The sequence below is a fragment of the Leptidea sinapis genome, chromosome 10, assembly GCF_905404315.1.
Source record: "Leptidea sinapis chromosome 10, ilLepSina1.1, whole genome shotgun sequence".
Classification (NCBI taxonomy): domain Eukaryota; kingdom Metazoa; phylum Arthropoda; class Insecta; order Lepidoptera; family Pieridae; genus Leptidea; species Leptidea sinapis.
Window position 1 is genome coordinate 6813230 of NC_066274.1, and position 72089 is coordinate 6885318.

A 72089-nucleotide genomic window follows, 5' to 3' on the forward strand; every position below is an offset into this window, starting at 1 on the left:
TCATTAACCCTCATTATCCCCCACCGCATTACAGAGCCGCTGTTATCTTCGCGATGTTTATAACTTTTCCTTTTAATCTTATGTCTGGAATAATAAGTATTTTGGACGAGAATTTGTAGTTTTTCATTACATAATATTGACCAACTTTTGATGTTTTTCTGCTTTGTAGGGTACAAAGCAGAAAAACATTGTTTCCATTGTAGGACGTTATATTTTGCGACCAGTTTCATAAGTTATGGTATTTTATCTGCCAGTCATTAATAGACAAGAATAGGGTTCACTTGATAGTAATTGACTATCCGTGCCTATAATATTTTCCGATACACCCGTGCTCGACATATGGGCCCCACTTCGGGATATTCAATACGTAAATGTATTTTCCTCCTCTCGAAAAAAAAAATCTACATGGCCAACAGCGCCAAAATGACGAATCTCAAACAGGCACAAAAGCACTTTTACAGCCGCCAGTCCAGTGGTATATAAAAGAGGTCAGTAGTACATTGTTATAAGTAACAACACGTCAGTTAATAAACAGAGCAAACTCCGCGCCTAGGATAGACGAGGAGCTGTCTCCTCGCTATGATTGCTAATAGGCTGTGTCAACACAATGTTCAACTGTGACCATGTCGTATCTGCTGATGTGCATACATCGAATCCGACCAATCGAACACAATTGTACAACTTATATCGATTAACGGTCGTATTCAATAACCTATCTATCCTCAGTTTTAGTTACTAGAGGTAGACAAATTTATCCTTTTACGCTTACTTACTTTTCAATAACCTATTGACATAAAGAATTGGACTATAACTATATTAGACATAACTAAGGATAGATAAGATCTTGTCATTAAACGGTGACAGCAATGTATTCGTAACTAGAGATACGTTATTGAAAACGGCCGTAAATAGTCCGGTATTTAATGTTTGTTATTTTTAAGTGATCTGTTCATAATCCCAGAGGGATTTTTAGGGTATAAAGAAATTTTATCTGTACCGAAACTTATCCTGCATCATCCATTAATTGTAATTTGTACAAATCAAATTTGTAAAATTTAATGAATGATGATTAAATTTAAAACTTGGTTTGGTTGTTAGTAACTTTAAGATATATAATTTACATATTCATTCATGTACCTACCGAGTATTCTTTTCTTGCGTCTTCGCAATGAAGAAAGACAATACAGGTATAACTTAAATGTTTAAAATATATTGCATTTAACAATTCATCAATAGTTTTTGTACAAATATACTGGCCTTCAAAAGTAAGTATCACACTTTTAAAATTGGGATAACGTTTTAAGTACACAAGATATAAAAGGCTCCAAAGAGAATTTAATTTTGTTCATAAAAACTTTATAGTCGGTAACCTTCTTTTAAGAATTGGCTGAAAAAAAACTTCAAAAACAAAACCATTCCTTATACAAAGTGAACGTTTCCGAATTACAATTTTACCATTCACATTTTTCTTTCTGTTTTAAATTTTTTTCAAGATCGATGGGTCTTGTTTTAAAAATTTATGCTAAAAAGCAAATAACATTTATTTATCATGCCTCTTTCAGTTGAAGAATTTGCTAGGATCATGGCTTTTCTGGAACTAGGCATCAGTATGCGTCGCACTGCAAGAATGGTGGGTGTGACGGTACCAACGGTCCAGAAGGTAAAGCGAAGGTACGAAGAGACTGGACACCATCTGAGGAGACCTTGTAATGGCAGACCCAGGTGTACCAGTGCCCGAGTAGATCGTTATATTATTTCCACTGTGTTAAGAAATCGCCACCAAAATGCAGTTGAAGTCCAGCAACAGCTACTTCAGACCCGGAGGGCTACATTAGTGACAGTACAGTGAGAAGAAGACTTGCTGAAGCAAATTTGAAACCCTGAAGACCAGCGAGTGGCCCAAAACTCGAGACACAGCATCGAGTAGCGAGACTGCGATACGCCCGTGAACACATGCAGTGGGATAGAAGATGGTCAAGAATTTCGTTTGCAGATGAGTCTCGATTCTCAGTTTACACTTCTGATGGAAGGCGAAGTGTTTACAGGCGACCTGGTGAGCGATACCTACAAGCCTGCATCTCAGAAAGAGTTCAATACGGTGGAGGCAGTGTACATGTATGGGCTGGCATATCTTCAGAAGGTCGCACAGAGCTAGTAGCCATAGAAAATGGCACCCTCACTGGGCGAAGATATGCTCAAGAGATTCTCAATGAGTATGCAGGGCCGTATTTAGCAAATATGGGTGATGGATTGATGCTGATGCATGATAATGCCCGGCCACACACGGCTCATATCGTACAAGAGTATATTCAGGAGGTCGGTGTCAGCGTGATGGCTTGGCCATCAAGAAGTCTTGATCTTAACCCGATTGAACACGCCTGGGATGAGCTTGGGAGGCTAGTCAGAAATCGCAGACCATCACCTACTACCCTCAGGGCACTAAAGCAGGCCCTGGTAGAAGAATGGGAGAATATTCCCCAACATCGGCTCCGAAACCTAGTGTTCAGTATGCCAAACCGGCTCGAAGCTGTAATCAGAGCTCGAGGAGGCAATACCAGTTATTAAAAATTAAATAACATGTAAAGAATTTTTAGTTGAATTTTTTTACACTAAACTAAAAATGTCTATTTTAATTGTTTTATCTTTTTTAAGTTAAATATGTTACAAATGTATAATTATAGTTTCTAAGAATTAAAGCCTATAAAATTTGCAACAAAATGTTTTTAATCTTAAATCTCTACCTTCTATAGTTAAGAAAAAAATTTAATTTGAAAAGTGTGATACTTACTTTTGCAGGCCAGTGTAGATTAGCTTACCGAAAAGTTTTAAAAAGTTTATTTATTTCACACACATATAGCAACTATCATTACAGGTATTACCTAATGCGACAGTTACAAACAAACAAGAATAACAAACACAGCAAACAACAATCAAATCAAACTAAAACTAATCATACAATCAAACTACATTACATTACAAATAATATATCACACCAGAAATAGAAAAACTTAAACATACTACTATTTACCATAACATACTACATATAACAATAACCTTGTGAGTTCACTCCACGTACACTCAAAAATGTCCACTTTGTTGTGGAGTTCATTTATATGGCGAAGGGCTCTTGTTAAAGGAGACTTTGCCAACACATTTGTTCTCGCCATCGGAATGGATAGTAGTGGCGGATGGAGGCGCCTCCACACGTACCGGTCCGGCACACGAAGACTCAAGCAGCACAGAACTCCCGGGTTGTGCTCCTTCCCGCGCAACAACTTCACCACATACGCTGCTAGAAAAAAATCCCTACGGACGCTCAACTCAGTATACCCAACCATACCCAGCACAAACAGTGTCGGATACATAAGTGGGTAAAATGGGTATACTCCATATAACTTGAAGTATAGGTGCCTAACGAATTTGTTTTGGACACGCTCTAACATCAACCTGTACTTGTCCTCATAAGGGCCCCATATCGCCGAGTTGTACTCCAGACGACTCCTTACCAGTGCATTATAAAGTACCTTGACGGTTGTGATATTAGTGAACTCTTTAGAGTGTCTCAAAACAAACCCTAAATTTCTATAGGCCTTTTTGCAGGTTTTAATTATATGCTCTCTAAACATCAAGTCCGATGTAAACAAGACACCCAGATCCTGTATCTGCTTCACGCGCTGCACTGTATCCGTGCCTATCTTGTAGTTGTACAATATAGGTTTACTGGCTCGGGTAAAACTTAAGACACAACACTTAGCAGGATTGAAGTTCAATTTATTCTCCCTGCTCCAGTCTATCAATTTTAAGATGTCGTCTTGTAGGTGGTCGCAATCCGATTTTTCTCTTATTTGGAGCATTAACTTTACGTCATCTGCAAAAAGGAGACATTTGCTGTGCCTTAGGACCTCCGGCAGATCGTTTATCGTTATGATAAATTCAAGAGGTCCAAGGTTACTGCCTTGACTTACTCCAGATCTCGTAAAGTATGGCTCCGATTCGTATCCATTAAAGTCTACATACTGCTTTCTATCTCTCATGTAAGAAGCCCAGAACTGTAATGTTTTTGGCGAGCAACCTACATCCGCTAATTTCCTCAGCAATACGTCATTGTCAACAGTGTCAAATGCTTTTCGGAAATCTAGGTAAACCACATCTACCTGTATTCCAGAGTCCATTGCTGGGACCAAATATGTCATCAGATTTAGAAGATTAGTGGCAGTGCTTCGGGCTGGACGAAATCCGTGTTGGGAGTCGCAAAATTGCGCTGACACTTGGGCGTACATTGCGATGTATAGCTGACTCGAACACTTTTGCCGGCGTTGATAGGACTGCCACCGGTCTATACCCACTGACATCTGGTCCCGCTTTACCCTTCGGGACTGGAATAACTCTCGTGGTTTTCCATAACTCAGGGAATGTACTATATTTCACGCATGTGTTAAAAATGTATTGAAGAGGCTCAGCTAGTACCCTACTACAATCCTTAAACAAGAATGCTGGTATGCCATCCGGGCCTGCGGAACGCTTTGGTTTGAGGCGCACCAAAGCTTCACTCACTTCCGCCACAGTAAGCTCTTCTAAGTGGACGCGCGCGCTGCTAGCCCCGTAGCATGCCGCCGATCCTGCGTTCAAAAGTGGCTTTTCGCAACTGTAAACACTTTCGAAGAACTGAGCAAATTGCAAAGCACTTTCTTCATTCGTGAGAAGTTTGCCATCTTTCAAAATTAATTGCTTACTCGATGACCCCCTTCTTGCTTTTATAAATCCCCAAAAGGATTTTGGATCAGCAGAAAACTGACACTGAATTTTTTCCTTGTGTTGTTCATATGCCACTTCAACTTCTTGTTTTACGGACTTTCTGTATAAAGAGAATTTATTGTAATCACTGAGTAATTTCGTCTTCTTATACCGCTTGTGTAGCATCGCCTTAGTTTTAATATTTTTTATTAAGTCACTCGTGTACCATTCCGGATATCGATAATTTTCACTACTTTTCCTTTTTTTATTTCTTTTAGGTACACATTCATCAAAAATATTATTTATTATATTATAGAAATAATTTAGCATTTCATCTAAATTACTAATTTTATATAATTTAGACCAATCAAACATAGTTAATTTGGAATACAGCAATTGATAATCGGCCTTATAAAAGTTCCATTTGCATCGCAAATCGCGTGTACCTGAGTGTAAATGTTGAGCACTGGGGCGCGGGGCGGCGGTCGTGATGGCGGCAGGGTCAAGCGGCGCGCGAGCCGCAGTGCGCCAGCACACCTCGAGCGGCGGGTGATGCTCATCGACCGGTACCAGCGCTTCGTCCGCCGCGGACACTAACACCTCGCCTCCCGCACCCGAATCGAACCCCTAACTCAATACCAGATCCAATCGACGACCTAAGCTATTAGGAACATAATTACATTGAGTGAACTCACAATAGGCTATCAAATATTCATAGTAATTACTGACACTAATAGGGCAAGAATACATATTGAAATCTCCTATTACAATTATTTTTTTAAACTTAATACATAAATCTTCTAGTATTTTAAATAAAATTAAATAATCATTTTCCGAGCTATTCGGTGGAATAAAATTTGTTATTTAAAAAGACGGTGGCACAAATAATTTCAAATGCACAATTGTCAATAGGTACGGAGGTTATGCATACCCGACGCAACTCAAACCTCTGTGTGGCCACTAGAAGCGCGCCGCCCTGCTTACGACCGTCCGTTCTGTCGCAGCGTAATATTTGATACCCCACTGGGACAAGTTCAGCATCTTGAATGGATTCATTGCCACCCGATTCAGTGATAGCGTATAAATCATAGTCCATAAGATGTAAACCATTCCGGAATTCTGTTAATTTTGTTCGAAGGCCTCTTACATTCTGGTAGAAAATTTGTATTTTTCTAGTTACCAGCATTTTTTTTGGTTGTGCTTCGAAACCAGATCCATTCGCTAAATTCTATATTGATTGGCCAAACGTCAGGGTTATTTAATTTATTAAAATTTTCTTCTGAGACACCTATATAAAATGATGCATAATCTCGCTTAGATTTGGGTTTGATTTTTTAAACCTTCCATTCGTCGACCAAATTTGGGACGTTTTGAGAAAGGGAAAGTTCCATTGCACCTGCTCGCCGGAACATGTATGAAAAGAGTAATGAATGTAGAGGAAGCGCGTGAGGTTTGTAAGGATAGAAGCACGTGGCATTCTGGTGTCTCTGCCTACCCCGACGGGAACAAGGCGTGAGTATATGAATGAATGGAGTGACAATAACAGAACTTAATGCAACAGCACTTGGTAAACGTCATGAAGCTACATCAGCTGCAGACAGCTCACACACACACACATCTAGCCGAAAGAGGATCAGATTTAATGGACCGGAACCATTGCTACACATACCTCAAGCCCATTTCAAAAAGCGGCTACGTAAAAAAAACATCTAACAGAATGGAGAACAGTGAAGAATGCAGGCAAATAAAGTATTCAGTTCCGGCGTTAAGTGGTTTTCCCGCAACCTGATCAGATGTCACAGGGGCACAGGTCCACTGTCTCTTAAACAAGCATCTATTTTTTATTGATGTGATGTATATGCCCTTTTGTAGTGGATGCATTGAGGTAGAAGAGACGCCAGAACACGTGCTTTTATCGCTTCGCTGATACCTGTAGCAATATGAAAAGGCTGCTAGAATTCTGGTCTTATTTTCAATGTATGAACAAAAACAATATGAAAATACCCCTCGAATAACTTTACTCTCAATAAAATATCACAGAAATACAAGCTAGGTAATAGCAGTATCAAAGTAGTGCGGTATTATGTTATAAGTTTACACAATATCTCAGTGTTTCGCAACACAACAGACAGACAGAAGCGCCGCGGGCGAGAACATTGTTATCTTACAATGCGGTACAAAGGCAACTCCGCAGCCTCTCATTTGTTATGTAGATATATTAACTATAGAGCTTCTTTATTGATAACTTTTATCTCTTTATATCCAATATCGTATAAAATGTATTTTTGTTATGTTATGTTGATTTAGTTATCCAAAAAAATGTGAGTTTATGAAAGTGAAGTTTAGTGAATCTTTTTATTTACAAAATAACATATTAATATCATATTTGACCATGTTTTCTTAAGAGTAATTCTTCGAGGAAAACAAGAGCTTTTATAAAATGTCTGTCATTAATAGGTTACGTTATATTGTTTCGTGTATGATTATTCTTTTTTTATGCAACTTTCGTATCTGGTACTATGTAAGTCACGTGGTACGTAAGATGGTGTTTCCACCTCACGTGACTTATCTGTTATTGTTCCGTCACTTGTTTTCTTAGTTTCTGAACATTTCTTCTAATCTATCTTGTGTATTAACTTGTACTTGTTGCCGTCTTTACCTGAAACTGTAATAGCTCAGTTTTTTCTATAATATAAAATAGGTATGTAATCGCAATTTTAGATCAATATTCTATGACGACCCCTATAGCCCAGGTTAGTGACCCTGCCGGGGTCCCGGGCTCGAATCCCGGTAGGTGCAATCATTATTATAGATGTTTGTTACCGAGTCATGGATGTTTATATTATGTATTTATTTATGTTTAAGTAAGTATATTATATTAAATATATCGTTGTCTTGTATCCATAGTGCAGGCTGTGCCTAGCTTGGGACAAGATAATTTGTGTAAAAGTGTGTCAATATTATTATTATTCTTAAGTTTTGAAACCTACATTAATTGCTACAGTAATGTATGCTTTGGAAGATCACGACATAGTCAAACCTAATGAGTATATAGGAAAAAAATTGGTAGCTATCATGAATAGTAATTTCATTATAATAATAATCACTTTAAACTAGATTCTTTCAGCGTCTTTAGGAGGCTTAAAAAAATTAAATTTCGATTGTAATGACCTTTAATATGCATTGCTTTATTGATGTTCCTCCATTATTAAAATATCGGTCGGATCTGTGAAGTAGGTGACAACAAAGCTCACGCGTGCATCACTGCTCGCTAATGAATCCCTACTGGCTGGCCTACTGTGTACAGACTAGAGAGAGATACCTACACGGGGAGTGAGACAGACCTGCGGTAATCGATTTTCATTGATAAATTGTAGTCAGCGACGCTTGATATTAACTCCTTAGGTTTTTGAACAATAATCCACTAGCTAACGCACACATTGATAAATCAAAATTATCGAACTCTATAAGCTAGTATATTCTATGTGTATAACTGTTTTTATGAACTTTTTTTTTATGGAATATGAGGACAAACTAGCGTACGGGTCACCTGTTATTAAGTGATCACTGCCGCCCACAATCTCTTGCAACACCAGAGGAACCACAGGAGCGTTGCCGGCCTTTAAGGAAGGTGTACGCGCTTTTTTGAAGGTACCCATGTCGTATCGTCCCGGAAACACCGCACAAGGAAGTTCATTCCACAGCTTTGTAGAACGTGGAAGAAAGCTCCTTGAAAACCGCACTGTGGAAGACCGCCATACATCCAGATGGTGGGGATGATATCCTAACTTGTGGCGTGTCGTACGAAGGTGGAATTTGGCGGCAGGAATCAGGTTAAACAGCTCTTCGGAACACTCCCCGTGATAAATGCGGTAGAAGACACACAATGAAGCGACGTCTCTACGCAACGCCAAGTGATCTAGCCGTTCACAGAGCACTGGGTCCCCGACAATTCGAGCTGAACTACAATAAATATATTTTATTATCATACTAAATCATGTAAATACTTGCTGATCGCTAGGCATATAGTGTGTGAGGCTTGTTTGCTTTATTAAATCCATTATCATGTTTAAATTTATATTATGAAATATTATCAAAGCTATATCTGACCACCATTAGACTACCGATTAATTCAGTCACAGTTGACATCGGGTGTTTGACATTTGATGAATTGTAACCTTATTATAACTATATTGCAAACACGCTGGCTTGTTAATAAAGAAAATTTAATAATAATACTCAATCATGACAGCATTATAAATAATTAAGCTACGAAAATATAGTTGAGTTAAATGGTAATCAAACAAAACGTTAAATAATTGAGAATGCGATCAAATAAATTGGATTTACGTGAGAGTTTAATTAATTTTACAACACGATACATCAGCAACACACCACTTTATCAGTCTACGTTTACCATTTAAATATATAATGCTTGTAGACCACTGAATAATTGGCCAGAATATAAATTATTAACTCAAAAACCGTTTAATCAAATTCTTTATCTACACCCATGTTTTAAATCCTCTATTAAAGATTCTAAAACAGTTAGCTTATTGCAAACATTAAAACACCCAATGTCCTAATAAACATTACATCATCCAAACGAGTGTTGTAGTGAAATTCAGTACAACATTATATCATCCGTTTTCACAATAACACTCGTTTGGATGTTATTATGGTTACTAGGACTGGCTTTTTTAATGTTAGCAGTAAGCTAACTGTTTCAGAATCTTTTATAGAGGATTCATATTAAGGGTGTAGATAAAAACTTGATTCAACTGTTGATATTTTTTTTTATTTATCATATTACATATACCGATATAAAACTAGGTCAACGTAGCATCTAAAAAAACCACAAAGGTTAACGATTAGGTATACTCATGTGATACTATAACCATAAATAAACCAACATTCGTGTTTTAATACTCCTTATTACACAACAGTTGCAAAAATAACTAATTCTAAACCAGGAGTGACCCACTATGTACATATAATATAGTTATGATGGATCGTGGTCAGGAATCATACAGCATCTGAAGTTCATAGAGGCTTTAGGAGTAAATCACTTCCGAATAAATTTAAAATTCTATTAAGTAAACTACTGCTTATAGTCCCGCAGTTAGTACTCGCAGTAAAGTATTATGTCGTCCCTATCTCTCACAAAGATGACATACTCGTACTCTTGTATTCATACAAGTGTGCAGCGAATTTTACATTGCATACTTACATGAATTTTATTAAATTTATATTGCTGCCTTTAGTGAAGTTCACCCGAGCACGTATGAGAAATGTGAATACTAGTTTCTAGATGTGGCAAATATTGTTTTATATTTCCATTATTATACTGGGAAGGAGGACTGCGGTTTGTATTCTGTTCTATCTTACGATTCATGCAAATGAAAATAAACATCGTACTTAAAAATATTTTATCTTAATAAATAGGACCGAAAGTATTATTCTTTTTAAATAATAGTTTTTTTTTTCACGATTAAAGTCAAGATTTAATGTATGGAAAACCAAACATAATTTTGAATTTTTATCTCTTTGTATCTCGTAGCGCGATGTAGCTTATATCTCAGAGCGTAGTATGAACTGAGATCTTTGCTACGTTAGACGTAGTAAGGAGCGCTTAATATTGTAGTGAACTACCAAGTGCAGAGGGTTCTCTCAATTATTAATATCACAAAAGAAAATATAAATGTGAAATTAAAATTTTGTACACTTTTGAAATATAAGCATTAAATAATGTGACAAAAAATTTACTTTTATATAAAAATTAAAATATATAAAACATGCTAATCCAAAGATTACAAAACAACGTTTTCGCGGAAATTCTCGTATTAATTTAGCATATTCTATTCTCAACTTTATTCTTTAAACAATACAGTGTATTATTGATGATCGTTAGTTCGGGTCCAATTTTTGGCGTATGTTGAATTAATTATGAATGTTCGTTCAAACATTACGATTCCATTCCCTTCCCTTACATGCTCACTCCTATTAATAGCTTCGACGTCAATGAAGGTACGTAAAAGTATAAAATATTAGCAGACTTTAGTTATAAATGATAAACCTTTTATTAAAGTATCATCTACCTTTTATAGTGTTAATATTTGTATAGTAACATATCAATAAATAATATTATGATGTGAAAGGTTTCAATTATGTCATTTTACTTTTCTATTGTCAACATTATCCATTTGTAATGTTAACGTCAATTAATTTTGAACGGAAACGTCATGACTGTCACCCCTGAAAAATAAATGGAGAGGAAAAAAGCCCCCCACTGGTGAGACCCATTCTAAAAAAATCTGGATAACAGATCAGATAATGGAATCTGTGAGTATTTGAGGGAAACCCTCAAAATGTTTTTGGTCTTCACAGCAATTAAATTTATTTTAATAAATGAATTCTATTTTTAAATGAAATACAATTTTTTGCATAATTTTGGAGTTGGTACGTGGTGGTAATTACTAATAACCTCAGCCCAAGCCTCTATTTGGTATTCATTAAATCAGATATGTATATATCATAATTTTCATATTTAACTAAGCACCAACTCAAATTCTTGTAAAGAAAATTTACGTTTTACATTTAGTTACCAACTACCTACGAACCAATAATATAAGAATTGAACTAACACTTTAAGACTTTGTTGCGATTTCAGTTGAAACAAATATTGTATAGGGAAATGGAGGAATATTGTAATAAAGACTTCTCTTTTACGGAATTCCGTTTCGCTGCGAACCATTTGAGCATTTTCAATTGAATAACCTCAAAGTAACATATACAATAATGGTTAACTGAGCATTTACTTTACGGATTTCGCTATTAAACTTCAATGTAAAGCAAATAATTAAAAGCAATTGTAATATTTACTGAACTGAGAGCCGACAATACGATCTCATTAATACTTCGGAGAATACGCGCGATGTTGGAATAACAACTCGATATGTACGTAATATATTTCTGTTTCACTATTCACGTTCAATAAAAATGTTATTTTATCGAGATATTTTCATAAACGTAGAAAATGTTGATTGATTTAATAAAAATAATAATTCCTTTATTAAAGGCAATAAGGCCCATAAAATAAATACTTTATAGTCTGACATACATATGATATTATATAACTTAAATCTACGTCACATTTTCGCGGCGATGTGAGGCGAGTGTTCGGTAGCTTCCGGCGGTCGGCGACGTCCGCGATACTTGCGGAACACGACCCCCTTTGGCCACAGCTGCACATCCAGGAAGGTCGATATATGTTCTGTCGGGACGCGAACAAAAAAAGAGTTGAAGTCTACTGCGTGACGCGTCTCCAAATTTTCGAACCCCAATCGGAACCTTGTCTAACCTCTTGATTTGTGTGCTTCTTCCTCTCTAGAGCTTGGGGTGTCTTATGAAGTGTCACGTGAATATTTACTGCTAATATATTAAGTGTATAAGACACGTGTATTGAAATAGCAATTAACGATCTGTTTTCTGTACTTTATCTTTATCTATCTTATGTTGTCATCAATGATTTCTTTTTATGGAAAAGAAGGACAAACGAGAGTACGGGTCACCTATAAGTGTTAAGTGACCACTCCCGCCCACATTCTCTTGCAATACCATCACAGGAATCACAGGAGCGTTGCCAGCTTGTAAGGAAGGTGTACGCGCTATTTTGAAGGTACCCATGTCATATTGTCCCGCAAACACCGCACAACGAAGCTCATTCCACAGCTTTATAGTACGTGGAATTAAGGTCCTTGAAAACCGATCTGTGGAGGACCGTTACACATTCAGATGGTGTGGATGATATCATAATTTTTGGCGTGTCGTGTGATGGTGGAATTCAGTGGCAGGAATCAGGTAAAACAGTTCTCCGGAACACTCTCCGTGATGAATGAGTTAGAAGACACATAATGAAGTGATGTATCTACGCAACGCCAAGGGATCCAGCCGTTGACAGAGTGCGATTAGATATATATTTTTTTAAATCATAGGATAATCATAGGTACTTTTAATTCTACCTTAGTAAAGACATATTCATCGAAAACTTTATATTGTTGTTATTCGAAACGTTTTACGTATTACTAAGCGCCATTTTTATTTTTTTGTGATTTCTTTTAGCTGTAGATGGGTCAGTATTTTGCGATGGAGCTTTACTCGTACCGTGTTTCCTTTGCTTTTTAGCTGTCTTATGTATAATAAATCACCACACCTCACATATTTTGAGGTTTTACATAAAATGATCAAAATGGTGTCAAATATAATCCCGTATCACTTAACTAGAAGCACATAATATTAGAACTTTCACATGAAAGGAAAAGTAAATTCATTCGATTAAATATTCGGTAATTGTTTTCTAACAAATTAGAACTACCAAAGTAACAAGTTTTAGAACCCATTTCAAAGTAAGTTTGAGAGGGATTTAATTTAAATTCGATTATGGTTAGGATCAGTTGCAACAGAAAATTATTTTTAACCTATGATCGATTTGTTCTGTAACTTGTGTATGTTGTATCTATTCTTACACACTTACGGGCGTCGTGTTTCATTTTTTTTTTTTCAATACCGAACAATAATAAATACAAGACAATCTTTCTTCAATTTAATTCAATAAGTTGAACAAAATGGTATTTTACTTAATAACGTAAGCATAACCAAAAGATAAACATAATAAGGAACACTTGATATCATCATTACTTCAACTAGTTTGAACCAATAATCAGCTTTTGTTCCGGATCTTCAAGTTTTTTGACTTTTTGAATTTTTTATGGATCATATCTACAAATAGTCTAAGATGTTGTTGTTTTTTTTTTTTTTGAGAGGAGGAAATACTGTTACGTATTTACGCCCCGGAACGGGGCGTAATATGTCGAACTCGACTGTCCGCGTAAGCGGACGCCCCATACCGACTAAAACCTCCTCTGTGCTGTTAGCAGCCCTGGCTTTCACAGCGAAGTAGGACGTCGGCCGTGGAGGCCGCAAAGACTACGCAACAACAGTAACTTTTACGCAAAAATCTAATGTAAAAACAGTTACAATTACACGCGTTTGAATACTTTTAAAGTGTTTTATTTTAACATTTTGTTTCTTGTAAATAAATATATATTTTTCTTTTTCTTTCATTAAATATTTTGTTGTCTCAACTTGGAACATGGCTCCACCAGGGTCATCTATGATTGAGGCGTAAGTTTGTATCGAACCACGATTACTTAGAAACATTACTGATTGAATAATATCTACTGACCAAGCAGGTATCATAAAATATTGAAACAATTGCAGAATCGATATACATGTGTGTAACCTACAGTGATGAAATATTAAACAATCGGATGCGAGCAAAGCAAATAACAACTTGTAGATTCAGCTGTGTTATAATTTTTTATAGATCACGTTGTAATGCATTACAAATTTTGCTCACAGTGCTGACACTCACATGTGTTAACAGTTCGAGTCTCCTTAGGAGACTAAGGAGACTCGAACCTCAGACCGGCTGTGTGCTTGTGGGAAGGAGAGAGAATGAAAATGAAAATGAAGATGAGAAGAACACACTCGCCGGCGAGTGTGCTGATGTTTAGTGTAATGTATGTAAGTGTGTATGTATGTGTTTATGATTGTATGTATGTATGTTTGTATGTGTGTAAGTAGTGTAAATGTTAGTGTGCATGTATGTTTGTGTTTGTGTCTGTTTGTGAAGTGTGTTTGTGGTTGTGTAAGTGGTGTATGTCAGTCCGTCAGTCAGTCCGTGTGTTTGTGAGTGTAGTGAAACGATTACAGGACGAGGACTAACGTCTCGTCGGGTATCAAAACAATGTGTGGTGTATCTAGGGTGCGGGCCGCTGGCCATCGTCAGAGTGACGAGTGCCAGTGGTTTGCGGTGGTTGACCGCGCCTACGCCTGCGAAGGCGGTGTGTGCGTGTCTGTGTCGGTGTTTGTGTGGGTGTCGCGTTCGCGATGGTGATGTCGTCATCCGGGTCTACCGTTACGTGTCTGGAACGTCTTATTGGGTTGAGACTATGGTGAAGGGGGGTGTACCCGCATGCCTTCCTAACCAAGATGGTTAGGCGCCTTGTCAAAGAAGCGTCGCGAGATCTCTTTAAAGTGTTGAGCTATCGTCGGAAGCTCTAGGTCGCGGTGAAGGTCAACGATTCGGATGAACCACGGGGCTCCGGTTGCCATGCGCGTGAATTTATTTTGAACTACTTGCAAACGACGTAAGTAGCTCGGTCGGGTGTGCGCGAAAACGACGCTTGCGTATGACAGTATGGGCCGTACGATGGTTTTGTACAGCGTCACTTTGTGTTTGAGCGGAAGTTTGCTTCGCCCACACACAAGTGGATAAAGGCGACTGAGGACAAATCGGGCTCTATTGCATACCGTATCAATATGTTCCTTGAAGTTCATATTGCTGTTGAACGTGACTCCTAAGTATTTGTAATCCTTCACCCACGGTATGGGTGTTTCATACAATTTAATGACGTCGGTCGGTCGTTTTTTAGCGCGGATGCTATTCGCGTTACCGAAGAGTACCGCTGCACTCTTGGTGGGGTTCACTTCAATCCGCCATTTTCTGAACCAGTTGCCTAGTTCATTGACGGCGGCTTGAAGCACTTTAATGTTCCTGATCAAGGTTGAGCGGTTCAATAGAGCGGAGCCAAAGTAGAGTGCTGTATTGTCAGCGTACTGAGCGAGCTGGACATTCGGAAACTTGGGAATGTCGCTCGTGAAGAGCGAGAAAAGAGTGGGAGAGAGGACTGAACCCTGTGGCACGTCAGACCTGATGGGTCTGGGTGAGGATAGGGTGCCCTCTACTCGATATCGGAAGGAGCGATCAGTAAGGTAGGCTTGTATGATGCGCACGAGCCTGTCTGGCACTCCCAGTTGATACAGCTTGAATACTAAGCCGTTGTGCCATACCTTGTCGAATGCCTTCGCGACATCGAAAAACACGGCTGCCGTGGTAGCGTGAAGTTGACACCGTACGAGAATGTACTCGGTGAGTCGGTGAGCCTGCTGGGGACACGAGTGAGCGGTTCTGAATCCGAACTGTATGTCGGGTATCAGGTTGAGCTCCGCGATGTAATGATTAAGACGCGCGAGAATTAATCTTTCGTAAAGTTTCCCGATCGAGTTAATTAAGCTAATAGGCCTATAGCTACTCGGATTAGCTTTAGGTTTATTGGGTTTTGGGATACCGATAACAATGGAATCTTTCCATTGTTCGGGGAACGCGCTATTAGACAATAGAATATTAAAAATGGTAACCAATTAAGTAATAAGAGTCGAGGGTAGGATTTTAGGAACCCTATTGTTTATAGTGTCGGGCCCGGGGATCTTCTTGGAGTGAAGCTCCTTAATGATTAGCTTCACCTCTTCGTAAGAGGTGGGTTTTATTACATCGCCTGAAGGGCTCAGAGCGGAGCGACGTTCGACTTCACGATCAACTTCGTCAACTTGTGTCGGGTTGGCTACTGCATTTGGAGAGCACTGACTCTCGAGACTATCGGCGATGCATTCAGCCTTCTTATCGTCATCGAGCGCCGGCTGCAGTCCCGGTCTGTCCAAAGGAGGCATGACAGTGGGCGGCTCCTGTTTGAACGCGCGAGGCAGCTTCCAGAAAACCACATGTGATGGCTTAAGGTTGCCGAGCAAGCGGTCCCAACGTTCGCCGCGGAGTTCCGCGATACGTTCCCGTACCACCCGCTGTAGGTAGCGGAGGTGGCGCCTATTCTCGACCGACGGATACCTGTCGTAAGGTCTAGTGGCTCTGTGCTTCTGTGTGAGTAAGTTCCTGACCTCTGGAGGCAGGTTTAGGCGATGCGGTTGCATCGTCGGAACCTGCCTGCAGCAGGCCTTGATCCTATTCTGTATATGTGACGTCACATGAGAGATAGCACTGTGAGCCGTGTCGACCGAGTCGATGACGTCCGGTATAAGGTCAAGGTCGTCGGACTTGATAGACTCGAGATCCTTTTCCAGCCGTTGCCAGTCGATCACTGTTTTCGTCGGTGGTTGAAAGTTAACCGGTGGGCCTAGATTTAGGTAGACGGGCCGGTGGTCTGACTCTAATTCGTGAAAAACCTCGATTGAATTTACATTGAGCGTTACGTTCTTAAGTAACGCAACGTCTAGAATGTCGGGTCGGTGCGCGACGTTATCCGGATAATGTGTTGGTTCGTCGGGTGCTATTACTGAAAAGTTCAGCGTGTCTGTCAGCGAATCTAATAAGATTCCGTTTCTATTTGTGGCTCTACTTTTCCAGCTGGAGTGTTTGGCGTTAAGATCGCCACCCACTATGACTGCAGCCCCGTGGCCGAGTAATGCTTCTATATCTGTGTATAATACTTGTTTGTTGGGCGGAAGATAAGCTGAAATAACAGTGATCGGCTGGTGATTCGCCATACTGACCCGGATGGCAGAGGCCTCGATGTTAGTGAGGACCGGAGGATCTATAGGTATACAGTGTAGAGACCTTTTTAAATAAATGAGGGTGCCGCCCATACGGGTGGTGCGATCATTCCTGACTAAGTTATAATAAGCGATACGCGGATCGCGTATACGTGGTTTAAGAAATGTCTCTTGCACTAAGAATAGTTCTAATTGATGTTCGTGAGCGAACTCCTTCACCAAGTCTAGTTGAGGCTTAAGGCCTTGGGCGTTAAAATACGCTATACGGAGCGTATGTGGTTTAACCCGTCCGCTTACGTAATTAGACATCGCGAATGTTATTTTTATACTTTAGCCCTATATCGGTGAGGGCACGGAATATTTTGCCGTTGTCTGCCATTTCTTGCAGGAGCGACGGCGGGTCTTCCCGGACAGCATCAAGCCTGCTGGCCAGGGCTATGATTTCATCAATGTCGAACATCTCTGACAGTTCGAACATGAAGGCAAAGGTGCTGCCGCCTTTGTTACCTGTTGCCGCGGACGCGGGCGCCGGTGGCCTCGGTCGCGGGACCGACGCCGCCGGGCGGGACGCTAGCGGAGGCCGGAGGGGCGCGGGGGCCGCGAGAGTGGCCTCTGTGGCAGCGTTGGTAGCCGGAGGAGACCTCGCCCAGGCGTTTACCTTCGGAGGCGGCGCAGGTTTGAAGGTTGGAGTGAACTCCACCTTCTCTGCTCTGCCTTGCGGCTGGCGGCGCCCTGGGTGACGCTTGTGTTTGGGTGCCTTGGGACACCCGCGATAGCTCGCGGGGTGCCCCTTCTCCCCGCACAAGACGCAGGCCGGGGGCTCCGCGCATTGCGCTGGTCGAGGGCACTCTGGCGTGCCGTGTTTCCCGAGGTACTTCACACACCTCGGGGTGTGTTCGCAATTGCGTGCCGAGTGCCCGTATAATTGGCATCTGTGACACTGACCGGGCCCCCCGCGGTTGCGAGGAGCTTCGGTATGGATGCCCTGAAGGGAACAAACCGATTTAATATTGAAAATTTCCTTTCCCTCTTGCGTGAGGTCGAGGACTACGAGAACCATGTTAAATGGTTGTTTGTTGGTGGTTCCGCGCATACGGTGCACCTCGTGTGCAGGGTAACCCTGCTCTTTGAGGTCCGACAGAATGTCGGCCTCGTCTAACTCTTTGGGGACGTTCCTAATAACGACCCTCAGACGCTTCTCCTCAGGCAGGGCGTACGTGTGGAAACCCACACTCAGCTCTCTAAGAAGAGATGTCAGGGCGCGGTGGTCCGCTACCTCTCTGGTCTCTAATTTGATGAGAGATTGGTACGCCCTCGTCTGGAAGGAGAGCGTCTTCGGGATCCTATTTTTGATGACTAACCATCGGCCTCGGTCCCCTATAAAAATAGGAGGCGGGCGCTTGGTCGGAGGCGGTACGCGGGCTTTAGCGGGCGCGGGTTTCTTCGCGGGTGTGCCATCAAGAGAAGGCGATTCACGACCGCGCTTCTTCTTGCGACTGACGGTGATGAAGCCGTCAGCATCCGACGCGACACTCTCCGCTCTCGACGGTAAAGCGGTTTCCGGCTGGGCCGGTGAAGCACTGGAAGCCTGAGGGGCTTCCGTGCGGTCAGGACTGACCGCTCGGACCTTAGGGGTCGCCTGCGCGTCAAAGTACGCCTGAAGGACAGGCGGACGGGCTGATCGGGTGATCACTTTTCTCGGTTTGACCGAGGCCACGGAACTTGCGTCGGACGCATTACCTATCTCCATTTCGGATTCCCCGTCGGAACTCGAAACGTCAGATGACGATTTATATTTTTTGGATTTCGCTTTAATAGCGGCATCCACTGTCTCATCTTTAGATTCCTTAATTAGCGGAGCGATCTTCTCCGTAAATAACTCATCTAGCAGGGCGCGTAGAATGCCCTTGTCGGCAACAATTGGTGAAGCCATGGTTGTTATTAATTAGGTTAAGCGGGTGGCAACCCCCGCTGCCCGAGTCAGGCAGAGGGGGAATGTAATAATAAAGTGGACAACTATAGTTTAGTTGTACACTTGCACATTAATAAAATACTATTAATAATAATAAAGTAGGCAAAATTAAAAGAAATTAATAATAATAATAATTAAGGCTAAGACTTAGCTTTGCTGGATGTAGACTGGCTGGGCCGGAACCCCGATGCACGCTGTGCAGGCCCCCACGGAGAAGACACACACGGCACGTTCTGCAACACTCACAACATGTGTGTTGTGTGTGATTAGCGTGTAGAATCGCGAAACACAGCACAGGTGCTAACTAACACGATCGTAAAACCGGGTAATTAACACAGATAATAACTAAGCTACGTTCCGCGAAGGAACGTAACAGGTGCGAGACTCAAAGAGTCCCGAACAATAGCGCGCGATAACAATAGCTAGCCCAGGTGGCCTGAGCAGATAGTGCGATAACGCAGGTAATAAAAATATTCGAAGGAGGACAGATAACGCGGCACGTGTGCTCGCGTTGCCTGCCTGAATCGAACTGATGTTGTTGTTGTTTATATGTCTCCCACTACCACAACTTGCTCGACATTTTATGCCTGATGATCATGGGTGGAAATAAAAATTATGTCAAAAAAGTCATATGATACAATACAAGTAATCTGCTATTTTAACTCCTATTGTTTCGTTGTACAAAATATTTTTACGTCTCTGAAGTTTTCCAGTACTTGTTAAGTGGTTGCTTTCGATAAGCAATCCATTGTTAGCTGCTCTCTGCAGATATCTGGACAAACTTTGTACAAAATATGTAGGGTTGCCAATCTGATGTGTTTTAATTATAACTAAAGAAAAATCCCAAATTATTAATTATTTGATAAATACATAACGTTATTCCAATTCAAGATCTAATATTGACCAGCAAACTAATAATAATATATAAAATGTAAAACTATTAGATCATTAAATGTATCATTATCTAGTAAATATACAAATAACACATAAGGCTCATATTTTGAGGGATCATGTCTAACGTGACCATTAATCTTTTTTGCGAGTGCGAGACATCTGCGGAATTAAATAAAAAAAGATTTTAGTGTTTGAATTTTTTTATTATATAAGATAGAATAATAATCAAGCACTATACACAAAATAATTAAATATGCACGGCTTACTAAGAAGTTACGGCTTACTTAGAAGTCACGCCACTTGTTTCAAAATATCGGGTCTTCTTCCCGTTCGAATCTGGCTTCATGTGCGGGATGCCTTCCGAGCGGGAAAAGTACATTTTAAAATTTCGTTTGGCCTGTTTACAAAAGCGGGACCTAAGCGGGACTGTTCCGCCCGGATGTAAGGTCACATTAAGTATAACTAAATTAAATTTATGAAGCTGTTTGATAAAACAACAATATTGTCTGACACTGTTTATGAGAGCGGCGTGATATGGATAACTTAACGCGCTAATTAGAAATTTACACCAATTATTTGCTCTAAAAACGGTAAATCTGGTGGCTCAATCACATTTCTTTATTTCACAGTTCAATATTGTACTGTGCCATGTCATGTATGTACTAGTAAGACAACTAAGATACATTTTTCTAATGTGAGTATAGTAAATTGTGTGAAAAGTGACAGCCCTACCAGTAGCATGGTTCAGTTGCATGTGTGTGAAATAGTGTGCGTATGAGTAGGGTTGGCTCTGTTCCAGTGTCTCGAATGACAACGAGAAGTGTAGTTTAACGACAGGCAAAATTAAATATACACAAAATATAAGAACTTTGTAATTTATAGAGATTTTTATTGCGTATGTACTTGTGCTGTTATTTTGATTAGGCAGCAGGGACGGCTGGTCACCAGCAACAAGTAGTGATTAAGTATCTAAATGGCGGACGTAAACATGGTGTTATACAATATATCTAACCTACAACAACCTGCAATTGTACCAATCAATATATAACTTTACATCGTTAAGCTTTTGAGCTAAACTGCTGGTACTGAGTACGTCTCTCGTGTTATTTCTTATTATTATCTCAAAACGTAGCGAATCTCGCTCTGACACCTGCGTCTGTCTATCACTGTGCGATATATGTGTTACGGATATCGAGCAATTTATACAAAAAAAAAATGGTTTAGCGTGTCGGGAAGGATTGAATAAGTTGAATAAATTCATAAATTGTTTTAAAAGGGTCTTAAAAATCCCCTACCAGTGAATTGTTTGCATGTTATTTTCACTGGTTATAATACTTTTCCCTAAATTTTCCTGAATTAAAATAAAAACAGACATAATATTAATACCAGAAACAAATATACATTGTTAATGCCTATTTCTAGGCTAAATTAACACTACAAGCAATTTATCGACAATTGCGTTATATTTTATTAATTAGCTTCCTAAAAACATGATGGGAATTTCTCTTGAAGAGTTCACAATAATATTCGCTAAGTAGTTTACCTATCACTTTAATCAAGGAAATCTTAACCCTTTTACTTTGGTACTGGTGACAATTTAACTGGAATCCATCTTGACCATTATTATTTAATTGTACCTGATATCCGCGTCCACGTAGATGAAGGGTTTTTAAAAATAATAAGCAGGTTTTGGAATTGAAAATTATTAACATAATTATTATATGAATCTCATTTTGAGGAAGATTGCTATGGCAATCTAAACCTACTATTGGTGTAGTTATAGCTCATCGACGTGAATTTCAGTTTTTCACAAATCCCACGGGAAGCTCTAGTCTATCACTGTACCAAATTTCATCAAAATTGGTTCAGTAGCTCCTTCGTGAAAGCGTTACAATCAAACTTACATTCACATTTATAATATTAGTAGGGATTATGTTATTTATAATGTAAATGAATTCCATTGTTCCAAATTAATTTCTATAAAACTGCATTTAAGAATATTATAAAGGCAAGGTCTGAAAAACTGACCCCAAACACATCTTGAAAGATCAATAAATATTCAATGTATTAAATGTCAAAATTTGGCAAAACCGAGCTAAGAAATAAATGTCTAGTTTTATATAATTTAGAAACACGTACAGAATCGTCACGTATCGTTCGTTCCCTGGTGAGCTGAGCAGCCAGGATACGACACATGGAACCTTCTCACATAAAATCTAACATTTTATTATTCTTCACGTTCTACAGAGTTCCTCGACATAATCACTACGTGCTTTATTTCGTTTTTTTCTGTTTACTGAAACATGTTATAATAAAACCTGATATATATATCAATATATAACTTTACTTATTTAAATAAAATGTTCAGGTACATCAGAAATGACAAGAAAACTGTTATTAATCGATAAGTCAAAGTTATTAATTTATTTTAACTTCAAGATCTAAGGAGATTTATGTTATACGAACTTCAATCTGTGACCCAAAAATTACGAATAGAGGAAGCATTTATTTTCTTTTGGATATTTTAGGAATTAAAGTTAATTAAGGCTAATTGTATTTATTGGATGCAAATACTAATTATGACACTAATCACGACCATCATGTTCACGAAGCATCCTTACACAAAGAATTAATTCAAGCTCTTAAGGTTGATGCATCCAATATACGATAATTTATATTCATACTGTTAAATCGTTATTACTTTTAATGAAATATTTGATATTATTTCAACAAGATTCATATATTGGGGGCAGCACCTTACAAAATAAATTGTTATACGTGTATCACAGCCTTCTTTCACGAGCTCTACTTTTTCTGTTAAAGCCTAATTTAATAAAGTTTATTTGACTTTGACTAAATTAGCGACGACAGAATCGACCAATGACCTCAGGAAGTGACTGTTCACGATGATATTGTATGGATGCAAGATGGATGATCAGCTATCACTCCCGCAGCCATTAACTGGCCAAATACTTTATTTGACAAATCAATGGATAAGCTTGGGGTTCTATTGACAGATACGAATCCGGCTCATTTTAGTTAATTATCAAGTAGTTGCGAGTTTCACAAGCTGTTGTTGTAGACAATGAAAGTACCATAAATAAAATAGTAAAAACCATAACTTATTATTCATTGTAATTTTAATATTTAGTCCTTCCAAATGATACAGTTTTAAGCATAAACTATTTAACTGCTATCCCAAGAAATCGCCAAAATAGCGCATGATTGAAACAATTTCTTGACGGTTTATGTAAAGCTTATATTTTTACAAATAAATAATTATATATCTACAGAATGTGAGGATAAAATTCTTTTTTTCTTTATATTTCTATTTTTTATAGACGTTACGAAAAGTAATCACCAAAATACCCCTAACTCTTACAGTTGGAGCCATACAAATCTTACAATCTTGATAAAAATTGTACTAAAAACTATCGCGATCTTGTGTGAGAGAGGTCATCTAGCTGCGCTCGATTCCTCAAGGCCATTGGATCGGTCCCCAGCTTTAAATAGCAATTTTTATTTATTTATTTATATAGGGGCTATTATATGTATGTACATGTCAGCTCCATTATATTCTAAGAACATTAAAAAAACAAAATTCTTATCTTAACAAACTAAAAAAAAACGTTAATAAAAGGAAATGCAGTACAGTGTTCAACAAATAAGACTTATGGATTCAAACACACTTATGGCATCCCTAGATGTAGGACGGGCAAGTATATTTACAAACATGACCGTATCAAATCTGTTCAAACCCATAAGTCCTACAATTTTGTCTCTATTAGACTGAAATCGGACACATTCATTTAAACTTATTGAACAACATCTCAATTGTTCCACATGAATCACATAGAGATGACTCCGCAATTTTCATCAAAAATTTAAACTTATAGTTACTAAGCCTGTTACAAAAGAAGTAAAAATAAATATTACAACAAAAATATTTTAATCTACCCTCCGCACTAGTTTTAATGCAACACACTAAAACTGTATTGCGGTAGAGTTAGCTTTACGTCTCAATGTTATGTTTTAACAAATATAGTATGTAGAACACCTTAAGATTTTTTTATTTTACTTCAATATTTTCTTTCTTATTTTTTTCGAACTGCTAAATAATATGTTAATATATCTAAAACACAAATTTAAATAGATAGATAGTAATATTGTAACATTTGTAGTTTACTACATTTTGAAGATACTATGTATATATAAGTATGTTGAGAATAATATAATATGTAAATATAATTTAGGATTATAAATAAATAGAAGAGTTGTAATATTTTTTTTCTACTCTACTTTTATCTGGTATTTATATAGCCACAATCACTAATTTATGTACATACTTTATTGAGTCATTGAAAAAGTCTATACTTTATGGCCTAATAAAGCATTTACCGTACTATAATAATGTTGCCAAAAAAGCACAGTTGTTTTGGTGCCACAGTCAACTAAATCTAGGTTAGGTATTGTAGGTTCATATAAACATTAAGTATTTCATGTTAAAATCATTAGACTAACATATGTTCACTTAAGAAAAAATCTTGTTAATATAATTTGCCAAGATGCCGCTAGGTATATTTTGTAACTATCAAATTTCTCGCGTTGGCTGTATGGGTGTACCTTTGCATTTCCTTGAAGGAAAAATGAAGCCACCAGTGATAAATTGTATGTATAGAATACATTTCCCGCCCATTTAAGCAGCAATCGAAAACTTGTGATATTAATTTGTTTATTTCTTTTTATTTAAAATTACCTAGTTGTAGAATAATTATATGCGACACCTTGGCGTCATTAACCTAACCTAAGCCACACCACTTGTGTTTTTTGACCCTCATCATACAACTGTTGCATAAAATACTATTTCATACCTATTAAAATAACATTATGCAATTTTAATGTCCTTTGCTAATTATTTTGACCTTTAGAAAGTTTTCGGTTTTTAAATAATCCATCTTAAGTAAATATTTGTTTTAGTATTTTTTTTAGAGAATATGTAGATTTTTTATGTAGTTGTGGGCTCTGATTTATAGATTATATATTATTATATAATTGAGGATCATATCGCAGTAATACAAATTAGGAAGAGACTGTATCAACTTAGTGCGTTGCAATGTTGTAAGATTACACAATATGCCAGAGTGAACCGGCACAGAACATAACACAACAGACAGACAGACAGAAGCGCTCCGGGTGACATCATTGTTTTCTTACAATAAGGTACAGCCTCTCTGCAGCCTCTCATTCTGTTACATAGATATATAAAACTGCAGATGAAGTGTCTTTACTAATTAGAATGTTATTAAAATAATGAAATGAATAAACTAATTAATTTACCAGTGGGAGGCTCCTTTGCGGAGGCGCCTATTACTTCCGTGAAGCAGTAACGTGTAAACATTATTGTGTTTCGGTCTCAAGGGCGCCGTAGGTATTGAAATTACTGGGCAATTGAGACTTAACATTTTATGTATCAAGGTGAAGAGCGCAATTGTAGTGCCGATCAGACTTTTGGGTTTTTCAAGAATCCAGAACGGCACTGCATTGTTATGGGCAGGGCGTATTAAACACAATCAGCTGAATGTCCTGCTCGTCTCGTGCCTTTTTCATAAAAAAAAATCAAGCAATCTTGTTAGAAATGAGGCTCTGGAACTAACAAGAAAGAGCCTGTGTAGCGAGGAAAATAACAAAGAAGAGAGACCTGTTTCCTTGAGGTCTTGTGATCTGATCGTGAAATATTCTCATACGCTGAGTTTTTTTACTGTTTTGCCCAGTCAATCTATTCAGATCTTCGTATTTGCATGTTAAATACTTCAATATTTCAACTTATCTCACTTCAACTTTTGCCCTTACTCATAATTGACATACTGCTGATTATGTTTATTTTTAATGAGTTATGTAGTGATCCACTAAAGATAAATAATATTAATTTATATAATATTAAATAAATTGACTTAACTCTCGAATAAACTTAATTATTACTCAAACCGCTTGCTAAGTAGCAAATTATGTAGATCCATCTACGATGATTCTAAACGTGGCGACTTTGTTCTCGGTCCGTGTCATTTAACTCGCGAATGACGAAACTTTTCATCTTGAGTAATGCGCTCGCAAGCAAAATGTATTATACGACTTAATATCAGCGGCTTTTCAAGTAATCCGAAAAAGGAATAATGGCTATGATATTTACATTTCTTATATCAGAACAACGTGACTGCGTATTTCGTCACAGACTGTGTTTCTTATTAAGCTGTAGCCCCCGTTTCACTTCCGTATTCAAAAAAAATATTGCGTTCGTGTAAAGTACACATGTCAGAAGTGAAACCTGCATTGTGCATGAACCCCTAAACTGCATATGAATCCCTGGTACATATTGTTAGGATAACACATGATTTCAACCGCAATGAAATACATTACTATCACCGCTACCATGTTTCTGTTCTCCTGGTGATAAGTAGTAATACGTAGTGCGCTTGACGGCACAATATATTAAGGTAATACTCGCGTTATACTTAACACAACCTCTTCTTCAACTATGATCGCCTGGTACCAAAACACTGTATAATGCTTCCTATCTCATTTTCTGCCACGTTAAATCTTCTCTCGTCTCTTTTTAGTATCGCGCTTTTCGTTTCATTAACTTTCAAATCACAACGATGCTAAAGAAGTTTTCAATTCAATAATTGTCACCTATCACATAACTTATCGTATCACACTTAAAATGTTGCAACGTATGTTGTATATAATGTTTGATTCAACCAGACGAAGCCATTTCCAGGTTGTCCAATCCATTGCAAATACGAACAGAGTCACCCAGCAATAGATAAAAGGACAAAAGTCCAGCAACTCACTGGGCTATATATATGCTATAGACTAATTATCAAAAAGGTTAGAAGTATAAATTTTTATCCATAATTTCAACGACTGTACTCAACGCCGCTAAAGATGTTTTCACTTCAAAAACCTTCATCTTTAGCTTCAGCACGATACACCCGGTCTAAACCAACCGATCCTTTATAATTATTTTTCGAAATACTGTTTGCATCTTCATTATTCACATTTCAAGCTATAATTTCCACAGACATCATATCAAGCATTCATTTGAATGTCAGCAGAAAAGCCGTACACAATACCGATCGTTGCTATCACGTAAATATTCATAACTCTTTTGTATTCCAACTCCCTGCGAATATCATCCGCATCCATGTTTCCTGATCGTAACGGGCTGCAATAAAATTGTGTATCAAAAATCGCGTCCTGATAAGAAAGAAAGTATTAAACATATTTTCATAACCGTATTTATATTTCCCCAATGAATGAAACAGTTGATTAGTTGTGGAATGAAACCCAGAATCCTAGCGCATCTTTCCAACAACCTGTTATATTGAAGATCGCGGTCATTTGGAAGGCAAAGCCAAACTGGTTTGAAGAAGCTGGGCATCATGAATAGAGCACGTCAATACTTCAAAACAAACCACATTCTAGCGCTCTACAAAGCGCAGGTTCGGTCACATATGGAGTATTTCTCATGTCCTCTCTGGTCGGGCGCAACCCAGTATAGAGCTGCTCGAATTGTCGGGGACCCAGTGCTCTGTGAACGACTGGATCACTTGGCGTTGCGTAGAGACGTCGGTTCATTGTGTCTCTTCTACCGTATTTATCACGGGGAGTGTTCCGAGCTGCACGTAAGTAGCGCTCTCTGGGTTTCCACGGAAGACCATCGTTGTGGATTCTTTGGAAACCACAACTATGCTGAGTTGGGGGCGTTGGCCATTGGCGTCATTAGATCATAATTAGAATAGTATAACTTTAAGAACTATAATCAGATTGTGTAATAACGTCGATAAACATTTTTTCTTTCTTTCTTTCTGTTTGACCTGATTCCTGCCGCCGAATTCCAGCTTCGCACGACTCGCTACAAATTTGGATATCATCCCCACGATCTGGATGGGTGGCGTTCCTCCACAGTGCGGTTTTCAAGGAACTTTTTTCCACGTACGACTAAGCTGTGGAATGAGCTTCCTTGTGCGGTGATTCCAGGACGATATGGCATGACATTTTTAAGAATAAAATGTGAATTGGCGACGAGGCGCGCGGAAATAATCCGCTCGAAGAGCTTGCTCACCTCGTCGAGCAACACTATGGGCCGGTACGCCGACGGCGAGTTTGCCGGGCGACCCTCCTTGCGCAGCAACACGAGCCTACCGATCTTCCACTTCTTCGGAAAGCGACCACGCCGCATACACGTGTCGAAGAGCTCGACCACTCTGGGCCCGAGGGCCTTCAAGGCGAGCACCCACACCCTACCGGGTACTCCGTCGGGGCCCGGTGCGGTGCTCTTGGCGCGAAGCCGCTGAACTGCGGCTTCCAGATCTTCTTGGGACACCTCGGGAATCGAGGCGTCCGGGCCCTCCGACGTCGCAGCTGCCATAGGCGGAAGCGCCGAGTCAGCCCTCAATGGGAAGAGAGTGGCGATAACGTTTGAAACCACCTCTGGTTGGAGACTCTGGGTCAGCGGAGGGGCCCAGGGGCGCAGCTGACCACGCACTGTCTTGTACGGACGCCCCCAGGGATCTCTATTCAGAGTCTCCAACCACTCTCCCCACGACTCGGACTTTGCCTCGTCTATGGCGATCTGCAATGAAGTGCATCTCCCCCTGTACTCGGTGTAGAGGCGGCTTTCCTCGGCATCCACCCGTCTTCGCCGCCTTCTGTAGTGAGTGTACTGGCGTCTGGCTGCAACGCACGCTTCACGAAGCCGGCGCAGGTTCGCCGACCACCAGTACACCCATCTGCGGGGTGGGAGTGGTCTGGCGCGTGACATACCGGTGTCACACACCTGCACCATCGAATCGGTCAACTGCTCCGCTCGTCCGTCCACGTCGGCCGTTGGCCCCTCCGGCGCCGGCTGCCAAGCCTGGACGATGGACGCCTCGACGATGACGTCACCATCCATGGTCTTGAGGGCCCAGCGTGGTCCATCCCCGCGGGGGTGTCGGCTCGGTGGGGCTCCAGGATTAGCGGTGACCTCGAACCGGATATACCGATGGTCCGACAGCGTCTCCGCCTCCTCGAGCACCCTCCAGTTTCGGATACGGTGCGCAAGACACGGGGTCGTAAACGTGAGGTCCACGATGGATCCCCCGTTGTGGCGCACACACGTATCTACCGACCCCCGGTTCAGAAGAACTAAACCCGACGTGGCAGCCCACTCCTCCAATACCTCACCCCGCGCATCGATAATCGGGGAACCCCAAGCCGTTGACTTGGCGTTGAAGTCCCCGGCGACTAGCACCGGGATTGGGTGACTCTCGCCGACCAGAGCACCGACCTCAAGCAGGAATTGCTCGAATGCGGCCAGGCTCCGATTCGGCGAGAAGTACACGCCGACGATCGTCACACCCATAAGGGTCGCCGCAACGCATCCGTGGCCCTTGACTGTTTTGTCGAAGGGGGGGAGCCGGCGGCCGTGTGCGCGACAATCGCCACCGTGTCCCCCCGGTCACCAACCCAGTTGTCCCTGGGGGGACGAGGTAAGGTTCCGCCACCACCGCCACATGGATCAACCACTCGGCCAGGCTCTGATACAAAAGGTCTTGAGCTCTGGCACAGTGGTTGATATTCGCTTGGAGGAAGTGGAGAGATGAAGACATTTTAGGTATCCATACTCTCTCCCGCCGGGGCCTGGAGTGGTTGCGAGCCAGGTTTCTTCTTTCTTTTTTGTTTCGGTGCGGCACATGTCTTAGTACCGACCCGGTGATCTGCCGACTTGCCTGCCACAGCACACAGAACGCAGTGTGGCGTTGCTGTGCACGAGCCGGCCTTGTGCCCGAGCTGACCGCATCGGTAACAAAGATTACTGCGATCTATCTCCGAGGTACATCGGGCGCTGACGTGGCCCTCTTCCAGGCACCGGTAGCACCTCAAGGGTTTTGGCTGCAGGACCTTGACCTGCGCTGAGACCCATCCCACCAATATCTTGCCACAATCAGCCAGCGTCTTAGCCGCTACAACTGGGCATGTGATATACGCTGTCCCTAGCCCTGAGAAGCCCGATGTAATGGGGCTCACTTTCACTTAGGCTGGAGAACAATTTCCACCCCTAGCAACAGCTGCTGCCAGCTCCTCGGTAGTTACTGAGTCATCTAGTCCCATAACACGCAAACTAGCGCATTTTGTGGGTCTAGACACCTTCACTCCTACAGGCTCCAAGGACATCCTAAGCTTTTCAGCCAGTGCGTCAGCCTGAGGACCACTGTTGGTACCAGGTATTTCCAACATGCGGGCACCCGTCACTGTTTTTTTACAGCTTATACCCGCAATGCCAAGATCACCCAGATTTATCTCAGCCTTGGCCTTTGCAAGGGCAGCGGCATACGTGAAGCCCTTCTCTTCTGCTGCAGTTTGAAGTGTTAATACAACCGCCGCAGAACGAGGAGCGCGGAGACGTGCTTGTTTCTTGCGTCCTCTTTTCGCTTTATTTTTGGCCTTTCTATTTTTCGTCACAATCTGCCATTGTTCTCCAATTTGGCTGACATCCGTGGGTCTCTGTTTTCCCGACCCATTTGTTGCGCCTTCCACCTGCTCTCTGGATGGCAGCGCCCGCCTTGCCTTGCTGGAGGGCTTCGGGGCAACAGGATCCTTTCGACTCTGTCGGCTTGGACTCGTACCCATTACAGACGCACTCACATTGCTAGCAACCTCCTCATAGGAAGGTCCTACAGCTTTTGCCAATCTCCTATTTGTTGCCAGTGGAGGACGCAGAACACGTCCCTCGATCACCGAGAAGCGGGCTGACAAATTGGACACCTCTTTTAGAAGCAGGCTGAATTGCTCCGATTCAATGGAATCTGTCCCCCGGAGCCTTTCCTGTCGTAATTGAGACAGATCGGCTCGCAGCTTTCCTTGCTCGCTCCGGAGTTCCGCCATTTCAGTCACTAGCCGAGTATTCTCAGCTCGCAGCCGTATCGTTTCCTCCGTAGAAGTGGGACTCTTAAGCACTTCAAAGGCCTCATCAATTGAAGCCACCGCCTCTTTCAGGGCTTTTTGGAATGTGCCCTTGAGTCCCTTGGACACTCGGGAGACACGTTTTATGGCTAGGATGGCGGAATTAACTCGTTCGCCGAGTTCATTAGCCGTCAGACTCTCCATATCCTCTAAATCCACAGAGGAACTGGTTCCCAGCCGCCGCCTTTCCGTGATAAGAGTTGTAATATCAGCAACCTCTTTTTCTTGAGCAGCATCTCTTTCCGCCTGCTCTGCGGCCTTTTTGCTTGCAGCTAACTCACTCTTCGCCTGTGCCAGGCCAACATATTGACCAGTTGTAAGGGGCCTGCCCCTTCCACGTTTGGCAATACCAGAATGGTTGCCGCTACGTGGCCTCTTCCGGCCAGCACTTGTCCTGCTGTCTACACTCATTATGCTGGTCGCAGATTCAGACACTTCTCCAGACTCCGACTGATGACTCCCCTCTTCCGTCTCATTTATTTTTTTTGTTTTTGTTTTTTTTGTGATTTCTGCCATTGAGTTCCCACGAGTAGTACGGAATTAAACGTCAACCCAGGCAAACCTAACCTAACCTAACCTAACCTAACTTAACCTAACCTAACCTAACCTAATTACCTTGATATATTTTCCACATTACTTTACACCAGTCATTATGCAATAGCATTAGTTTAGCCAATCAGAGGGCCTACCATCAACTTTTAATAAGTGATGCGATTCCGATGCAGTTCAGTTTAGGTACCTAAACTGAATGGCTAAAATTCGTACCATGAAGTGCCGTTTACTGAATGGCGTTTGGATCGCTTAGGAAGAATGAACGAAATAAATTTATCTGTGGTCCGCGGTGTGAGAAAGAGATGACGCTCTACAGTCGTTGCATAAGTTTGTCTCTCTTACTCGAACCATATGCGTTGCGTTTCAAACCTAAAATGATATGATTTTAGCGGCTTTTTATGTAGAAATTACTAAAAATACATTTTAAAATCGTGAAATTATAAACCATTAAGCCCTTTTTTGTACTTATTATATAAAAGTAATATAAATATAAATTATATAGTTCTTTAAATTACAAATTAAATGTTTGCTTAGGTGTTTTCGTAAAAATAAAGAGTTATGAACGCACCTCCATTGATGTTAGATTTGACAGGAGCACAGAGAACATTTTTTTAATTAGTTCTTGAACAGTCTATAGCCCGGACCCTTACTGCCTCGTCTTTAGTATTTTCATTTTCGGTATTATTTTCAGTATTTTGTTTTACAAAAAAAAAAAGTCCAATCAAGTATTCTCATCTCATCTTTCATCAATAAAATTTTCCTTTTCTGTATGTTTTCACAATTTATTAAAAGTTAATAACAACACGATTCACTTTCCTCTAAGGAAGTAGCAACTTTATTCGAATCGCTCACTTTGACACATAAGCTATCCAATTGATGTGTTCGCACTATAGTTTGCCATAACAAATAAAATTATAACAAAGTGAATAGACAATTGTAGCACAACCATTTATGATTAACGTTTAAGATTACGATTGCGTTTCAATTTGTATGTAATATTTATAAAGAAATAGTTATAAAACGGTGGAAACTGATCAAAAAACCGTTAATACGGAAATAAAATAAATCAGTTTGCAGGTTTCAATTTTTTTGGTAGCGATTAGATGCGTGATACCCAAAATCAAGTTATTATCAATTATTTCACATACCTTTATAATGGTCAAATCGTTTAAGGATAATGGCATAAGGCGTTTGGTATCGTGAAATAATCATCTTTGAGGGCCTATGAGTAAGCTGGAAGATTGTAAAAAATATGTGTTAGGGGCTGACATGTAATCTCTAATCCGACATTTAAAAATTTTGTACAACGTAAAATAACATTTAATAAAAATTATTGAAATAAAGCTGTCTTTAACTTTAAATTTGCTACTGCTTTTAAACTAATGGTGATATTTATATCGCTCTAACAAGACAAAATTGCTATTTTATTTCTCTAATAAGCGAACGTTTTAAAAGTTATAAAAAAATCAAATAAGTTTGACATAATGGACAATTGCGGGCGCGTTGTTTGGGATATTGCTCCGCCCAAACGGGTCGTCGTTAGCGTGATCCTGAGCCTAATGAAAACTTTCTAACATCTTACCTGAGGATGTGTAGAGATGTAATGCAGCCGATGCCAGTAACGCAAGTAGAACGCGCGGAACATAAAGTACAGTTGCACCGGGTCATCGTACAGATAGCAGAACGGGGTTGCTGGAATAATGAACATCTTTATTTCACTTCACTCTACCTCGTTCTAGTAAAGGTGGTGTGAAATAATTCTTTTCTGCAGTTATTGCACATCCTCAGATGTTCGTAACCACAGAGGCCACGCTTACGTATAATTTGTCTTGAGGTTTCTAATCTAGATTTTGGCAATACGAAATTTCCAACACAAAAGTCAACAGTTTTATAAAGTTGGAGCTGGCCTACTGTAACGACAATAATTTCGTTTAGACACTGAACCGTTTTGAACAGTATTAAGTTTAGGTATCAGGAATTGGGTAGTACTAAGAAATGAAACCCACTCCTACATAAACAGTCAATGATTAACTTGGTTGCTCTTAAGTGAAAATTGCTTGAGTGCAAAATTTACCAGAGTGATTTATGTACAATTCACACAACACAGTTATAAGGGCTATCTAGAAATTACGCCACAAGAAATTTCAACAAAAACCCTCCTTCCCGTGTTTGTCACAGAATGTCAAATTTTTCCCTGCTGTCGTGCATAGCGAAACGAATATAGCTATTTTTAAAATTTTGACAGCGGGCTGGTACTCACCGACGACTTAAACCTACATAAGCCTTATAAGTAAAGATCGAGCTAGTAATGTTTGCTTTACATATAACTTTCGAGTTTTAACATTTTAGATTTTAGCATGTGACGTCACACAGCTTTTCATCCCCGCTGTCCCTGCACACTATGTCGAATTTGGTTAGCCTCCCTCCTCCCCCTTAAAGAGTGATTTAATTTATTGAATGCCCCTAAAAAATTATACATAAACATAATATCGGACATGATTAGCTACTTAGTTCTCACCATACATGGTGAAGCCGTGGAAGGGTATGATGCCACTAGGCGGGAACACGGTGACGCTGTCGGCGCTGGTCTGAAGACCCTTGATCGCGACCGTGAGCGGCGTGCCTGTACTCCCTCGGAGCTGCTGCATAACCTCACAGTCGCGGGAGAAGCACAGCATCACCTATTACTCATATATTCAAACACTCGACTTAAAATTAACGCATATTAAATCTGCATTCCAGAACACTGCTTGAACAGAATTATTCACGTCTGGATTAAGCGATTTCTTCTTTACATTCCGCTGTGAAACCAAGATGCGCGAAAGTTTATTACGTAGTGACACAGCTTCCACAATGCAGGCCTTAGATATTATGAAAACTGTCAATGAACATGTCTTTAAAATTTTTCAATCATACTATATCAACTGATATCGATACGGTGCTACCTAAGCTTTTTTCATAGTAATACATGTGCTACAGAAGAAGGCTATTCGCGCTATTTATAACATAGGTCCTAAAGAATCATTAGGAGATTTTTTAAAGAAATAAACATTTTAACTGTTGCATCTCAATAAATTCTTGATAATAATGCAATGTATGCCCATAAGCACATAGTGAATATGCTAGGAACTGTGATATTCATGTTATCACCGGGAACAAACAAAGTTGTTATGCCTTAGTAAGTGCTGAGTTTCTTGCGCCCGTTCTTCTCAGGTCAGAAGCATACGTTTTCGAATGGGTGGCAGTCTTTGACGTTCAAGAAGTATATAGAATAAGAAGAAGTATTTAGATGCCAAAGAAGGAACTCTTTTTCCTAGTCAATACCAGTTGGAGGCTTATTCTCCTGTGAAGAAGTAATGTTCAAGCAATATTATCTTTCAATTTAAAGAGCGCCTCATCTAATGCATTACTGGGATAATGTGACTTAGCATCTTATGTCTCAATGACGAGCACAATTGTGATGTCATTTAGAATTTTTGGTTCGGCCACTTAGTGCCCATTACAATTGGTAGAGCGTATGTGTACTAGGTGAACGTTTTGTTGGTCTCCTAACTTTTTCTTATAAAAAAGTCGAGATACTCCGTCTCAAAGCTATCGGCTGACCACATCTCATTACGATGTAATTTTTGATTATCATAAGTCTTCTCAAAACACTGCAGCTTTTGGATGTGATATTAATTTGTTTACCTGGTAGAGCAGATCTTCGAAAACGAAGTACTGGTCATCGTTGGAGGCAGTTAGTTGGACGTCTGTGAAGATCAGCTTGTCTATCATCAGGTCCACCTCCAGTACGCTCCGCTTTAGTTGATTGAAGTAGGATATTTGCTATAAAAAACACCAATGAATATTGTTTTCTTGAATCAATCAATGAAATCTTTTTGCACTGAAAAAAGACGAGTATTGAGTGAATCTTTTACGGCCAGTCTTAGTATTGGAGCTCGTTGTTGGTTAAGATATTTTTCGCCAGTACAAAGATTGAGCGTAATTTTTTTCTAATAATTCACATACTAATCTACTTTGAGTTCGATTTAGTTTTGAAAACCTGAATTCTGACTATTCTTACAACAGCATAAGCTTTTTGGCAGTTATTACGCGCTATATCGATGATGTTACCTGTGCTGAAACCTCAGCGCCGAGCACTTGTGCCCACAGCTTCGCTCTCAGACATTGCGGACTTCCTCTCTTGAGATACTCCTGAATGACCGGAGCATAACCCAGCGCTGCTACTCTCTCGCCTAGACCTATAAATTTATTTGTTAGAACCGTATAAACTTGTGTCTGAAGTCAAGATTGTGCTATCAAATTTCGGAATCGGGGCTGGCTAAGTTTAGTTCGCCTGATGAGAAGCTTCTTCTTCTTATATGGTGCAGAAACGTGGACGGTGCGCCTGAAAGACCAACGCAAAATCGACGCACTAGAAATGTGGTGCTGGTGGCGACTGCTGCGAATTCCTTGGACTGCGTTTCGGACCAATGTTTCGATATTGGAAAAACTCAAGGTGAAGGAGAGACTATCGTCGACTGTACAAATACGAATCCTCAAGTACTTTGGGCACGTTACACGAAACCAAAACTCCATGAAACGACTCGTCGTCCAAGGACGAGTGGAAGGCAAGCGGTCACGAGGTTGGTCACCTACGCGTTGGACAGACCTGATAAAGGCTGCGACACAAACCACCATAGTCCAATGTTCCCGTAACGCTGAAGATCGTGGCAAGTGGAGGCGCATTGCGAGGGCTGCATCATCCACCACAGATACGTCTTGGTGTGTACCTATAGTCTCATCATGCAACCACGACCACTCTGTCAAGAGTGAACGACTAAGGAGGAGAAGGAGGAAGTTAAGTTCAGTGAAATCCCAAGAAGATACGCTTGTGCGTTTACTGCGAAAATGTCTAGCTTTTGTCGGAACGCCTCGATTTGATATCACTTCGCTGCCTCCTCTACGCGCTAAGGTCGAATGACGAATTGTGACGAATCATCGCTGACCACATACAATTCAATCGGCTGGACTCGTGGGCATTTCCAAGACGGGAGTGTTAAGAGGAATTGTTCAGCTCAATACCAGCATCTTGAATTGCATTACTGGATATCATGCGTTATAATGCGAAATGTCGCTTTTCATCACGTCATCTTACCTCGCACAGCGACTTCAGTCAACTGGCTACAGTATTTTGAACCGATTCGACTTAGGGGCATTAAAGCTAAGAGCATAGGTAGGTTAGGTTTCAAGACCTTTCATATTTAAAATATATTACGAAGTTCCCACTAGGTGAGCCATTAGCCCGAATGCCACCTTTAAAATTAATCAAATTATATTGATGGTAAAATTTATTTGACGTTTAATCGATTTTTAATAGTTTTAATAATTTTACAGATTTAAAGTTTCATGTTATTTATCATCGGTTTCAAATGGGGATCACTTTCAATAATCGGCGGTGTGTTTGATTTTAAATGTTTTACTACTACATGGGTCCTTATTTGAAAATAACTGTTTGAACTATGACTGGATAAATGATGATTCCAATATATTATGCTTATGACATATAATGATTGTTTTTTGGTGTAAGTATATTCCTTCGCAATTTATACACTTTCGCATTCTTTCAGTTGTTCCAGTCTTCCTGAGAGACGTCTTGAATGACCTTATGGCACGCAATCACCGCCTCTTAAGGGCTTTTAAATTGTATTAGCTTAGCTTCTATTTAACTTTTGGAAGTAAAAAATCACATGCTACGAGGAACGCACCTATGGTACGACTGAAGCTATGGTCAATGCGCCATTAGTTCTATGCTAGCAGCACTAGCTTCTAGAAGCTTTCAAAAACACATTCGTTCCCTTGCAGAATATGAGGAAGCGTTGTCGTGGTTAAGGAAAACTTGACTGCGTAGACGTTATCCGCAAATTTTTCAAAAACTGGGCTAGCACGTTCAGACCTACCAATCAGCAGTGACTGTTCTTTGGTGTTTAACCGTTAGGTACTATAGTATAATATCTCGATTTGTTGAAAAAAGAAGCAACAATTATCTTCCTTCGACTAAGTATTCTTAACTTTAGGCTACTCTTCAACAGGCCATCCCGCTGATTGGTTTTTTCATTCAAGTTCAAAGCCATATCCATACATACTTATACATAATTAGGTTTTGTCAAGAGTGATACAGCCAAATACTCTCCTCCGTTACGTTTCTGATCATCCAGTACCTTTTCGCTGCCATCATCCTGCAGCCGAATTCCATCTTCGCACGACACGCCACAAATTCGGATAACAACCATCTGGATGTGTGGCGTTCCTCCACAGTGCGGTTTTCGAGGAACTTTCTTCCACATACCACAAAGCTGTGGAATGAGCTTCCTTGTGCGGTGTTTCCGGGACGATACGATTCAATAAAAGCGCGTACACCTTCCTTCGTATAAAGGCCGGCAATGCTCTTGTGATTCCGCTGGTGTTGCAAGAGAATGTGGGCGCGATGATCACTTAACACCAGATGACCCGTAAGTACTCTCGTTTGTTTCCATAAAAAAATCCATCGAGTGTAAAGCCTCCGAACCTTCAGGTGTACCTACCTATAGTCCAATATCCTAATCTTTTGCATTTGGCACAATATTTACCTACGTCAATAATGATCTATTAAAACACGCGCGTAGCCCATACATTGCTTGTTGCTAGATTATCACTTCAGTTGGCTTAGCGAATTCAATTTTTTTTTATTAATTCAATTGCGAGTGTTACACATTTACTTAAGTAAAAAATTTAAAAATTCTTAAAGGATTAAAATGGTTCCACTGAAAACGAAATCCTGCAAAAGGTCACGAAACGGTATTAAATAAATAACAATGAAAATGTAACTTATTCTCAAACCTAATATACGGTTACAATTAGGTACACACTTGTTAATCAACTATCGAATTGTCAAATACGTACAGTATTGGTAAGCTGCTAAGCATAAGAGATTAGCTATAAAATGTAACACGGTTAAGTCGTCTGGCCATTAAATAAGTGAAAAAGAATTTTGGTTATATGTTCTTTAGGTAAATAATTCCCTAAAAGTTTGAAATATATGTGGTACTCCGAAAGGATCGTGAACTTTCACCACCCGGCTTATAGAACATGGTGTGAGTAACTTGATAAGCAGCTTAACATACCTACCAACTGATCAAGTGTTTTTACTTGTAGAGGTAGATGAGCAAATTCCCATTTCGGTTCGTCCCTGAAAAATAATCTTAATAATTTATCCGTGATAGGTTCTTTATTTAAGAGAAAATTCGTAAGGCTTGAAAAGTATAATATACTAGCTGACCTGGCGGCAAACGTTGTTTTGCCATATAAATTATATATGTAAACCTTCTTTGAGCTTCAACGAATCTATTGCAAAAGATTTCATTGAGATCGGTTGAGTAGTTTAGGAGTTATTAGGGAACATACAAACAAACATTCTCTTTTATATATATAAGATAGATTACGTTAACATTACTTCTATCTGCCTGAGGGCTCTTATCTTTTGTGTGGTGACCATACCAATTCAATAAGTTTCTTACTGGCTTAGACCACGCTTTGGTCCAGCCCAGTTCGATCCAATTGATTGCGCGCTGAGACTGTTGAAACTGATTTCGGGTGCCAAATATTATCCTGACAATAGACTTACGGCCGTTCCCAATATACTATGTACAGATAGAGATAAATTACTACCTTCTACTGTCAGTAATTAGCTGTCAATAATCTGAAGTTGTGCCCATATACCCGATAAGTCATTCTTATCGCCTTATATTGGGACGCGTGAATTGCAATTTCCATACATACTTCTATCGCTGGTAAGCTATACGTCGTCCCATTGACAGACGTATACTCGAACTGACAGACCGATAATGCATGTCGAATTTTGATTGGTCAATACACACGCACACGCGTTAAACTCGGTCACAGTAACAATATATTCGCTTTCCCTTTCTATCTTGCTGTATGAGATGTCCTTCTCGTGTCGTCGAAGGGAAAAAGAGAATACGACAAGAACTCAATTTACCACGGTCAAGAAATAGTTACCTAATTTTTCGACACTTTTTACCAGGCCTCTTCAGTGAAATCCCAACCTGATCGTAAAATTTATTCGATCGTGATCACAACCACACTACTACTATAAATATTTGCAGTAAATCTACATTTACATACCCTCAGAATAAATAAAAATTAGTAAAGTAAGGTTTCTTACTCTTTCGTAAATGGTACATATCCGGATAATGTTATGAGAACTTCTAAAAAATCTTTCGGTGCGTAGACTGGTCTGTATTTAGATAAATCTGGAAGCAAACAAATTTATAATGCTCATATAGTTTACGCTACGTATAGGACACATACAGGCCTTTATTACGAAAACAAGTGAGATCGTTCAAAACTTCACATCACATCATTTCTCAGCTCAGAGGCTCCTTTGCATAGGATTCCGATTAGATTTTGGGTACCACAACGGCGCCTATTTCTGCCGTGAAACAGTAATGTGTAAATGAATGAACGGCTCCGTTGCTAGTGAAATTACTGGGCAAATGAGACTTAAAATCTTATGTCTCAAGGTGACGAGCGCAATTATTGTAGTGCCGCTAGAATTTTTTAAGTTTTTCAAGAATCTGCATTGTTATGGGTAGAGCGTATCAATTACCATCAGCTGGGTGTCCTGCTCGTCTTGTCCCTTATTTTCATAACGAAAAAAAAACAAAAACTCTTGCAGCCCGGCATATATTGTATATTTTTTACGACTAGACAATCAAATGCGTGAGTATGCCCATGTCCTCATGCAACGCCAGAAGAAGCGCATGAAGGTTGCCGTCTTATAATCAGCGCCTACTACACCTACCTAGATCGGAGAGGTTCGGTATATGTATGTGCCTATGTATTTAATCTCTGACTTTACTCTCCATATCTCCGAGGTAAATACTTTCCTACTTAGATAACGATACCGTAAAGTAACAACAGAAATGTCGGGGTTTGATGATGCTTGATTCGAAACGTTAGGTTCTGGTCTGTTATAAATGAGTTATAAAAGATGTTTAATTAAAGCAAAAATACCTAAATTGTAGGTACTGAGCTCATTCCACTTTTCCGCCAATTCTTCAAGTTCAGATTGAAACCGAAATTTCGCCAAAGACGTCTCTAAATCTGAACACATGGAATTTAATGACTTATGTATCCTTTTCTCCCACTGAACACTCGCCTTGGTGAGCGATGTGAGTGGATCCAATTTCTGAAATTGTTAATAAAAATTATAATATTATTTGGTGTGAATTGCAGATTTTGCCTGTAATGACTTCAGTAGTACTGAGTATGAAAGATTAAGAGTTTCGTAGTAAATATATGCCTCCATGACCACATTATACAGACGAGCACTTTGAGACGATTTCTTTTATGGGAAAGGAGGAAAAACGAGTGGACGGGACATCAATCAGCCCTGACCACAGCCTTCTGCAAAACCTATGTTTCCGAAATACCTACGAAACCAACGAAACGCCTTCGAATGATATTACCACAGCAAGAGCTCCAGGTCAACACTGGACAAGGATTTTTCAATGACAGATTGTTACACAATCATCTTTATGCAGCAATTTAAAAAAAACATAAAATGATACTTATTCAAAATTAACCATGGCTACGAAATTGAAAAACAAACAACCTAGGTCAGATGTCTTCCTGAATCATAAAGAAAAGAAGAAATAAAGGCATTACGAGTTACGTAACACGAATTTCGAGAAACTTCAGCAAACTGTAATGCATAAAATTCATCCTAGCTGATATATTAAAAAGAATCATACAAGTTATGGACTCCCTCTAAATAGAAGAGTTATGAAAAACATTAAAAATAACCGATGGACAAGCAATTATTAAAGCCAAGGCTTACCAATAAACCTTAACTAGCAAGGCCATTTTGTAACATGAAAGACCACTTCTTCAAAACTATTGTGATCCATTTAAGAGAATGCAAAGATTGTAAAAATGCACATGATTTTCGAATAGGCAAAAGAACAAAACTTACCCCCGTTGAGCATAAAAACAATGGTTCAGATACGCGACTGTCCAATTGGAATCGATTTACGGCAATACGAGTCCATAGATTACTTATTGCGAAAAGTACAAAGTGAGTTATTACTTTTCACAATAAGTAATCCAGTGAGTTTAAAGAACATCTTGCACAAGTATTTATTCCTAGTCAAAGAAACTGTAACCAATTTAAAAAGCGCATTGATGAAATTCTAAATCATTATTTTAGAGAGCTAGGAGGTTAAAGCAATAGGCCTGTTGACTTCCATGTGTCCGGGTCTACTCTTTTTTAGTATGAGTATAATATATAAAGGTTAACATTAGCGTTAGAGTGGAACCAACTCATGAGCACAAGTTATTGTCACGATGGAGAAATGCCATCCGATCCGCATGAAAACAGAGCTCGCCGAACAAGAGTATGCCTAAACTTTACTTCAGGCATAAGAGCGCGACGACCACCCGGCGAGGTACGCACGAGTTTGTGGTAAAAATGGCTGCTGAAGTTATCAAGGGACGCTGAAAGCTTTAACCTGATTCATGCCGCTGAATTCCACCTTCGCACACGCCATAAGTTAGAATATCATCCCCACCATCTGGATGTGTAGCGGGCGTCCGTTTCTTACACGTACTACAAATCTGTGGAATGAGCTTCCTTGTGCGGTGTTTCCGGGACGATACGACATGAGTACCTTCGAAAAAAGCGCGTACACCGTCCTTAAAGGCTGGTAACGCTCCTGTGATTCCACTGGTGTTGCAAGAGAATGTGGGCGGCGTCGATCGCTTAACACCAGGTGACATGTACGCTCGTTTGTCCTCCTATTCCATAAAAAAGCTGACATCACCCAAAACTGGCGTATTCTGTATGGGTAGCCTTTTAGCTCGCCAATCTAAAGTATCTAAAAAGAAGTAGTACAGACAAACCAACAAAATAAATGTGTACAGGAGTGGATTTAAACTTAATGCCGCCCCTGGGCACCGGAAAAAAATCCGCCCCAATACTGGAATTTTACATAAACTTATAGCTTATTTTTATTTTTCAAAACTAAAATAACTAATTTATTGTAGAAACTTTATAATATGTAATATATTCTAAAAACATGAATAAATATTTGTTTTTTTCTAACAATTATAAATTTGGCACTAAGGGTGACTCATAATTATATTACGTCAATTTTTTCACAGGCAAACACGTCTGACTTTTTGAATTGCGAATTGGTCGATTAAACAAAATTAATAAATTATAATGAGCAATCTTGATAAGACAAAAAAAAATACTTACACTTTCAAAATTTTGCCGCCCTGGGCACTTGCCCCAACTGCCCCTAGTGTAAATCCACCGCTGAATGTGTACCTACATTACTAAAACCACACTTATATTATAAATGTGAATGTAAGTTTGTTTTACGCTTTCACGACTAAGCCACTGAACCTATTTTGTATCGAAGTTGGTCACTATCGAAGGTGACACTATGAAATTAATTTGTATTTAGGCACTTGATAAGAAATAAAAAAAAAAAAAAATTAAACATGTGTGGGTTTGAAAAAGGGGATGAAAGTTCGTCCAAGCAAAGTCACGCTGTCATGCCTAGCTATTCAATTTTGATTATATTTAGTACAAAAATAGAACGCTTAAAAGTTCCAGTACATTAAAAAAAACGTTTTTATTATAGGAAACTATATAGGTCACAATATTGAAAGATGAAGTACGTGCTGCAGTCCTGCGTCTTAAGAGCAATAAGGCCATGGGAGTTGATGACTTGCCTATAGAAGTTTTTAAGGCCATGGGAGAAACGGGGGTTGAGATCTTACACACCATCTGCTGCAAAATTTGGGAAACAGGGTGTTGGCCAATAGAATGGTCGCATTCCTTATTCATTCCGCTGCATAAGAAAGGCTCTACGAAAAAATGCAATAACTATAGACTGATTTCTCTTATATCCCATGCCAGCAAGGTACTATTCCACATCTTGAATACAAGAATTCAGGTCTATTTGTCACATCAAATCGCACCCGAACAAGCTGGTTTCGTTAAAGGTATTCCTTTGTGACATTTGGACATGAAACTAATTTCTGTAAATAAAAAAACCATCGAATTTGAATTAATCGTAGTTATTTATTAATTGTTAGTTACTTGCTTATTGTAGGATGCTCACTTGAACATCGCTATAAAATGATTTGTAAATGGATAGGTTTTTAATTTCTTCTGCCAATTTAATTGCAGTATGATGAATAGCATCTTCTTCTAAATTATCCATTGTATATTTTTCAATTTAAATACCCAATTATTGTAAAGGATGTTTATTTATGTTTTAGTTCGTGGAAGAATGTTACATTGTTGCCATAGTAATAACAAGATACCAATCAATAACTATGTCATCAATGCTATTTTCCTACTCTGTGGGTTGGAACGTGGTTGGTAATGTATAACAGGTACGGTGAGGCAAATATGATCACCTGCTTCTGGTTTTTTTAAATACGCGATCTAAATACCTATTTACTCAATCATAGTCGCTTACACGAGAACATAATAATTGATAATTAAAATAATAGTAATAATTTGTTTAGCCGTTCGTTACGTTTCTATAAGCTTACAGTAGCTACACATCTACTTAGGGTATGTTCCGATATGCACTGTGACCACTGTACAGTGTTACGTCAATTTAGTATACTGTGAAGCCGTTCCTTTATAGCCAGTTATACTGGTTACTATATAAAACGGAACGCAATCCCGTATACTGTTTTTGACGCAGCATTCAAATGACTGTATAAAAGTTTTCTAGTTCAATAAAAAAACTGTTGTTGGAGCACTATCAAAATAAAATATTTGGGTATTATTTATAAAACGTTAGGCACTCGAGTGGTTTTGACTGATCACGTGATCAAAGTACTGTGAGTGCCTCACCTCGAAAACGCCAGTGCTCACAGTAGAATTTGGCGGCGATTTATGACGTCATATACTTCCCTAGGGTACTGCGGCAGTATACTGGCAGTCCATAACGGAACGAATTTTTCTACAGTGATAGCACTGTGCAGTGCTCGCAGTGCATATCGGAACATACCCTATGTGTTCTTATTCACAAATATGTACAGATGTTAGTGCATTAACACTGATCAGTTTCAAATCTAATTTATAAAATTCTCGTGTCATGGTGTTAAACATTGAACTCCTCCGAAACGGCTTGACCGATTCTCATGAAATTTTGAGTGCATATTGGGTAGGTCTGAGAATCGGACAACATCTATTTTTCATCCCCCTAAATGTTAAGGGTGGTCCACACGAATTATTTTTTTTTAATTTTTTTGATATTTTTTTTAATCTGTTTGATTATGAGTGAGCATTAAAAAATACATACAACTTCAAATTTTTACTCATCTACGATCAACAGTTACTTTTGTATCGCGATTTTAATATCGGCAATACAACGTTTGCTGGGTCAGCTAGTATTATTTATAAAAACTTTGTCAAAATGTAATCTGACAGCTTATTTTTTTTTATTTATTCGATCCACCAGTGATAATTACTAGGTCTATAATTCGAAACCAAGGATTTGTCTCCATCCTTATATAATATAATTATACGTTTACAATCCTAGTCAGTCCGCGCCTTAAGCTCTGAAAGTTTTTTGAATATAGTCTCGAGAGTGGCTTCAAAACATCCAGTGACAAATAAAATAATGATGTTATCAGTAGAGAAGAGCTCAAGAGATTTCATACAACCAACAAATAAAACGATCTGCTTTTGGTGATTTGTTCAGGTCGATATATTTATAATGCCTTGTGATCCTTTTCAAATATGTATTTTTTTAAAAAGTGTTTTAAAATCAATGATTGATCGTCAAAATATAAAATAAATTGACAATAAAACAACCAACTTCAAAATAACAATTCCAAAACAATAGGTTTATTATGGACTAGAAAGTATACTAATAATTGTGTATTTTTATATAACCTAATTTATTATTCTAATAACAGTTATGATTATTTTTATTTTTGGAATCGTTGTCCTCACTCAAGTACATCTCACCTAAAACTATGTACAAGTAGTTCCAAAATCTTCCTTGGCTGACAACGACTCCAAAAAAAACAATAATCGTAACTAGAATTAGATAAATTCATTACATTGAATAGAAATAGGCAATTTACTTTATACTTTTTGGTGAATATTATAATATCTATTGTTTGAGAATAGTTTTTTTGAAGTCGGTTGTTTTTTTCTTAATTTTTTTAGCACATTGCAATTACATTACAGACAGTTTGAAATTCTGCCACAGATCTCACCCTTATTATAAGTTGTTAAGAACTTTCATTGATCATCATATTCGACTTCGACAATTACTTGACCATAACGACGTTACGGTAGGTAACTCAAATAGCCGAATGGCAAATAAAAGATTCGGCTGAGTGTCGTTAATTTCCCACTAAGGATTGAAGAGTTTCGTTACATTGTCATGGATCCCATAGTCAGAACCTCACCAAACTCTCATCAAACCAACCTTGAAGTACGTCCTTTCCAATAAAATAATAATAATCGAAATCTGTTGGCGTGATATTGAGTTATTTGTCGCGCACATCTTATTTTATGTAATTTTAATATTTTTATGGTTTTCTCATGGATTCCATTGTCAGAAGTGGAACAAATTTACGGACAATGGGCCCACAAAAGGTGCACCACTTTTCAGATAAAAAAAGAATCATCAAAATCGACCCAGTTGAAAGTTTTGAGTCAAAAAACCTAAAATACTCAGCCAGTCTCTTTTTATTAATTGTATTACAATTTAATTTATCATATCAAACATTGACCATATAGATATCTGGCTTGCTATTTATCACCCGAATATAATCAGATGTAACTACATTTTGCAAAGTTAATCTATATATATAAACGTAAAAGTCCTGACTGACTGATTCACTCACTAAAATCAACGCCCAGCCCAAACCGTTGAACCTAGATAGCTGATTTTTTCAAAAAAGGTAGTTTACATAACGGAAGTATCCACTAAGAAGGGATTTTTGAAAATTCTACCCTTATTAGGGTGAAAAGGGGGTTGAAAGTTTGTATGGGGATGGAGTAAAATTTTAAGTAAGAGACTTGAAACTTTGCGTATGGACTCCTTATTACAATACAAGAAAATGAATTTCAGCATTTTGAAAAAATTCACCCCTTAAGGGATTAAAAATGGATGCAAAGTTTGTATGGGGATGGAGTAAAATTATAAGTAAGAGACTTGAAACTTTGCGTGTGGACTCCTTAATACAATACAAGAAAGTGAATAGTCATTTTCTGACGCTGAAAGCAGCGCTTTGAAAAAATTCACCCATAAAGGGGCTTAAAAGGGGTGCAAAGTTTGTATTGACCGATTTAGATGAAATTTGATATAGAGATAGTTTGAGACCCGGGGAAGGACATAGGATAGTTTTTATCCCGGAAATCATCCCCTAAGAGGATGAAATGGGGGGTGTGGAGGTTTGTATGGCGCTCCAATATTTAAACGAGACCCACGCGGACGGAGTCGCAGGCAGAAGCTTAATAGGGGTGCAAAGTGTGTATGGGGAAACTCTTTTTTTGAGCTATAATAATAGGGGGTTAAATAGACTTTTTTGACATTTGGTTACATGTATGGTATTGAGTGCCCACCTCAATTTTTTTAGGGTTCCGTACCCAAAGGGCAAAAACGTTACTTAGACTCCGCTGTCCGTTTAAAATCTGTCAACGGTATCTTCCATCCAACATTTCAATTAGCGTATAACACCCTTGAACTGCTAGAGGACGATAAACATTGGGACACAACTTTAGAAAAAGCTGCATTGTGAGATTCTCCTTTCAAACTGCGCGAAATGTTTACAATAATGGTAGGTTTTTGTCAACTTACTGATCTCTTAAGCATTTGGCAAAATTATAGGGACAGTTTTTCGGACGACATTAAACGGCAAGTTGAAAGAAAATTGCAAAATGGTGCGGAGTTATTCATGAATGAGTGGTTTAACAGATGCTTGATCAATATCAAAGATGTAGTTTTAGCACAAGCTGGAAAATATTTGGATCCATTCGGTTTACCTAAACCAAAAAGATCCGCAGTAAACCTGGATAATTGCAAATATCTACGAGAGACAAATTATGTCCCTTGCGGCCTGGGAGAGGTAGTATCGCTTTACGAGGAATTATTAACAGACGAACAGGCATATGTTTATCAACAAATTCTAGCCAGCATTGAAAGAGAGATTGAGGACATTTTTTTCTTAGATGCTCCTGGTGGCACTGGAAAATCTTTTCTTATAAATTTAGCAACTAACTAGCAAAAGTAAGAAATAGCCGGGGTATTGCTTTGGCTATCGCGTCATCAGGAATCGCTGTCACAGTAGTGTGGGGAGGCAAAACTGCTTACACGGCTTACAGGCTGCCTCTTGAATTATTTTCTTTACTTACAGACTTATTAAATCTTAATCATACTGAAACTCCAATATCCCAAAACGCAACGCAGCACAAGTGTTGCGCGATTGCAAAATTATAGTTTGGGATGAAAGCACTATGTCACACAAGGGGGCCTTTGAAGCGTTAAATAGAACCCTAACAGACATCCGAGGGAACAACTTCACGATGGGAGGGGTCACAACTTAATTAGCTGGAGACTTTCGTCAAACTCTGCCCGTAGTGCCGAGGGGAACTCGAGCTGCCGAAGTCAAAGCATGCATTAAGGCGTCAAATATTTGGCCCTTTATTAAAAAACTAAACATTACAAAAAACATGCGAGTGCATCTTAAGGGCGACGTATGCGCCGGGGAATTCGCGGATCTTTTGCTTAAAATAGGGAATGGAGAATATCCGATAACTGAGGGCAAAATTGTTATTCTACCAGAACTTGTGTCAGTTGTGCACACCGTTCAAGACCTAATAGCCCGAATTTACCCTGATGTCCAAAACCTGCCCAATAAACACATGGAGTGGTTGTGTGAACGTGCTATTCTGAGTCTTAAGAACGACCAAGCTTCAGTCATTAATGACACTTTATTGAAGGCGTTCGAAGGCGCAGAACTTCAATACAACTCTGTGGACTCTGTCGTAAATACGGATGATGCTGTTCAGTATCCTGTGGAATTCTTGAATGCACTGAACCCGCCTGGACTACCAACTCATAAATTTGTCGTTAAAGTGGGTGCTCCAGTAATGTTACCCTCCCAAGTTGTACAACGGGACCAGGTTGCGTATAAAAGCATTACATAACAATGTGGTAGAGGCCACTATCATTACTGGTTGCGCTAGAGGTGAATCCATGTATATACCACGCATACCTGAATTAAAAAGGTTGCAGTTCCCCCTTTAGGTCTGTTTTGCATGACCATTAATAAATCACAGGGTCAGTCGTTAAAAACGACAGGGATTGACCTAAGGGGGGACTGCTTCTCACACGGGCAACTTTACGTGGCTTGTTCTAGAGTCGAGCAGTTCGCCGAGCAGTTTGGTCATATTAGCACCTCAAGGCAGAACCACTAAAGTAGTGTATAAGTAAGTACTGTAGCTAATGCAACAACAATAATATCATGCATTTATAATAATGCATTGTAATTTGTAATATCACTTTGTTGGTAATCTTCAGCACAATTCTACCACCATAGCAAAAATAGCGAATAAACCTTATTCATTAACCTGCCTGCTAGAGTCTGTCATGCGAGTCGTATCATCGTTGTAAAGAGCTACGATATAAACGAGTTCCACGCGGACGAAATCGCGGGCAGAAGCTAGTAAATGATATATATATATATATATATATACATATATATATATTACTGACGGATTTAGTTAATATAATTTAATATTATATTATAAACAGATAAATGGACATAAATAATAAATAAATGAATAAAAGTCGATACGATATGAACAGTAAGTAAATAACATCAAACACGTGGACTGATATAGAATAACATGTTTTTATCACTTCACTGTAAATAAGGACACGTATCTAGACGAGCGGGCGGGAGGGCAGTGAGTGACGTCACGGCCTCGTGAGCCTGCTCCAATTAACTGACTCTTAACTACATTTAGTTCATTTACTGCTCACTTTATTATACCTGACATAAAAAATAATGGCCGGTGTGCTTTCAATGCAGATCTTAATTTGTAGGTCTTAATTATTAATGATATGTTTTTCAGAATTTCTGTAAATTCATCATATTTATTTGCCTATAGTAAGAGGCCATAAAAGACATTTATAAAGTGTTGATAATACTAAATTTTGTATTTTAATAATTTAAATCTAAAATAACACGAAGCGTATGCTACAAAATTTGAAAGATGCCATTGAGTGTCAAGGTGCCACGCATACAAGAAACTTTACAAAAATCCAATACACACCACAATAAAACGTTGCTCTAATAAAAAAGCTATTGTTATTAGGTAGTACGGTATCTAGTTGCAGCGCAGCAGAGACCAATCCTTAATCTAAGGTATAAAGTTTGTGGAAATGTGCCAAGTAAAGTTGTGAATTATTCTAGATCTAACATGTCGTAAGAACAATAAACAAAGACATTATTTATATTGTTATGAGGATAAAAACTTTTCTTTGCACTATTATGATGTATCGCCCGCATATATCTCTAGGGCTAACCCCGTTCTTCTTTCCACACGAGCGGGCTTACCCCATCTGCCATTTTAACAATCACTTTATACAGAGAGAAAGGAATTGAGAGAGAAAGCCGTAATCGTCAAGATAGTGCGGGTGTATAGACGTGACGTCTGAGTTCACCCCGGGGCCCGTTTCACATTTATAGCTGTCTGTCAGCTGTCAACTACAAAGGCTGGTCAATTTTTATTACATTTTTCCTCCTCTTTTCGGATCTTTTTTCAGTTATCCAGTGAATCCATTAAATATTTATTAGGTTTTTAGTTATTCACGAAAAACTAAATGATATGCTTTTTTTCATCTTAATTTGTTAATAATTGCAATTGCAATTTTATATAATTTCGATACATTTTTCTAGGCGTCAATCCGAATCGAAAGAGCCATCCTTAGATGAAGGATTGGTCTGCGCTGCGCTTCAACTAGATGCAACTATTAGATGCTTGTGTGCGTGGCATCTTGACACTCAATGGCATCTTTCAAATTTTGTAACGTACGCTTCGTATTATTTTATATTGAAATTAATAAAATACAAAATACTTACTGATGATATGTGATACCAGTGTCTTTCTGATGTCTTGTAGTATTATTTTTACAAAGTTTTACTATGCAACTCGGTAGTTTAGTTTCAATTATTAGCAAAGTTCAACAGAACATGTGGCACGTCAACGTCACACATTGTTCGAGACTAGCTCGAATACGCCCACCTGGGCTCAGTATTAGTTGCCGCACTTTGCGACTCCGGTATCTAGTAGAAGCGCAGTGGAGACTAATCCTTAATCTAAGGATGGTTCTTTCGATACGTAATGACGTCTAGAAAAACGTATCGAAAGTATGAAAAATTGTAATTGCAATTACTAGCAAATTAAGATGAAAAAACCATATCATTTAGTTTTTCGTGAAAAACTGAAAACTTAATAAACATTTAATGAATTTGAAAATCCAATAAAAACTTCCATATCCTAGAACTCTATCTCTATTAATAATAATTTTAATTTAATGTCGAAAATAGGTCTCAGCGCTGCCGATACACCATGGGCACTGCCGCTAAAAGTCGGTGTATGAACTGCATTAAATAATTTGTTTAAATTAACAAATTGCAAATATAACATTTGAAGAATATGTGGTATCATCCAGATAGTTGATAGAATAGATCCCGTATTTTTTTCTAGGAAAAACATTTTTAAAACAATTTTTCAAAAAGTTATACTATTGGTAATTAACTACAATCTTCAAATGTCTGTTATCTAAATAAAAGTTAAAATCATATATTTATAAATACCTAGCTTCATGTAGATCTTTTTATACAAGACAGGGAAGTATGTCATGGCTAATATCTACATTCTTCCTTGTGAGACAGGCGTGAGTGTGTATGTGTTGTATACATACATGTGATGTCTGTATAAAACAGAGTACGTAGAGTAAAAATGGCAGTAGGTAAGTATTTAATACAATTTTAGTAATTGTAATAGTAACAATCATTGTAATCAGTAATTTTCAATAATTTAAATTAAAAAATACATTCAGAAGTTAACCAAGCTCAAGCTATTTCTCAGTTCCAATCAATCTTCCTAAGCGCTCCCGAAACGTTACAGCGTGCTTTATCAATGACTTCTAAATGTGAAAACTTAACCGCATCAGATCAAGTACTTTGTAAGCAGGCGCCGCAAGGGTTTGAGTCGAGGGGGTCAGTGTAAGTATCAAGTGAGGCAATCAATGTTTACCTTTCCGATCCGGGAAACTCTGATTGCGCGATATGAGTCAGTACGGCACGATTTTGGAGCTCGCGCAGCGTTCTGTCTATGCGTATTATTTAACGTGTAGCGATAGATTGTTCTAAATTAGGTTGATTTGAGTGAATGTATCAGTAAGCTATTGAAACATGTTATAAGACCATGTTAAATAAACCATCTTCTAAACAAAATAAGGGTCAGAACGTGGCGAGGGAGAAGGGTGCCGTACGGCACACTCGGTTTTGATGAACTATAGTGCCCTGGGGCACTGCCGATTTGGGAAGACACAATAAGTCAATAAAATAATAATAATTATATTCCTGTTTGGAAAATTTCAATTTATTTTCAATGTAGATAGGAACTCATCAAAAAGCTAGTAATTCATAATTTTTTCAAGAAAAAGTTGTAATAAGTCATATTATCGATTTATATTATTTATGTTTCTAATATATTTTCTGTATCAAGATTATAGTCGAGTAGTTTTTTATTGTTAACAAACTAACAAACCGCAATTATACGGAGAGCTGGCGATATATCTAGCTTAATAATAAAAATAAAACATCAAAAGAAATTCAGTAATAATTTTGATCGTTCAAAATATATTCTTTTTAAATGTTTGATTACACGCGTACATTATTCATAAAATATAATTCATAAAAGTTTTAATTACTTAATGCATCCTTATCCGAATCTTTCATATAACATCATTAACGAATATAAATTATACACAAGCAAAAAGCTTTAAAATCATCTGTATAAAGTATAATTTTAAATTTGATGCCGTACACAGAGCTGTGTAATGTGATTATAGTTAAGTTGTTCCTTTGATGACTAAACGTTCACGGGTTGGTGTTCTGAAAATTCCGAGGTTTGTTATAAATATTGCTAACGTGACGTCATGATTATATATTAATAGAAATATTATTTTCATGTTTCCAGATAAATGACTTTATTAATTATACAACACCTCGGGGATGGAGCAGCCGCCCCCAGTTATTTAACGAATAAATTTTAATTTTAAAACTCAATTTTTTCACTATTCACTAGTTTTTGAGCCCATTCTTCTCAAGTGTGAGGCTTAACTTTTCGGCTAGATGGAAGATTTTTAAGTTCAATAAGTGATCTAAAATCATATTTTAAATATATTTTTTTGTAATACATGTGGCTAAAGGTTGTTTGATAAAGGCAGACCGCAGAGTAAAATGTACAAATTATTTTCAATGTAAGTACATAAGATAATTAGTGATTTAGTGAATATAGTAGTAGCCTGACCTGCAATCTGAATGACGATACGTCACTCGAACGGTTAGCGGGTTCGAGTCCCGCTAAGTTCATAAAATTTTGTTGTCAAATTTTATTTGTGTCTTTTAAGAAGGTTATGTAAGAAGACTTAGGTTATATTCTTACTTGACGACTATTTTAAGAATCACAAAAATAATCATCACTACACAGTATAATATTTTAGTTGAGTGTGTCAACACACATAGAGGTTTATCATACTTTTAAGCGGCGGCTATCTTCGATTTGAAAAATGATCACAAAATTGTTCTCTGCGCTCTCGAGAACCTCGGACACGATATCCATATTGCTAAAATTATAATTTTGTGCGGCGGCCATCTTGGATTTGAAAAATGATCACCAAATCGTTCTGTGCACTTTCGAGAACCTCGGATACGATACCCATATTTTTGTGATCATAATCTTGCACGGCGGCCATCTCGCATTTAAAAATGATCCCAAAATTATTTTTTGCATCCTCGAGAACCTCAGACACGATATCCATATTGCTGAAAACATTATTGTTTGCGGCAGCCCTCTAGGATTTCAAAAATGATCACAGAATTGTTCTCTGCACCCTCGAGAATTTCGGACACGATATCCATATTGCTGAAATCATAATTTTGAGCGGCAATCATCTTTGATTTCAAAAATGATCATAAAATCGTTCTCTGCATCCTCGAGAACCTCGGATACGATACCCATAATGTAGTTATCATACTTTTGAGCGGCGGCCATCTTGGATTTCAAAAATGATCACAAAATCGTTCTGTGCACTCTTGAGAACCTCGGATACGATATCCATATTTTTGTGATCATAATCTTGCACGGCGGCCATCTCGGATTTAAAAATGATCCCAAAATTATTTTCTGCACCCTCGAGAACCTCAGACACGATATCCATATTGCTGAAAACATTATTGTTTGCGGCAGCCCTCTTGGATTTCAAAAATGATCACAGAATTGTTCTCTGCACCCTCGAGAATCTCGGACGCGATGTCCATATTGCTAAAATTATAATTTTGTGCGGCGGCCATCTTGGATTTCAAAAATGATCACAAAATCGTTCTGTGCACTCTTGAGAACCTCGGATACGATATCCATATTTTTGTGATCATAATCTTGCACGGCGGCCATCTTGGATTTAATAAATGATCACAAAATCGTTCTCAGCACCCTCGAGAAACTCGGATACGATACCCATAATGTAGTTATCATACTTTTGAGCGGCGTCCAACTTGGATTTGAAAACTGATCACAAAATCGTTCTCTGCACCCACGAGAACCTCGGGTACGATATCCATATTGCTGAAATCATAGTTTTGTGCGGCGGCCATCTTGGATTAGAAAAATGATCACAAAATCGTTCTCAGTACCCTCGAGAACCTCGGATACGATACCCATAATGTAGTTATTATACTTTTGAGCGGCGGCCATCTTGGATTTGAAAACTGATCACAAAATTGTTCTCTGCACCCTCGAGAACCTAGGATACGATACCCTTAATCTAGTTTTCATACTTTTGAGCGGCGGCCGTCTCGGATTTATAAATGATCCCAAAATTGTTTTCTGCACCCTCGAGAACCTCGGACACGATATCCATATTGCTGAAAACATAATTTTGTGCGGCGGCCACCTTGGATTAAAAAAATGATCTCAAAATCGTTCTCAGCACTCTCGAGAACCTCTGATATGATATCCATAATGTAGTTATCATACTTTTGAGCGGCAGCCATCTTGGAATTCAAAAATGATCACAAAATCGTTCTGTGCACTTTCGAGAACCTCGGATACGATACCCATATTTTTGTGATCATAATCTTGCACGGCGGCCATCTCGGATTTAAAAATGATCCCAAAATTATTTTCTGCACCCTCGAGAACCTCAAACACGATATCCATATTGCTGAAAACATTATTGTTTGCGGTAGCCCTCTTGGATTTCAAAAATGATCACAGAATTGTTCTCTGCACCCTCAAGAATCTCGGACACGATATCCATATTGCTGAAATCATAATTTTGAGCGGCAGCCATCTTTGATTTCAAAAATGATCATAAAATCGTTCTCTGCACCCTCGAGAACCTCGGATACGATACCCATAATGTAGTTATCATACTTTTGAGCGGCGGCCATCTTGGATTTCAAAAATGATCACAAAATCGTTCTGTGCACTCTTGAGAACCTCGGATACGATATTCATAATTTTGTGATCATAATCTTGAACGGCGGCCATCTCGGATTTAAAAATGATCCCAAAATTATTTTCTGCACCCTCGAGAACCTCAGACACGATATCCATATTGCTGAAAACATTATTGTTTGCGGCAGCCCTCTTGGATTTCAAAAATGATCACAGAAATATTCTCTGCACTCTCGAGAATCTCGGACACGATATCCATATTGCTAAAATTATAATTTTGTGCGGCGGCCATCTTGGATTTCAAAAATGATCACAAAATCGTTCTTAGCACACTCTAGAACCTCTGATATGATATCCATAATGTAGTTATCGTACTTTTGAGCGGCAGCCATCTTGGAATTCAAAAATGATCACAAAATCGTTCTGTGCACTTTCGAGAACCTCGGATACGATACCCATATTTTTGTGATCATAATCTTGCACGGCGGCCATCTCGGATTTAAAAATGATCCCAAAATTATTTTCTGCACCCTCGAGAACCTCAAACACGATATCCATATTGCTGAAAACATTATTGTTTGCGGTAGCCCTCTTGGATTTCAAAAATGATCACAGAATTGTTCTCTGCACCCTCAAGAATCTCGGACACGATATCCATATTGCTGAAATCATAATTTTGAGCGGCAGCCATCTTTGATTTCAAAAATGATCATAAAATCGTTCTCTGCACCCTCGAGAACCTCGGATACGATACCCATAATGTAGTTATCATACTTTTGAGCGGCGGCCATCTTGGATTTCAAAAATGATCACAAAATCGTTCTGTGCACTCTTGAGAACCTCGGATACGATATTCATAATTTTGTGATCATAATCTTGAACGGCGGCCATCTCGGATTTAAAAATGATCCCAAAATTATTTTCTGCACCCTCGAGAAACTCAGACACGATATCCATATTGCTGAAAACATTATTGTTTGCGGCAGCCCTCTTGGATTTCAAAAATGATCACAGAATTGTTCTCTGCACCCTCGAGAATCTCGGACACGATATCCATATTGCTAAAATTATAATTTTGTGCGGCGGCCATCTTGGATTTCAAAAATGATCACAAAATCGTTCTGTGCACTCTTGAGAACCTCGGATACGATATCCATATTTTTGTGATCATAATCTTGCACGGCGGCCATCTTGGATTTAATAAATGATCACAAAATCGTTCTCAGCACCCTCGAGAAACTCGGATACGATACCCATAATGTAGTTATCATACTTTTGAGCGGCGGCCAACTTGGATTTGAAAACTGATCACAAAATCATTCTCTGCACCCACGAGAACCTCGGGTACGATATCCATATTGCTGAAATCATAGTTTTGTGCGGCGGCCATCTTGGTTTAGAAAAATGATCACAAAATCGTTCTCAGCACCCTCGAGAACCTCGGATACGATACCCATAATGTAGTTATCATACTTTTGAGCGGCGGCCATCTTGGATTTGAAAACTGATCACAAAATTGTTCTCTGCACCCTCGAGAACCTAGGATACGATACCCTTAATCTAGTTATCATACTTTTGAGCGGCGGCCGTCTCGGATTTAAAAATGATCCCAAAATTGTTTTATGCACCCTCGAGAACCTCGGACACGATATCCATATTGCTGAAAACATAATTTTGTGCGGCGGCCACCTTGGATTAAAAAAATGATCTCAAAATCGTTCTCAGCACCCTCGAGAACCTCTGATATGATATCCATAATGTAGTTATCATACTTTTGAGCGGCAGCCATCTTGGAATTCAAAAATAACCACAAAATCGTTCTGTGCACTTTCGAAAACCTCGGATACGATACCCATATTTTTGTGATCATAATCTTGCACGGCGACCATCTCGGATTTAAAAATGATTCCAAAATTATTTTCTGCACCCTCGAGAACCTCAAACACGATATCCATATTGCTGAAAACATTATTATTTGCGGCAGCCCTCTTGGATTTCAAATATGATCACAGAATTGTTCTCTGCACCCTCAAGAATCTCAGACGCGATATCCATATTGCTGAAATCATAATTTTGAGCGGCAGCCATCTTTGATTTCAAAAATGATCATAAAATCGTTCTCTGCACCCTCGAGAACCTCGGATGCGATACCCATAATGTAGTTATCATACTTTTGAGCGGCGGCCATCTTGGATTTCAAAAATGATCATAAAATCGTTCTGTGCACGCTTGAGAACCTCGGATACGATATCCATATTTTTGTGATCATAATCTTGCACGGCGGCCATCTTGGATTTAATAAATGATCACAAAATCGTTCTCAGCACCCTCGAGAAACTCGGATACGATACACATAATGTAGTTATCATACTTTTGAGCGGCGGCCAACTTGGATTTGAAAACTGATCACAAAATCGTTCTCTGCACCCACGAGAACCTCGGGTACGATATCCATATTGCTGAAATCATAGTTTTGTGCGGCGGCCATCTTGGATTAGAAAAACGATCACAAAATCGTTCTCAGCACCCTCAAGAACCTCGGATACGATACCCATAATGTAGTTATCATACTTTTGAGCGGCGGCCATCTTGGATTTGAAAACTGATCACAAAATTGTTCTCTGCACCCTCGAGAACCTCAAACACGATATCCATATTGCTAAAATCATAATTTTGTGCGGCGGCCATTTTGGATTTGAAAAATGATCACAAAATCGTTCTCTGCACCCTCGACAACCTCGGGTGCGATATCCATATTGCTGAAATCATAATTTTGTGTGGCGGCCATCTTGGATTTGAAAACTGATCACAAAATCGTTCTCAGCACCCTCGAGAACCTCAGATACGATACCCATAATGTAGTTATCATACTTTAAAGCGGTGGCTATCTTCGATTTGAAAAGTGATCACAAAATCGTTCTGTGCACTCTCGAGAACCTCGGATACGATACCCATATTTTTGTGATCATAATCTTGCACGGCGGCCATATCGGATTTAAAAATGATTCCAAAATTATTTTCTGCACCCTCGAGAACCTCAGACACGATATCCATATTGCTAAAAACATTATTGTTTGCGGCAGCCCTCTTGATTATCAAAAATGATCACAGAATTGTTCTCGGCACCCTCGAGAACCTCGGACATGATATTCATATTGCTGAAAACATTATTGTTTGCGGCAGCCCACTTGAAATTCAAAAATTATCACAAAATCGTTCTCAGCACCCTCGAAAACCTTAGATACGATACCCATAATGTATTTATCATAATTTTGAGCGTCGGCCATCTTGGATTTCAAAAATGATCACAAAATCGTTCTGTGCACTGTCGAGAACCTCGGAAACGATACCCATATTTTTGTGATCATAATCTTGCATGGCGGCCATCTCGCATTTAAAAATGATTCCAAAATTATTTTCTGCACCCACGAGAACCTCAAACACGATATCCATATTGCTGAAAACATTATTGTTTGCGGCAGCCCTCTTGAATTTCAAAAATGATCACAGAATTGTTCTCTGCACCCTCGAGAACCTCGGACATGATATCCATATTGCTAAAATCATTATTTTGTGCGGCGGCCATCTTGGATTTAAAAAATGATCACAAAATCGTTCTCTGCACCCTCGACAACCTCGGGTACGATATCCATATTGCTGAAATCATAATTTTGTGTGACGGCCATCTTGGATTTGAAAACTGATCACAAAATCGTTCTCAGCACACTCGAGAACCTCAGATACGATACCCATAATGTAGTTATCATACTTTTAAGCGGCGGCCATCTTGGATTTTAAAAATGATCACAAAATCGTTCTGTGCACTCTCGAGAACCACGGATACGATACCCATATTTTTGTGATCATAATCTTGCACGGCGGATATCTCGGATTTTAAAATGATCCCAAAATTATTTTCTGCACCCTCGAGAACCTCAGACACGATATCCATATTGCTAAAATCATTATTTTGTGCGCCGGCCATCTTGGATTTGAAAAATGATCACAAAATCGTTCTCTGCACCCTCGAGAACCTCGGATACGATACCCATAATGTAGCTATCACAATTTTGAGCGGCGGCCATCTTGGGTTTCAAAAATGATCACAAAATCGTTCTGTGCACTCTCGAGAACCTCGGATACGATACCCATATTTTTGTAACCATAATCTTGCACGGCGGCCATCTCGGATTTAAAAATGATCCCAAAATTATTTTCTTCACCCTCGACAACCTCGGACACGATATCCATATTGCTGAAAACATTATTGTTTGCGGCAGCCCTATTGGATTTCAAAAATGATCACAAAATCGTTCTCTGCAACCTCGAGAAACTCGGATACGTTACCCATAATGTAGTTATCATACTTTTAAGCGGCAGCTATCTTCGATTTGAAAAGTGATCACAATATCGTTTTCTGCACCCTCGAGAACCTCGGATGCGATACCCATAATGTAGTTATCATAATTTTGAGCGGCGCCCATTTTGGATTTCAAAAATGATCACAAAATCGTTCTGTGCACTCTCGAGCACCTCGGATACGATACTCATATTTTTGTAATCATAATCTTGCACGGCGGCCATCTCGGATTTAAAAATGATCCCAAAATTATTTTCTTGACCCTCGAGAACCTCGGACACGATATCCATATTACTGAAAACATTGTTGTTTGCGGCAGCCCTATTGGATTTCAAAAATGATCACAGAATTGTTCTCTGCACCCTCGACAACCTCGGGTGCGATATCCATATTGCTGAAATCATAATTTTGTGTGGCGGCCATCTTGGATTTGAAAACTGATCACAAAATCGTTCTCTGCACCCTCGAGAACCTCGGGTACGATATCCATATTGCTGAAATCAGAATTTTGTGCGGCGGCCATTTTGGATTTGAAAAATGACCACAAAATCGTTCTCAACACCCTCGAGAACCTCAGATACGATACCCATAATGTAGTTATCATACTTTTGAGTGGCGGCCATCTTGGATTTGAAAAATGATCACAAAATAGTTCTGTGCACCCTTGAGAACCTCTGATGCGATACCCATAATGTTGTTATCATACTTTTGAGTGGCGGCCATCTTGGATTTGAAAACTGAACTCGTAACGATTTTGTAATCGTTCTCTGCACCCTTGAGAACCTAGGATACGATACCCATAATTTAGTAATCATACTTTTGAGCGGCGGCCATCTTGGATTTGAAAGAAGATCACAAAATCGTTCTCTGCAGCCTCGAGAACCTCTGAGACGATACACATAATGTAGTTATCGTACTTTTTAGCGGCGGGCGTCTTCGATTTGAAAAATGATCACAGAATTGTTCTCTGCACCCTCGAGAACCTCAAACACGATATCCATATTGCTAAAATCATAATTTTGTGCGGCGACCATTTTGGATTTGAAAAATGATCACAAAATCGTTCTCTGCACCCTCGACAACCTCGGGTGCGATATCCATATTGCTAAAATCATAATTTTGTGTGCCGGCCATCTTCGATTTGAAAAATGACCACAAAATCGTTCTCAACACCCTCGAGAACCTCAGATACGATACCCATAATGTAGTTATCATACTTTTGAGAGGCGGCCATCTTGGATTTGAAAAATGATCACAAAATAGTTCTGTGCACCCTTGAGAACCTCTGATGCGATACCCATAATGTTGTTATCATACTTTTGAATGGCGGCCACCTTGGATTTGAAAACTGAACTCGTAACGATTTTGTAATCGTTCTCTGCACCCTTGAGAACCTAGGATACGATACCCATAATTTAGTAATCATACTTTTGAGCGGCGGCCATCTTGGATTTGAAAAAAGATCACAAAATCGTTCTCTGCAGCCTCGAGAACCTCTGAGACGAAACACATAATGTAGTTATCGTACTTATTAGCGGCGGGCGTCTTCGATTTGAAAAATGATCCCAAAATCGTTTCCTGCACACTCGAGAACCTCGGATACGATACCCGTAATATAGTTATCATACTTTTGAGCGGCGGCCATCTTGGATTTGAAAAAGATCACAAAATCATTCTCTGCAGCCTCGAGAACCTCTGAGACGATACACATAATGTAGTTATCGTACTTTTTAGCGGCGGGCGTCTTCGATTTGAAAAATGATCCCAAAATCGTTTCCTGCACACTCGAGAACCTCGGATACGATACCCATAATGTAGTTATCATACTTTTGAGCAGCGCCCATTTTGGATTTCAAAAATGATCACAAAATCGTTCTGTGCACTCTCGAGCACCTCGGATACGATACTCATATTTTTGTAATCATAATCTTGCACGGCGGCCATCTCGGATTTAAAAATGATCCCAAAATTATTTTCTTGACCCTCGAGAACCTCGGACACGATATCCATATTGCTGAAAACATTATTGTTTGCGGCAGCCCTATTGGATTTCAAAAATGATCACAGAATTGTTTTCTGCACCCTCGAGAACCTCAAACACGATATCCATATTGCTAAAATCATAATTTTGTGCGACGGCCATTTTGGATTTGAAAATGATCACAAAATCGTTCTCTGCACCCTCGACAACCTCGGGTGCGATATCCATATTGCTGAAATCATAATTTTGTGTGGCGGCCATCTTGGATTTGAAAACTGATCACAAAATCGTTCTCAGCACCCTCGAGAACCTCAGATACGATACCCATAATGTAGTTATCATACTTTAAAGCGGTGGCTATCTTCAATTTGAAAAGTGATCACAAAATCGTTCTGTGCACTCTCGAGAACCTCGGATACGATACCCATATTTTTGTGATCATAATCTTGCACGGCGGCCATCTCGGATTTTAAAATGATCCCAAAATTATTTTCTGCACCCTCGAGAACCTCAGACACGATATCCATATTGCTAAAATCATTATTTTGTGCGCCGGCCATCTTGGATTTGAAAAATGATCACAAAATCGTTCTCTGCACCCTCGAGAACCTCGGATACGATACCCATAATGTAGCTATCATAATTTTGAGCGGCGGCCATCTTGGGTTTCAAAAATGATAACAAAATCGTTCTGTGCACTCTCGAGAACCTCGGATACGATACCCAGATTTTTGTAATCATAATCTTGCACGGCGGCCATCTCGGATTTAAAAATGATCCCAAAATTATTTTCTTCACCCTCGACAACCTCGGACACGATATCCATATTGCTGAAAACATTATTGTTTGCGGCAGCCCTATTGGATTTCAAAAATGATCACAAAATCGTTCTCTGCAACCTCGAGAAACTCGGATACGTTACCCATGATGTAGTTATCATACTTTTAAGCGGCAGCTATCTTCGATTTGAAAAGTGATCACAATATCGTTTTCTGCACCCTCGAGAACCTCGGATGCGATACCCATAATGTAGTTATCACAATTTTGAGCGGTGCCCATTTTGGATTTCAAAAATGATCACAAAATCGTTCTGCGCACTCTCGAGCACCTCGGATACGATACTCATATTTTTGTAATCATAATCTTGCACGGCGGCCATCTCGGATTTAAAAATGATTCCAAAATTGATGATCGATGTAGTTATCGTACTTTTTAGCGGCGGGCGTCTTCGAATTGAAAAATGATCCCAAAATCGTTTCCTGCATACTCGAGAACCTCGGATACGATACCCATAATGTAGTTATCATACTTTTGAGCGGCGGCCATCTAAGATTTGAAAAATGATAACAAAATCGTTCTCTGCACCCTCGAGAACCTCGGATACGTTACCCATAATGTAGTTATCATAGTTTTGAGCGGCGGCCATCTTGGATTTCAAAAATGATCACAAAATCGTTCTGTGCACTCTCGGGAACCTCGGATACGATACTCATATTTTTGTAATCATAATCTTGCACGGCGGCCATCTCGGATTTAAAAATGATCCCAAAATTATTTTCTTGACCCTCGAGAACCTCGGACACGATATCCATATTGCTGAAAACATTATTGTTTGCGGCAGCCCTATTGGATTTCAAAAATGATCACAGAATTGTTCTCTGCACCCTCGAGAACCTCAAACACGATATCCATATTGCTAAAATCATAATTTTGTGCGGCGGCCATTTTAGATTTGAAAAATGATCACAAAATCGTTCTCTGCACCCTCGACAACCTCGGGTGCGATATCCATATTGCTGAAATCATAATTTTGTGTGGCGGCCATCTTGGATTTGAAAACTGATCACAAAATCGTTCTCAGCACCCTCGAGAACCTCAGATACGATACCCATAATGTAGTTATCATACTTTAAAGCGGTGGCTATCTTCGATTTGAAAAGTGATCACAAAATCGTTCTGTGCACTCTCGAGAACCTCGAATACGATACCCATATTTTTGTGATCATAATCTTGCACGGCGGCCATATCGGATTTAAAAATGATTCCAAAATTATTTTCTGCACCCTCGAGAACCTCAGACACGATATCCATATTGCTAAAAACATTATTGTTTGCGGCAGCCCTCTTGATTTTCAAAAATCATCACAGAATTGTTCTCTGCACCCTCGAGAACCTCGGACATGATATTCATATTGCTGAAAACATTATTGTTTGCGAAAGCCCACTTGAATTTCAAAAATTATCACAAAATCGTTCTCAGCACCCTCGAAAACCTTAGATACAATACCCATAATGTATTTATCATAATTTTGAGCGTCGGCCATCTTGGATTTCAAAAATGATCACAAAATCGTTCTGTGCACTGTCGAGAACCTCGGAAACGATACCCATATTTTTGTGATCATTATCTTGCATGGCGGCCATCTCGCATTTAAAAATGATTCCAAAATTATTTTCTGCACCCACGAGAACCTCAAACACGATATCCATATTGCTGAAAACATTATTGTTTGCGGCAGCCTTCTTGAATTTCAAAAATGATCACAGAATTGTTCTCTGCACCCTCGAGAAACTCGGACATGATATTCATATTGCTAAAATCATAATTTTGGGCGGCGGCCATCTTGGATTTGAAAAATGATCACCAAATCGTTCTCTGCACCCTCGAGAACCTCGGGTACGATATCCATATTGCTGAAATCAGAATTTTGTGCGGCGGCCATCTTGGATTTGAAAAATGACCACAAAATCGTTCTCAACACCCTCGAGAACCTCAGATACGATACCCATAATGTAGTTATCATACTTTTGAGCGGCGGCCATCTTGGATTTGAAAAATGATCACAAAATAGTTCTGTGCACCCTTGAGAACCTCTGATGCGATACCCATAATGTTGTTATCATACTTTTGAGTGGCGGCCATCTTGGATTTGAAAACTGAACTCGTAACGATTTTGTAATCGTTCTCTGCACCCTTGAGAACCTAGGATACGATACCCATAATTTAGAAATCATACTTTTGAGCGGCGGCCATCTTGGATTTGAAAAAAGATCACAAAATCGTTCTCTGCAGCCTCGAGAACCTCTGAGACGATACACATAATGTAGTAATCGTACTTATTAGCGGCGGGCGTCTTCGATTTGAAAAATGATCCCAAAATCGTTTCCTGCATACTCGAGAACCTCGGATACGATACCCATAATGTAGTTATCATACTTTTGAGCGGCGGCCATCTAAGATTTGAAAAATGATAACAAAATCGTTCTCTGCACCCTCGAGAACCTCGGATACGTTACCCATAATGTAGTTATCATACTTTTGAGTGGCGGCCATCTTGGATTTGAAAACTGAACTCGTAACGATTTTGTAATCGTTCTCTGCACCCTTGAGAACCTAGGATACGATACCCATAATTTAGAAATCATACTTTTGAGCGGCGGCCATCTTGGATTTGAAAAAAGATCACAAAATCGTTCTCTGCAGCCTCGAGAACCTCTGAGACGATACACATAATGTAGTAATCGTACTTATTAGCGGCGGGCGTCTTCGATTTGAAAAATGATCCCAAAATCGTTTCCTGCATACTCGAGAACCTCGGATACGATACCCATAATGTAGTTATCATACTTTTGAGCGGCGGCCATCTAAGATTTGAAAAATGATAACAAAATCGTTCTCTGCACCCTCGAGAACCTCGGATACGTTACCCATAATGTAGTTATCATACTTTTGAGTGGCGGCCACCTTGGATTTGAAAACTGAACTCGTAACGATTTTGTAATCGTTCTCTGCACCCTTGAGAACCTAGGATACGATACCCATAATTTAGAAATCATACTTTTGAGCGGCGGCCATCTTGGATTTGAAAAAAGATCACAAAATCGTTCTCTGCAGCCTCGAGAACCTCTGAGACGATACACATAATATAGTTATCGTACTTTTTAGCGGCGGGCGTCTTCGAATTGAAAAATGATCCCAAAATCGTTTCCTGCATACTCGAGAACCTCGGATACGATACCCATAATGTAGTTATCATACTTTTGAGCGGCGGCCATCTAAGATTTGAAAAATGATAACAAAATCGTTCTCTGCACCCTCGAGAACCTCGGATACGTTACCCATAATGTAGTTATCATAGTTTTGAGCGGCGGCCATCTTGAATTTCAAAAATGATCACAAAATCGTTCTGTGCACTCTCGGGAACCTCGGATACGATACTCATATTTTTGTAATCATAATCTTGCACGGCGGCCATCTCGGATTTAAAAATGATCCCAAAATTATTTTCTTGACCCTCGAGAACCTCGGACACGATATCCATATTGCTGAAAACATTATTGTTTGCGGCAGCCCTATTGGATTTCAAAAATGATCACAGAATTGTTCTCTGCACCCTCGAGAACCTCAAACACGATATCCATATTGCTAAAATCATAATTTTGTGCGGCGGCCATTTTAGATTTGAAAAATGATCACAAAATCGTTCTCTGCACCCTCGACAACCTCGGGTGCGATATCCATATTGCTGAAATCATAATTTTGTGTGGCGGCCATCTTGGATTTGAAAACTGATCACAAAATCGTTCTCAGCACCCTCGAGAACCTCAGATACGATACCCATAATGTAGTTATCATACTTTAAAGCGGTGGCTATCTTCGATTTGAAAAGTGATCTTAAAATCGTTCTGTGCACTCTCGAGAACCTCGAATACGATACCCATATTTTTGTGATCATAATCTTGCACGGCGGCCATATCGGATTTAAAAATGATTCCAAAATTATTTTCTGCACCCTCGAGAACCTCAGACACGATATCCATATTGCTAAAAACATTATTGTTTGCGGCAGCCCTCTTGATTTTCAAAAATCATCACAGAATTGTTCTCTGCACCCTCGAGAACCTCGGACATGATATTCATATTGCTGAAAACATTATTGTTTGCGAAAGCCCACTTGAATTTCAAAAATTATCACAAAATCGTTCTCAGCACCCTCGAAAACCTTAGATACAATACCCATAATGTATTTATCATAATTTTGAGCGTCGGCCATCTTGGATTTCAAAAATGATCACAAAATCGTTCTGTGCACTGTCGAGAACCTCGGAAACGATACCCATATTTTTGTGATCATTATCTTGCATGGCGGCCATCTCGCATTTAAAAATGATTCCAAAATTATTTTCTGCACCCACGAGAACCTCAAACACGATATCCATATTGCTGAAAACATTATTGTTTGCGGCAGCCTTCTTGAATTTCAAAAATGATCACAGAATTGTTCTCTGCACCCTCGAGAAACTCGGACATGATATTCATATTGCTAAAATCATAATTTTGGGCGGCGGCCATCTTGGATTTGAAAAATGATCACCAAATCGTTCTCTGCACCCTCGAGAACCTCGGGTACGATACCCATATTGCTGAAATCAGAATTTTGTGCGGCGGCCATCTTGGATTTGAAAAATGACCACAAAATCGTTCTCAGCACCCTCGAGAACCTCAGATACGATACCCATAATGTAGTTATCATACTATAAAGCGGTGGCTATCTTCGATTTGAAAAGTGATCACAAAATCGTTCTGTGCACTCTCGAGAACCTCGGATACGATACCCATATTTTTGTGATCATAATCTTGCACGGCGGCCATCTCGGATTTTAAAATGATCCCAAAATTATTTTCTGCACCCTCGAGAACCTCAGACACGATATCCATATTGCTAAAATCATTATTTTGTGCGCCGGCCATCTTGGATTTGAAAAATGATCACAAAATCGTTCTCATCACCCTCGAGAACCTCGGATACGATACCCATAATGTAGTTATCATACGTTTGAGCGGCGGCCATCTTGGATTTGAAAAATGATCACAAAATCGTTCTGTGCACTCTCGAGCACCTCGGATACGATACCCATATTTTTGTAACCATAATCTTGCACGGCGGCCATCTCCGATTTAAAAATGATTCCAAAACTATTTTCTGCACCCTCGAGAACCTCAGACTCGATATCCATATTCCTGAAAACATTATTGTTTGCGGCAGCCCTCTTGGATTTCAAAAATGATCACAGAATTGTTCTCTGCACCCTCGAGAACCTCGGACATGATATCCATATTGCTAAAATCATTATTTTGTGCGGCGGCCATCTTGGATTTGAAAAATGATCACAAAATCGTTCTCTGCACCCTCGACAACCTCGGGTACGATATCCATATTGCTGAAATCATAATTTTGTGTGACGGCCATCTTGGATTTGAAAACTGATCACAAAATCGTTCTCAGCACACTCGAGAACCTCAGATACGATACCCATAATGTAGTTATCATACTTTTGAGGGGCGGCCATCTTGGATTTTAAAAATGATCACAAAATCGTTCTGTGCACTCTCGAGAACCACGGATACGATACCCATATTTTTGTGATCATAATCTTGCACGGCGGATATCTCGGATTTTAAAATGATCCCAAAATTATTTTCTGCACCCTCGAGAACCTCAGACACGATATCCATATTGCTAAAATCATTATTATGTGCGCCGGCCATCTTGGATTTGAAAAATGATCACAAAATCGTTCTCTGCACCCTCGAGAACCTCGGATACGATACCCATAATGTAGCTATCATAATTTTGAGCGGCGGCCGTCTTGGGTTTCAAAAATGATCACAAAATCGTTCTGTGCACTCTCGAGAACCTCGGATACGATACCCATATTTTTGTAACCATAATCTTGCACGGCGGCCATCTCGGATTTAAAAATGATCCCAAAATTATTTTCTTCACCCTCGACAACCTCGGACACGATATCCATATTGCTGAAAACATTATTGTTTGCGGCAGCCCTATTGGATTTCAAAAATGATCACAAAATCGTTCTTTGCAACCTCGAGAAACTCGGATACGTTACCCATAATGTAGTTATCATACTTTTAAGCGGCAGCTATCTTCGATTTGAAAAGTGATCACAATATCGTTTTCTGCACCTTCGAGAACCTCGGATGCGATACCCATAATGTAGTTATCATAATTTTGAGCGGCGCCCATTTTGGATTTCAAAAATGATCACAAAATCGTTCTGCGCACTCTCGAGCATCTCGGATACGATACTCATATTTTTGTAATCATAATCTTGCACGGCGGCCATCTCGGATTTAAAAATGATCCCAAAATTATTTTGTTGACCCTCGAGAACCTCGGACACGATATCCATATTGCTGAAAACATTGTTGTTTGCGGCAGCCCTATTTGATTTCAAAAATGATCACAGAATTGTTCTCTGCACCCTCGACAACCACGGGTGCGATATCCATATTGCTGAAATCATAATTTTGTGTGGCGGCCATCTTGGATTTGAAAACTGATCACAAAATCGTTCTCAGCACCCTCGAGAACCTCAGATACGATACCCATAATGTAGTTATCATACTTTAAAGCGGTGACTATCTTCGATTTGAAAAGTGATCACAAAATCGTTCTGTGCACTCTCGAGAACCTCGGAAACGATACCCATATTTTTGTGATCATAATCTTGCACGGCGGCCATATCGGATTTAAAAATGATTCCAAAATTATTTTCTGCACCCTCGAGAACCTCAGACACGATATCCATATTGCTAAAAACATTATTGTTTGCGGCAGCCCTCTTGATTATCAAAAATGATCACAGAATTGTTCTCTGCACCCTCGAGAACCTCGGACATGATATTCATATTGCTGAAAACATTATTGTTTGCGGCAGCCCACTTGAATTTCAAAAATGATCACAAAATCGTTCTGTGCACTGTCGAGAACCTCGGAAACGATACCCATATTTTTGTGATCATAATCTTGCATGGCGGCCATCTCGCATTTAAAAATGATTCCAAAATTATTTTCTGCACCCACGAGAACCTCAAACACGATATCCATATTGCTGAAAACATTATTGTTTGCGGCAGCCCTCTTGAATTTCAAAAATGATCACAGAATTGTTCTCTGCACCCTCGAGAAACTCGGAGATGATATTCATATTGCTAAAATCATAATTTTGTGCGGCGGCCATCTTGGATTTGAAAAATGACCACAAAATCGTTCTCAACACCCTCGAGAACCTCAGATACGATACCCATAATGTAGTTATCATACTTTTGAGCGGCGGCCATCTTGGATTTGAAAAATGATCACAAAATAGTTCTGTGCACCCTTGAGAACCTCTGATGCGATACCCATAATGTTGTTATCATACTTTTGAGCGGCGGCCATCTTGGATTTGAAAAATGATCACAAAATAGTTCTGTGCACCCTTGAGAACCTCTGATGCGATACCCATAATGTTGTTATCATACTTTTGAGTGGCGGCCATCTTGGATTTGAAAACTGAACTGGTAACGATTTTGTAATCGTTCTCTGCACCCTTGAGAACCTAGGATACGATACCCATAATTTAGTAATCATACTTTTGAGCGGCGGCCATCTTGGATTTGAAAAAAGATCACAAAATCGTTCTCTGCAGCCTCGAGAACCTCTGAGACGATACACATAATGTAGTTATCGTACTTTTTAGCGGCGGGCGTCTTCAATTTGAAAAATGATCCCAAAATCGTTTCCTGCACACTCGAGAACCTCGGATACGATACCCATAATGTAGTTATCATACTTTTGAGCGGCGGCCATCTAGAATTTGAAAAATGATAACAAAATCGTTCTCTGCACCCTCGAGAACCTCGGATACGATACCCATAATGTAGTTATCATACTTTTGAGGGGCGGCCATCTTGGATTTTAAAAATGATCACAAAATCGTTCTGTGCACTCTCGAGAACCACGGATACGATACCCATATTTTTGTGATCATAATCTTGCACGGCGGATATCTCGGATTTTAAAATGATCCCAAAATTATTTTCTGCACCCTCGAGAACCTCAGACACGATATCCATATTGCTAAAATCATTATTTTGTGCGCCGGCCATCTTGGATTTGAAAAATGATCACAAAATCGTTCTCTGCACCCTCGAGAACCTCGGATACGATACCCATAATGTAGCTATCATAATTTTGAGCGGCGGCCGTCTTGGGTTTCAAAAATGATCACAAAATCGTTCTGTGCACTCTCGAGAACCTCGGATACGATACCCATATTTTTGTAACCATAATCTTGCACGGCGGCCATCTCGGATTTAAAAATGATCCCAAAATTATTTTCTTCACCCTCGACAACCTCGGACACGATATCCATATTGCTGAAAACATTATAGTTTGCGTCAGCCCTATTGGATTTCAAAAATGATCACAAAATCGTTCTTTGCAACCTCGAGAAACTCGGATACGTTACCCATAATGTAGTTATCATACTTTTAAGCGGCAGCTATCTTCGATTTGAAAAGTGATCACAATATCGTTTTCTGCACCTTCGAGAACCTCGGATGCGATACCCATAATGTAGTTATCATAATTTTGAGCGGCGCCCATTTTGGATTTCAAAAATGATCACAAAATCGTTCTGCGCACTCTCGAGCATCTCGGATACGATACTCATATTTTTGTAATCATAATCTTGCACGGCGGCCATCTCGGATTTAAAAATGATCCCAAAATTATTTTGTTGACCCTCGAGAACCTCGGACACGATATCCATATTGCTGAAAACATTGTTGTTTGCGGCAGCCCTATTTGATTTCAAAAATGATCACAGAATTGTTCTCTGCACCCTCGACAACCACGGGTGCGATATCCATATTGCTGAAATCATAATTTTGTGTGGCGGCCATCTTGGATTTGAAAACTGATCACAAAATCGTTCTCAGCACCCTCGAGAACCTCAGATACGATACCCATAATGTAGTTATCATACTTTAAAGCGGTGACTATCTTCGATTTGAAAAGTGATCACAAAATCGTTCTGTGCACTCTCGAGAACCTCGGATACGATTCCCATATTTTTGTGATCATAATATTGCACGGCGGCCATATCGGATTTAAAAATGATTCCAAAATTATTTTCTGCACCCTCGAGAACCTCAGACACGATATCCATATTGCTAAAAACATTATTGTTTGCGGCAGCCCTCTTGATTATCAAAAATGATCACAGAATTGTTCTCTGCACCCTCGAGAACCTCGGACATGATATTCATATTGCTGAAAACATTATTGTTTGCGGCAGCCCACTTGAATTTCAAAAATTATCACAAAATCGTTCTCAGCACCCTCGAAAACCTTAGATACGATACCCATAATGTATTTATCATAATTTTGAGCGTCAGCCATCTTGGATTACAAAAATGATCACAAAATCGTTCTGTGCACTGTCGAGAACCTCGGAAACGATACCCATATTTTTGTGATCATAATCTTGCATGGCGGCCATCTCGCATTTAAAAATGATTCCAAAATTATTTTCTGCACCCACGAGA

At 39.3% G+C, this 72089-nt stretch overlaps 1 protein-coding gene and 1 long non-coding RNA gene across 2 annotated transcripts; both read right to left on the reverse strand.

Moving 5' to 3' along the window:
- Positions 1 to 25785: 25785 nt before the first annotated feature.
- LOC126966634 (TBC1 domain family member 19-like) lies at positions 25786 to 36241 on the reverse strand. Its single transcript, XM_050810795.1, has 6 exons — positions 36236 to 36241; positions 35675 to 35839; positions 35249 to 35386; positions 34080 to 34242; positions 33144 to 33253; positions 25786 to 25791 (listed from the first exon to the last, which is right to left on the reverse strand). Exons 1-6 carry the CDS (start codon positions 36239 to 36241, stop codon positions 25786 to 25788), a joined length of 588 nt encoding a protein of 195 aa, XP_050666752.1.
- A 2466-nt stretch (positions 36242 to 38707) lies between these two features.
- Positions 38708 to 40761, reverse strand: LOC126966425 (uncharacterized). The gene is made up of 3 exons (XR_007729735.1): positions 40616 to 40761; positions 39765 to 39852; positions 38708 to 38768 (listed from the first exon to the last, which is right to left on the reverse strand). It is a non-coding gene; the product is annotated as an uncharacterized LOC126966425 (long non-coding RNA).
- Positions 40762 to 72089: the final 31328 nt, after the last annotated feature.

What these genes read in the sequence shown, in the direction of transcription:
- LOC126966634 (XM_050810795.1), bottom strand. An exon ending in GCGCTGAGGTTTCAGCACAG is followed by an intron (nt 35,387 to 35,674) that starts GTAACATCATCG and finishes TGTTTTTTATAG; the next exon opens with CAAATATCCTACTTCAATCA. An exon ending in TCGAAGATCTGCTCTACCAG is followed by an intron (nt 34,243 to 35,248) that starts GTAAACAAATTA and finishes TATGAGTAATAG; the next exon opens with GTGATGCTGTGCTTCTCCCG.